The following is a 54,863-nucleotide window of genomic DNA, read 5'->3' on the forward strand; positions in this document are numbered from 1 at the left end:
TGAATAGGGACAGTGAATAGTACTGTGAACATTAAATTCGTAAAACCGAAAATTGCTGAACAGTAACCGATTATTACTGTTTCGGCATTTAAAGGTTTACGAAACGGTTCTAAATTCTTTTCTTATCTTTTCAAGGTGATCGATAAATAAAGGAAATGAATGATCTTCGGAAATTGTGAAATTTCGCTCGAGTTGATAAGGTGAGTAAAATCTCACATAAGTACGAATCTACTCTCGCGGTGATTCAATATTTTGCAAGAGTATTTAATAATGAATGACAAACATGTATACAATATAGTGGATTACATATATATTGTATAAATGGTAATAAGTACATATATATATATATATAGTTCATTTTATTATATACTGTTATTAATTCATTAGAAATGGTCATTTCAATGACGAGAAATTGTGTATTGAGCATGTGTTTGTGAAATATGACATGTATAGGATATAGTGGACTATATATATTGTATAAATGGTAAATAAATACGAATATATATAGTTTGCTATATAATATACTATTATGATTTTTATTGTGATTATATCGAGCATAATTTTGAAACGTACAATATGATGTGTGATTATTGTACGTGATTTTAACACGGAAATTGTTAAAATATGTGATTTGTCTTCGGACGTGATGTTTGTACAATATGATGTGAGATTATTGTACATGTTTGGCAAGTCGGAACCTAGCCTTTGGCCGGGCGAAAGTTACGATACAGTTAGAGCTCTAGTCTGTCCGCCATAGTACTACATGGGAGGTAACATGTGGTTATCTGCTCATGAGTACTCATATTGTTTTGGATGTTGAGTAGCGGGTGGTTACCCAATATCACCATAGTACTACATGGGAGGTAACAGGTGGTTATCTGCTCATGAGTACTCAGATTGTTTTGGATGTTGGGTAGCGGGTGGTTACCCAATGTCAGCGTAGTACTGCATGTGAGGTAACGGGTGGTTATCTGCTCATGGGTACTCAGATTTTTTGGATGTTGGGTAGCGGGTGGCTATCCAATATCGGCGGTGTATTACGAGAGGGGTAACAGATGTGTACCAGCGTTCTTGGTACCCGTATTATAAATGCATTTGGGTAACCAGAAGGGTTACTTAATTTCTCATGAGCGCTTCTTTTCATATTTCTTTGGGACAACCAGATGGGCCGTCCATTGACTCATGAGTGCATTTATATTTGTTTGATTTCTGGATGTTCGTATATATATTAATATGCGAGTTATATTTTCATTTTACTCATACGAGCTGTAAAGCTTACCGGGTTTGTGTTTACAATCCCGGTGCACCAATTCGATGGTGTAGTGGATAACTCCGCAGGTGTGGATTAGCGGGAATTGACGGACCGCTCAGAGGACTTGAAGTTATTTATCTCCAGCTTGTGTGAGGTTTTTATTGTGGATTGTGTGAGAACTTGTGAGGATTCATTTGTGGGTTTGGCGAGAGATTGTGAGGATTATTACATTTCCATTTTATGTAATGTCGAATTATAAATTTGGTTTGTAATAATTGGTTTGTCTGAGTTGTATTGCGAACAAAGTAATGATCCACTGTGGCATGTAAAATGATTTCGATTCATTGAGATTGTTTTGGTGTTTCACGACTTTGAAATTTTGAGTTTTTATGCTCGAAATTTTAGGGTCGTTACACTTGCATCTGAAACAGCTGCTCATCTTGTTTTGGAATTGGTTTTGGTTCTTAATAGATCGTTTGATAACCCTTGAGCTGTTACTCTTGGTGTTTCTCGATCTCCTTGGTTACGATTACGGTTACAATTACGGCTTCCCGCCCTTTGACACGACTTTTGTGACATGTGTAGTGCAGCAATGTTTTAGGGCATCAAGTCACATGGTTACCCGGTTACCTTTATTTCTTGATGCGTTTGTGCATCTAGTTACGAGTTGTTGCTCTCACAATTACCTTAAATGCATTTGTACATCTCGCTATCTTTTATTGTGTTTTGATGCTTCATCGTTTTATGTTTTCTTTTTCTAGTTTTTTAATATAATTTCGTCCTTGTTTGAAAAAAAAATGTCACTATTATATGACTTCATGAATAAATACTAGATTATTCCTTGATCTCTGTGGTGCCTTAGTTTGTGTGGATAGTTGAAACTTGAAACATGTAATTATCAGTGACAGGGTAGCTATTACATTTTCTTAGATAAGGACGTCTGCATCAATGGTTTTGGTGTAGATTTTCATTTTTGCACAACTTTTCGATCGAATTTCCTCATCTCCACAGTCTAGTATCTAAATAATATTTTGTAGATCATCTCTGCAAAAATTCATTCAATTTGGTAATCGTTAAAGCCCTTAAACTCAAAAAACCAATGAACGAACCGAATTCTATCAAACTTGAACCGTTCATGTTTATAACAGACAAACACAATTTTGAGGGCCTTAATGATTATCAAATTTGCTGAAATTTTGTAGAGATAATCTACATAATATTATTTAAATACCTGACGGTGAAAATGAGGAATTTCATTCGAAAAGTGGTGCACAAATAGAAATCCGCACTAAAATCATTGGTGCGAACATCCGCAATCAAGAAGCTCTGGGTTAGTTATCCCCTAAATTAATTATTAATTATATATATATGCACCCGTGCATACAATAATAAAATTTTTATATACACTCCTCAAAACTCTTAATATAGACAGACTCATTTCTCAATACACCTACTTTAATTTCAACTTCTAATATTTTACTAAATAACCTAAAATATTAATCACAGAAAAAGATAAAAATATTTTATCATTTGACTGTATCTCATTATCTAGTATGATCAGTATATACTAATATATATAGATAATATATATATATATATATGTATTTGTAGATCTTTAAACAAGAAATAATAATTATAAAAAAATGAAGAACACACGCTTCAACGCCTCGGCTGTGTGTTTATATGAAGAAAAGCCAAATGGCTCATTTTGTGAGATCGAAGAGATTAACAAGTTATATATGAATTTTAAATTATTTGTGGAAAGATATAAATGAATCAACTATTATCCAAATTTCTCATATAAAGTTCTTTTATAATACAAGTGATCTTAAATTCTCTTGCAATTTCACAATAATTAGTTTCCAATTTTATTTTGATTTTGATTTTTAAATTTGTTTCATATGTTCCAAATTTGTTATATATGGTTGTTTTGGTCCTTTTACGTAACTACATAATCTCATTTTAATTCTAAAATATTAGGGATGTGTATGGTTTAGAAAGTGTATATAAAATTTCTCCTAAGATAATCCTTTCCCTAGAAAAGGGAGGTCATGATATATCCGTAGCATTTTGAGCTTATATAGTTCTAATATTCTGGTCCATTAATACCTTTCTTTTGTAGAAAAGGCACCAAAGATGGGTTTAAAGCTATGTCATAACCCCATTTTTCTCCCCATTTCTCCGCACCCGCGCCTTTAGTGGCGAAATTTCCTTCCTTCCGACCGACCCGACCCGACTTTTCTGGCCGACTCTGGCGGTTTCAGGTGACCGGGCCGACTTAGATAGCTTCGTCTCCTCCTTGTGCACCTCCCTGTGGTGGTGGATCATGGAGTAGCACGCCGGTTTCCACGCATCGAAGCCCGAAAGTCGACCCGAATACCTATCGGTGACCCGGTTGTGTTCTTCAATTTTCCGGCGATCTCCGGTGAGTTTAGGCTTCACCACCGGTCTCAAACTCCTTGCCTCAACATCGTCAACAATCCATGCAAATATTTTGAGCTAAATCGAAAGGTCAGAACTCGAATCAAGAAATTTCAATTCTAGGGTTCATGATTTGGGATTTTTCGGAAATTCAAAAATTAGAGGTTTTAAGCTTTGATTTAGACTTTGTTGTGAACTGGAAAGTTGTTAGGAATGTCATTTAAATTGTGGTGGTGAAATTTGGTGGTCATTAGAGGCGGTTGGCGAACAGTGGCGCCGCATGAACAGTGTTCATAAATAGTAATGTGAACAGTGATCATGAACATTACTGTGACAGTGCTGTTAGTAAACAGTGTATTGTGAACAGTGTTTTGGTAAAAACAGTAACTGTGACCAGTGTTTTAGTAAAACATTACATTGGAACAATGATTAGTAAAAACAGTAAAAACATGAACAATGTTCTGTGAATAATATTTTATGAACAACATTTATCTGTACTGAAACCGTCACCTGGGATTTTTGGGTGACAGATGGGTTGCCAAATGCCCGGCGGTGTACTGCATGAGGGGTAATGGATGAGTACATGGGTCTTATAAGTACCCGTATTATAAAAGTAATTGGGTAAACAGATGAGTTGCATGATTTCTCACGAGCACTTATATTTTCAGATATTATTAGACTACCAAATGGGCCGTCCAATGACTCATGAGTACATTTAAAATTAAATGTTTTCAGTATTTTTCTTTTGGATATTGGGTAGCGAGAGGTTGCCCAATGTCTGACGGCGTACTTCATGAGGGGTAACAGAGGTGTACCAGCGCTCATGAGTACCCGTATTATAAATGTATTTGGGTAAACAAAGGGGTTGCCCTATTTCTCATGAGCACTTATATTTTCAGATATTATTGGACAACCAGATGGGTCGTCTAATGACTCATGAGTACATTTATAATTATATGTTTTCAGTATGCTTATTTTGTATTTATACACGAGTTGTATTGTTGTTTTACTCATACGAGCTGCAAAGCTTACCGGGTTTGTGTTTACAATCCCGGTGCACCTATTCGATGGTGTAGGGGATAGTTCTGCAGGTGTGGATTAGCAGAATTGATGGACTATTCTGAAGACGTCAAAGATTTCTTTCTACTATTAGTGGTGATGATTGAGTAAATTTTACATTTCCATTGGTTGTGTATTATTCGAGTTGACTGAGTCATGATGTGGACTCAGTTTCGATACACTGTTATGATAAGATGATTTCAGTATATTTGAGATTGTTTTTGAGTTTTCATGGCTTCGAATTCGAATTCTTATCATTCAAAATTCGGGGTATTGACAGTTGGTATGAGAGAGTAGGTTGCATATTTAGCCATTGATCAATATCATCCAGGAGCGATGACCCGACTGCAGCGGATTCCCATCACATGCTCCTCAGTATTGATACGTCACTGGGTACGTAAGAGTGTTAGGAGCCACACCTGAAGGTTTGGTCCTCTAAATAGAAGTGTTGTGATGATACTTCGATGATTCATGTTCCCTCTAAATATCTTGATTAATAGCGGGACACATGAGTAGAATGTACCTTACTTATTTTTGACTACCTTACTAGAGTACTGGTTGATATGGGAGCATCAAACTCTTTTATTGCTAGTTCGGTAGTAGAGGTGTTAGGGTTGATTCCTACAGCTCTTGGAAGTACTTTATGTGTTACTTCAGCTTTTGGAGTGTCTCTTGAGCTTGAGACAATCTGCAAGGCTTGTCCTATTGTGATTGGGGGTAGAGAATTCCCTGCTTACTTGATAGTGATTCCGGACTACACCTATGATGTGATCTTAAGAATTGATTGGTTGAGGTCACATCATGCTTTGATCGATTGCTTGGACATAGTAGTGTTTTTCCATTGTCCTGGGGAGCCAGTTTTTCGTTATCATTGCCTCAAGTCGGACAATGCCATGAGAGCACGAGTCTTGGCACATGTGGAGTCTGTGGATCAGGAATTAGCTATCACAGACATTGTTGTGGTATCCGAGTATAGTGAGGTGTTTCAGGAGATACTGAGTTTACCTTCTTGGAGAGTTGTCGATTTCTTTATTGATATTGTACCTAGTATAGCACATGTGTCGAAGGCGCCTTATGGGATGGGACAGAACGAGCTTAAAGAATTAAAAGTGCATATAGATGGCCTTGAGAAGGAAAAGTTAGGGTTTCTATATATAGTTCATAAATAATCGTAAATTGTTTTCTAACCCAACTCATTATGAAATCTTGCTCAGCCCTGCTCCGGATCAGAGGGAAAAGCTAGGGTTTCATTTCCTATATACTTTAGTCTGGATCTGCTCTTGATCGAATTAATGGAACTACCTTTCACGCAAATTAAATCTATATCAAGCAATTGTACATTCTACCGATCGATGTGTTTTGAAAGTTTAATTTCTACTTAATTTTCTTGAAGCCTAGAACAGTCAATTGCAACTCTGATTTATTAAATTGCATGCATGCATGGATCTACTTATATTAGCTTAATTTAGCTAGCTTATGATCCAAATTCCTACACGAACGTGAATATATTCCATTGTGATGCCATAGTGTTAATTATCAAGAGTACGTGAGTAATTGTTCATTTTAGTATTGTGTCGCTTTAAACACAAAAGATCTCTCAAGTAGATTAATTTGATCATACAGAAATACCTGGTGATCAGCTGAAAAATTAGAGTTTTTAATTAGTAATTAGTCTCACATTATTGAAGCCACAAACACGTCCCGATGGCCGATGCCCAGATCATGGTGTAAAACATTGCTCCCCAAAATTTAAAATTATCGATTGTTTTACCGTCCTCCTTTTAGTTCTTGTTTTCTAAACCTAACACATCATTAACACACTCAACAGTCCAAATTAACCATATATTGAGTGAGATACCATCAATCTTGTTAAAGATGATCATGCTAATATGAAACAACATATCACACCAACAAAGAAGTCACAAACAATTAATGACACACAATCCTTAACATACAAACACAACACACAATCCTTGATATACAAACACAATAGTACACAATCCTTGACATACAAGCCTACAAATATTTACCATTGACAAAACTATCAATGTGTTCAATGCATCAATAAATTCTCAATTGTATATTGGTAGAATAGTTGTACTATCATATCTATATAAGAGCATCTTGTAATAGATAGTTGAATATCAAGTATATACACCAATTTTGGTTTTAATCTCTCTTGATTTCATTTAGTTTAACTAATCTTTCACCATATAAGTACGAAGGATGAACAATTCACCGTCATCTCTAAATTGAAGCTGTTCATAAGTTGCAATGAAATCAAGAGCTAGCTAGCATATGCAGTAAAGCCATGTCCAAACTAAAGCCCCTTTCAACCGAGCTAAACACATGCGTGGAGCCTTCTTAGGTTTATATCAACTCGCCACTGACGGGACTAAAGGGATATTGGAAGCTTGCAAAAGTTAAAAAGCCAAGTTCAAGTAAATTAGAACCTAAATGGCTCAGTGAAGCCACTTTTGATGCATGTTAATTTAAGCAGTACCGGTACCCTAAACTTAATGAGAGAAATAATTAAATAATAGCGTGAGAATTATAACAACTTAATGGATCGGATTAGAAATAGATGTTTTAATGGGGGTGAAGAGGCGTAAACTTATCGTTGTTCCGATGGGTACTTTCTGAGGTCTTAGAGATCAACGATAATTAAGCGAACGAGGCGTAGAGGTTTTACTCATAAGAAAAGCTGAAGAATAAGGAGTTGCTCTTCGCATGTCCACTGAAATTCTCTACCACATTAATTTTTTTCGATTGAAAATTCTCCACCACATTCTGCACTAAGGAAATGAACATACTGCAAGCAACTGAGAGCATTCATGAAGCTTCTTCCTATAAAGAAGCTAGATCGAGTGCAACTTTCAGATGACTAGGACAAGGCTCTATAAGGAATGTGAGGTCGGATGGTCGAAAAGCCGCACAAATACTCAAGAATCAACGGTACGTGGTGGACTGGTGGTGAGAAACTACTGTGTTGAAATTAATGGGGAGTCTCAATATAGACCTCTGATTGCTAACATATTAAGGGGACCATGGCACAAACTCCACAAAGTCATATCAAGGCCAACCTCCTCCAATCATCCACACACAGATATGTATTTATCAGCAGTGCAATGAAGAGAAGTTCATCTATTATCCCAATCCTAAATTGATGATGGTGCATATATTGGTGCTGCAGCTTTATTCACATGACATTAACCCAATTTATCTCCTTGTAAATGCCCAAATGTCACTTTCCAAGGACCATGAGGTGTCTAACGTACCATATCTTGTATACTCGTTTTATAAGGAACAACACAACAGTGCAATATAAAAAATCTATTGATGCTATGCGTACATTGTTCAAGATAGAGTTGCGCGCATAACATGTGGTTTCCTTTATTTGGCATTGTTGATGCTTTGAGCCGCAGTTGATTATATGAATAATATGATGTCCCTATTGCTTATGGCTGGATTGACAATATATCTGCGATGGGAATGCATGCATTAGTAGTTTTCTGAAGTGCGAGTAGTTCTTGGTTCCGGCCAGTTTCTGATCGCTTAACCAGCTGCAATATCGCTTAAAAATGTCAAATATATATTGTCAATTCAACTCGGCAATATAATAGAGGGACGACCTATTATGAATTTATGATTATCATACACCTAAGCGCACGAGTCAAATGGGATGCTGTGATATTCACCTAGTCACCTAGCTAGAGATGGAGCCTATAAGGTAGTACGTGTAGCTAGTATGGTACATGATTACTAAATATCCACAAAATCTTAGTGTAAGCACTGATCGAGCAATGTGTTTAGGAACATTATTATCCTTGCAGTACCGGGATAATGGGTCGTGATCGACTCCAAACGCGGCAGGGAGGAGGAGTGTTGAGTGAGACCGATGCTATAATGAGGCATCGTAACGAGTGCTTACATACTCTCACATCAAATAGGCACATTTGGAACTCAGAGGAACACAAGTCGATTCCCTAGCTATCCTCCATTGCAGATTAAATTTGGATGAAAAGTTCTAGTGTATACACATTTAGAACTTAGGAACAAAAGTCTCTATTCATTCCTCAGTCATCACCCATTGTGACACTAGCGTCCGTATCGTGTCCTGTAAATAGGATGATAGATGTGATTGTGCATGTGGCAGAAGCAAAGCAACCTTCTATAAATTTTACATTACTGTCGTAGTTATAAACTTATAATTAGGCTAATTACAGTAAACATGGAGCTTTTCAGGAAAATAGTAGTTAGTGTATATATGCAAATTTATCAGATGTCTTGCACCTTTCTGGTTATTCGTGGTAGGTATTGGGCAATGAGCAAGGTCTGTGACTTGGTCTTCGATGCAGGCAAACAATTATGGAGGGGAGATATATATTCTTCAAAGTAGCCAAAGCGCACATGTACTATTATTGTCACGACCCCGAATTTCGAATGATAAAAATTTGAATTTTAAGTCATGAAAACTCTAAAACAATCTCAACTATATTGAAATCATCTTATCATAACAGTGTATCGAAACTGAGTCTACATCATGATTCAGTCGATTTGAATAATACACAACCAATGGAAATGTATAATTCACTCAATCCTCACCACAAACAGCAGAAAGAAATCTCCGACAATCTTCAGCGAAACCCCTCTAATTCTGCTAATCCACACCTGCAGAACTATCTCATACACCATCGAATATGTGCACCGGGATTGTAAACACAAACCTGGTAAGCTTTACAGCTCGTATGAGTAACAACAATATAACTCGCATATAAATACAAAAGAAAAATACTAAAAATATTTAATTATAAATGTACTCATGAGTCACAGGACGGTCTATCTGGTTGTCCAATAATATCTGAAAATATAAATGCTCATGAGAATCGGGCAACTCATCTGTTTACCCAAATACATTTATAATACGGGTACTCATGAGACTCATGTACTCATCTGTTACCCCTCATGCTAGTACGCCGCCAGACATTGGGCAACTATCTGTTACCCAATATCCAAAAATATGGGTACTCATAAGCCGGTAACCCATATGTTACCTCTCATGCCAATACACCGGCAGACAGACTAGAGCTCTAACTACATCGTAATTTTTGCCCAACCAAGGCTAGGTTCCGATATGCCAACACGTCCGAAGACAAAAAACACGTCCGAAGACAGAAAACGTTTTAACAAAACTCAATGTTAAAAACGCGTATAATAACAATCCACCCATGTTATTGTACTACAACAAGCGACTTTTGCTCAAATAAAATAAATATAGTTGCCACAGTATAATTCGTTTGGAAATAAGAACGTAACAGTATATAATATAGCAACTCATATATATGTATCGTATTTACCATTTTATACACATACACAACCCACTATATTATATATATGTCATAATTCGATTTTTTTAAGAAAACGTAAATATTAGTCACCACCAAGAGTATGCTCGTCATAGTGAGATTTATTCACATTCACCATAGTCCATAATCACAAAAACCTTTTCAAAATCATTTATTAAAATATTATTTCACTTACCATGAACCGTAGACGATCAAGTTCATGTAATTTAAACCAAAACATATTTTTAAAATAATTTTTATAAACTAGTGATGCAACGACTATGGTGACAACTCAAACTAAATTCATAAGTATAATACTACTTCGATCATGATGATCATTGTGAGGTTTACTCACCTTATTTCCTACGTGCAACTTCCACGACACTGAAAGTAATTTCCTCACTCGTTTCGTCAGTCGCCTAAAGCATGATAAAATGCTTAGAAAATGATACGTAAAATATCAGGTGATGATTTTCGGTACAGCTAAATGCTATTCATAAAACACTGTTTTTCACAAAACACTGTGCATGTTTTACTGTTTTACAGAACAATGCACACAGTTACTGTTCACATAACACTGTTCATATGTAATTGGCATAAATGCCGATTTGCACCCCAAATTTGGCTGAAATTGTCAATTTACACCCCGAACTTGCATTTGAGTCAATTTACCTCCTAAACTTGGTAAAAATTGCCGATTTACACCCCGAACTTGTATTTGAGTCAATTTACCTCCTAAACTTGGTAAAAATTGCCGATTTGCACCCTATCCGTTAAATTTAACTGTTTCTATCCAATTTTGCGTCACATGTCATGCATTTAAGGGGTAGTATTGTCATTATATATTTATATTTTTCTTAAAAACAAATAAAAATATTCTTTAAAATGAGAATTATTTTGTTAATCAAATTATTTATTTACATCTTTTTTTCTACCTACTTAATCCTACTTTGAATTATATATTCAATATACCCACCCATTCAAATATAGTGTGTTGTGTATAAATATATTTTTATATGTACACATTGTTGGAGGATGAACAAAACGAGAATAATAACGACGTAATAGAACAGAACGTAACCGTTTATTGATTGATAATGAGGCCAATATATAGGCATTACATAACCACAATCCCGTAGAATTCGGAGTCCTAATCTATTACAGAGATGCGAATCTATCTCTAACAGAAAACTTAATAAGGCTAAGACACACACAATGGTAGAATAGTAATTCTCTCGGAACACACATTTATTTTTAATTTTTAATGTATTTATTTATTTATATTTTTTCTAATATTTTTTAACATACCATATCACATAAAATAATAAATATATAAATCAATAACATGTTTCGAAAAAATAAACATTGTAGCAAGTGTTCCTCTTAAGTAATTTTATTAATTTATTTCATTATTCAATATGAATAAATATATAATGACAATATTACCCCTTAAATGCATGACATGTGACGCAAAATTGGATAGAAACAGTTAAATTTAACAGATGGGGTGCAAATCGGCAATTTTTACCAAGTTTAGGAGGTAAATTGACTCAAATACAAGTTCGGGGTGTAAATCGGCAATTTTTACCAAGTTTAGGAGGTAAATTGACTCAGATGCAAGTTCGGGGTGCAAATTAACAATTTCAGCCAAGTTTGGGGTGCAACTTGGCATTTATGCCTATGTAATTATGTATTGTTTACATAATACTGTTCATGTGCCGCCACTGTTCACTGACCGCCACCAATGACCACCAAATTTCACCACCACAATCTAAATGAGATTCCTAACAACTTTATACTACACAACAAAGTCTAAATCAAAGTTTAAAACCTCCAATTTCAGAATTTCCGAAAAATCTCAAATCAAGAACCCTAGAATTGAAATTTCTTGGTTCGAGTTCTTACCTTTCGATTTAGCTCAAAACCTTTACAGGGGTTGTTGACGATGTTGAGGCAAGGAGTTTGAGACCGGTGGTGAAGCCTAAACTCGTCGGAGATCGCCAAAAAATTGAAGAAAACAACCGGGTCACTGATGGGTATTCGGGTCGACTTCCCGGCTTCGATGCATGGAAACCGGTGTGGTACTCCACGATCCACCACCACAGGAAGGCGCGCAAGGAGGAGACGAAGCTATCTGGGTTGGCCCGGTCGCCTGAAACCGCCGGAGTCAGCCAGAAAAGTCGGGTCGAGTCGGCCGGATCCGGGTCAGGTCGGAAGGAAATTTTCGCCTCTAAAGGCGCGGGTACGGAGAAAGGGGGAGGAAAATGAGGTTATGACAATTGTCTTCTTGTCTTTGTACTTGGGACAAAAATCTTATTATTCTCCTTGTAATTAAGATACAGTTATGAAGCTTAATTGTCCTGGACAATCTTCAGGATGCTGCAGCTATACCAAAAAAACACAGACAAATTTCTTGTTTGGCCTCATTGAGAAAAACACAAGCTAGTTGTTGTGAACTTGTGATTAACTCACTCGATCACATGCTTCCTTCATTTATAATATAAGAGCTCACGAGTTTATTGATTGATTCAAGAATTACATTAAGCTTCATTTATAAAAATAATTAAGAGCTGTACGTTCAAGTGGATATAATTAAGGTAATAATAGTTGTCATATAAGAAAATAGGAGACTAATACTTCATCCCTCACAATTATGCTCTTAGTCTTTCTCTTTAGCCATAGAAGTCTCAAGTCTGTATCTGTTTACTTTTCTAGAAAGAAAGTAAAATCACCAACTTTGATCCTATGAGCTTGCTGGTTTTGGAACTTGGAAATACAAAGCACTTCAACGAAGAAACCTTGGAAAACAAGTTACAGTATTAGCTGATTAACATCTCTGTGATTTCATCATTTCATCGATCAACTATCTGATACTAAGTCGAAGAGTAAATTGATCACCTTGAGGAGTTTCAAAAGACCAGTAACAAAAAAACATTTTGCTTGATGAAGTGTCACTTTTAGTCTTACAAATTGCCTCTGCTTGAGAAATATATATATTTTAAATCTGTTCACCCCAGGACCCAAAAGCAAGATTCATCTATATATATTTGAGGAATAAAATTAAAGGATCTGAAGTCAGTGTTATTGAATGAGAAGCAATTGACTCAAACTGTATGGTTGGATGAACTGTTCATCATCCATATGCAATGTTATCCATAATTGTGTCAAAACACACTCGAGGAGCACTATTCATCAGAATCCATATATATTTAATTACTACATTCATTTACATACACATCTCTGTCATGGGTTTGGTACAAAGTTAGCACTGGGGGAGCTACTTAACATGTCACTTGTGATCAGAGTTTACCCAAACACTTCAAATTAACACCTCCATGGGTTCAGCTCATATTGATCAGACCACCTTCACTGCTGTGGAGCTCCAGCAGCTTCATCATCAGGACTTAACCACTCAAAGGGTTGAGAGGGCTCAGTGGGTGCTCAAATCTCCTGAGCCACCAAGTCCATGGCAGACACTCCTTCATTCTGTCAAAGCCAATGTATTTCTTCAAGGAAAGAAATACTCAGCTGTTTCATTCTTCAAGGGTCTATTTCCAATTCTTAGCTGGGGAAAAGACTACAAGGCTTCAAAGTTTAGAAATGACTTGATGGCGGGTTTAACTCTTGCTAGCCTTAGTATTCCTCAGGTAGTGAACTCTCAGGTTAATTTATTATACTTAGCAAAGCTTTATAATATTTCCTTCCAATAATATATTCCTTTTCTGACAGAGTATTGGCTATGCTAATCTAGCAAAACTGGATCCTCAGTATGGCTTATGTGAGTGGTTTGAGTCTGTAAACTACATTTTCATTAATTCTGTTATAATAATCAATCTTCTTTTTTATTATTATTTTTTTTTCATTTGGTGTATCATTGATTCAGACACCAGCATTGTTCCACCCTTGGTTTACTCTCTAATGGGGAGTTCAAGAGAGCTAGCTATTGGACCAGTAGCAGTGGTTTCTTTGCTGCTGTCTTCCTTGCTTCAGAAAATTGAAGATCCTACTGTGAACCCTGTTGCTTACAGGAATCTTGTGTTCACTGTGACATTCTTTGCTGGAATTTTCCAAGCTGCATTTGGAATTTTCAGGTATGTTTTTACTTGCATCAGAAGTTGTTAGATTTCACTGACCTTTGTTGAACATAAACAGACCTCTCAGCTGCTCTTAATAACAGGTTGGGATTTCTTGTGGATTTTCTATCACATGCTTCCACTGTTGGGTTCATGGGTGGTGCAGCCATTGTCATTGGTCTTCAACAACTTAAAGGTCTGCTTGGGATCAGTAAATTCACCACCAACACAGATGTGGTCTCAGTCTTAAAATCTGTTTTCAAGTCAGTTATTCATGAACCAGTAAGTTATATAACAGTTTTAGGCTTTTAGCACAACAGATTGTTAAAAAGAAATGGTAATTTATATTCATAACAAAAAAAATTCTTCCATGGCAGTTGTACCCTTTGAATATTGTTCTCGGCTGTGCATTCCTGATTTTCCTCCTAATTGCCAGGTTTATTGTAAGTAAAAAACTTCAAAGATCACAATTCATCATTTCTTCACCTTTCTGTTTCATTTTGAGCCTTCAAAAGTTAATTTTCTCATGAACTTGCAGGGAAAAAAGAACAAGAAACTCTTCTGGTTGCCAGCTATTGCACCCCTTGTATCAGTTGTATTATCAACTCTGATAGTATATTACACAAAAGCTGATAGGCATGGAGTGAAGATAGTAAAACACATTAAAGAGGGTCTAAATCCAAGCTCAGCTCACCAGCTACAACTCACAGGTCCACATGTTGGACAAGCGGCCAAAGCTGGCCTGATATCTGCAATTATTGCTCTTGCTGTGAGTTTGGCATTCCTTTTTCTCTGATAATTTTATTGATTACCTTCATGTTTTTAATGGTAATTAACTTTAATTTTTATTATTTTATTAGGAGGCCATTGCTGTTGGTAGATCATTTGCTTCCATCAAGGGGTACCACCTTGATGGAAACAAGGATATGTTAGCCATGGGCTGCATGAACATTGCTGGATCTTTAACTTCATGCTATGTTGCTACTGGTAAGTCAGTTTGGTGATTTCTCATATCAGAACCTATAGAGGTTCTCTCCTGCTTCCAAAAACGGTCAGACTGTGTTTTATTTGAAAGTAGATATACCATGTAACAGATGAAATAACATATTATGTTTTCACAATGTCAACGCTTACCATTCATTAGACAAAATATTTTCTGAATATCTACACCAGATTGATTGATCGTCTTGCAGGAGAGCTACATATACTTATCATTATTTCAAATACATTTTGCCGATGGTTGTACTAATTAGTAACAAATAATTGATGGATTTTGATTTCTGCAGGTTCATTTTCAAGAACTGCTGTAAATTTTAGTGCAGGGTGTGAAACTGTGGTATCAAACATAGTGATGGCGCTCACTGTTATTGTTTCACTAGAATTACTTACTAGGCTCTTGTACTTTACTCCCACTGCAATCCTTGCTTCAATCATCCTATCAGCTCTGCCTGGACTGATTGATATTAATGAAGCTTACCACATTTGGAAGGTCGACAAATTAGACTTTCTTGCTTGCATTGGTGCATTCTTAGGGGTCTTGTTTGCATCAGTTGAGATTGGCCTTCTTGCTGCGGTAATCATCTTTCCTCGTCCATTTGCATCAGTTGAGATTGGTCTTCTACAGCTATTACATTCACTAATTTTTCTATTGAGGCCGAATTTAACATGTTATTTTGTTATATAATATCTAAACAATCAACTGAGTATAATCTTATTCGAATACATCGTTAGATGTAGAGTTTGAAGGCATAAAGTACTAGACATCTAGTAAGTAAAACATATCAAAGGGAAGCTAACTTGGAAACAAGTTTATCTAAAGTTCAATGGAAAATTTGGAGACTAATGGGTCACTTTCTTATACTTAAATCTCAAAAATACTCAGTAGTGATGGATTTGACAAGAGATTAGAGAAATCGTTGCCTATATTTAGTGTGTTTGGCCCACCAGAGAAGCAATATATGTGGAAGACTGTGGTCAATTCCTCAAGTTATTCACTTTTGCAGATTTTATAGGCTAAGCCATATTATGACTTATTGAGTGGACAAAATGTGAGCTCCATATGTGTAGCATATGTGAGCTCCATACAGGTCTTATATATATGAATCATATCGAAAGTTTTGTAACAGCAATAATAACCAATCTAGCACATCCCCTGTATATCAATTGAAAATCTATTCTTCTTTTTGCAGTATGTGGATTTTCCTTTTCCCAGTTGACATTGCTGCATTTGTGTTAAGGTTGACACTTTATGCATGTGACTGTGTTGGAATGTAAGAACCTGTAGCTGATATGACATAAAAAAATATAGATATGAGGCCTGTTGAATCCAAACCTTCCATGTAGGTACATAGTAGCAGTATATAGAGATCATGTTTCCCACTTTGCTTGGCCATTAGTAACACTAAAATAGTGCTTGATGCTTCTTCCAGTATTATACTGAACCCACTAGATACTGGAGCTTTTTCAAGCATGGGCTGATAGTCTGATACTGATGTAAGCTATCAGATGTATCATAAGTTTTCTTTCTTTGACATAATATTAATTAGAGCTCTCAAACAAATATTTTGAACTCATGCATATTTAGCATTTGAATTTTGAAATGATATGATATGAAATTTGTGAGTCACTCCTGATAAAATTTCTTTCAACTAAATGAAGCACAAGTATCCACTGGGAATATATTGCAAGCTAGCCATTTATTTATTTTATGGCTTGCAGGTAAGCATCTCCTTTGCAAAGATATTGTTAAATGCTCTTAGGCCTGGCATTGAAGTATTAGGGAGACTTCCAAGATCAGACATCTTTTGCAACATGAGACAGTATCCAATGGCCATCAAAACTCCAAGCATCTTGATAATTGGCATCACCTCATCTCTGCTTTGTTTTGCAAATGCCAACTCTGTGAGAGAAAGGTATATATGAACAGTTTAAATTGGATCGATGTCAAGGGTAAATTAATATGATAATTAATTCAATAACTAATGCACTAACCCTATGTTTTGTGTTAGGGTAATGAAGTGGGTGGCAAAAGAAGAGGATGACATTGACAATAAAGAAAAGGGAACAAATGTTCAACATGTGATCCTTGACATGTCCAGTAAGTTTAGTTCATTTATATTAAACATCAAGTAATCTACAGTTTAGTATCATCAAACTGTGACCCATCCAAGTTTCTAAAAAATGCTAAGGGCTAGTCGGGCGGATTGCCGGGGACTAGAGCCTAGGGGCCTAGGCGGGAACCTAGGCAAGGACTAGGTGTTTTGTATTTTTAAATTATTTTTATTTTATTTATGACATATAAAAATTAAAATAACATTATAAACAGGTATTTTAATGGTTATAAATAAGATAAATACTCTAAATATATATGAAATTAAATGTTTAACAATTCAACAACAATAAGTTTGTTTTAGAAAATATAAAAAGTAAATACAATTAAGCAATGCACACGGTCATACATATATAGTTAACCAAATGTATTCAAACAAACTCATAATAAATATATATATTATATAGTTAACAAAAAAAATTTAAAGCAAGACACAGTAGCACACGGTGTCACGAACTCACGGTCATATATATATATATGGTTAGCAAAACAAATATTGAAAATATAGATAACCAAATGTATTCAAACAAACTCATAATAAATATATATATTATATAGTTAACAAAAAAAATTAAAGCAAGACACAGTAACACACGGTGTCACGAACTCACGGTCATATATATTTATATATATATATATATATGGTTAGCAAAACAAATATTGAAAATATAGATAAACCGCCCACAATCCGCCTAGAACACGCCTAGAACTCACCCAGACCCGCCCAGAATACGCCCAGAACCCGCCTAGCCGGGTTTGTTTTTGCTAAAAACGCCCAGACATCCGCACAGCCTAAAATCGGATTGGATTGCCTGCGCCTAGTGTCTAGGCGGCCGCCCAGACCGATTTTTAAAACCTTGGACCCATCTAACACCATTGGTTATGAAGTCAAGGAAATATACCACACTAATACTTTCTGTGCGCGCTAGTATTGAATCATATCATAAGTTTGATGCAAACTGCTAAACTATATTAATTGATGTAAACTTGCCCCTATGACAGATGTGATGAACATAGACACTGCAGGAATTCTTGCATTAGAGGAGATACAGAAGAAGCTGCTATCGCATGGCATAGATGTAAGACATCAATCAGTTCCGAATGTAAGATTTTGATGCACATTAGGTCTGGTAACTGAGATTACTATCTATCTGTGTTTGATTGCAGTTAGTTGTGGCCAACCCAAGGCAAGTGATTCACAGGCTAAAGTTAGCTAAACTGGTAGATAAAATTGGAGAAGAGAGAATTTTCTTGACTGTCAGTGAAGCAGTGGATGCTTGCCTTATGAATTCCAAAGTCGCTGAAGTGATCAGCTGTTGATATATATGATTTAGAAGAAAATGTCTTATTGGTAACTAGTTTATCATTATACTAAACCATGCATATGGTTAGAAAACCCTAATAATGTGTACAGACTATTTCGTCAGCTATGCCTATGAAAGTATGAATTAAAGAAGTTAATTAAGTAGATGCTGAAGTGAAGGTTGTTGTTTAATTACTTATCTTCGTTTCATATTTCTGTTTTTTTTTTCCATCTCTTTTAAAGATTGACGCTAAATGAGTGGCGTTTTCAACTTTTGAATATAGATAAAGTGGAAACAAAAAAAAACCGAAAAGAGTGAGAATCATGTCTAATAATATGATATACACCCTGTTGGTCTACTTTTCTTCAAATACATGCAAATAATTTAATATATTTCTTCTTACAACTGAACTAGCTAGGATCTCCTCTGTCACCAATCCTTACCTTTTTCTTAATGGAGCATGGGGTTTTACGAATTTGTTCTTCTCAAAATGGAAATGACTTGACCATGCAAGTTTTTTCTTTCACTGATTCGAGCATTGTTGTTTGAGGCCTATGCAAACTACTTCAAAACGTCTTGAAAAGTTCAAATGCTCTTCTCTGTTTGTTAAGTCTATTATGCTAATTTTGACTACTCTCTAGCCCAATCCATGCCATGTGATGTTTACATGTATGTATTAGAGTAAAAGAAACATACCCACCGAGCTAGCCTACGCGAGGAAATACCTAATTTTTAGCACTATTTATACTACATTCGATTTTTGTTCTACTACAAATATTATTATTTGTTGCGCCAATCTTCGTGTATACGTAATACATATATAGTACACAAATGGCTCTTAGATCTCTACTTTTTATGTTCTTCGCAATTATCTTATGGTAACTTGAAAGGTAACTTATCATGAATGAAAATTCATTAAGAATGTGAGACGGATTGGATTTGGATGTGGATATTTCAATTTTATTGAATTATTTACTTACAACATAAAATTACAACATAAACAATACTAATTATGTTGTTTACTTACCATCAAAATCATAATGAAAATTAATTTGATTACTCAAATACCCATATATATCTATGAAGTCACTTATTTCCTCTACTTATTAATAGTATTACTATATTAGACTAATTTTTACCATCAGAACAACACACAAATGTTACTACAACAATTTTTTTTTGCTTTAATACCTAGTAAATTATTATATATACCCAATTGTCCCTCGAAATTGAGACCCGAAGAGACCAAGATTGACCAGAAGCAGTCAGTCTTGACCCTAAGCTGGCTCCCAATGTCGCACTTACAAAATGGACATGGCCCCCCATTAAATTGACGTACTTCACTGCCACCCCTCAAAGTCGACGATGTCGATCTGACACTAATACCCAAGTGTAGAGCACTACGAGATGGCAGGTTGCAAAGTGACAACGTTTTTGTACTCAACTGGCACCCCAAATTAATTGCCTATATCAGTATTCAGAATAGGCAGTACATAATTAAGAGATTTATATCAGTGCCAGCTAGAATAGTGAAGTTAGACAAGTTACTATACATAAAACGGCATCTAATCATGCTAAATTAATTAGAGAATATGATGAATTGCATTTATATCTTACTTTTATATCTAAATTATCAAATCTCAATATAAATTTTTTATTTTATTTCCTAAATTATAATGGGATTTGTATATATAGCTCACAACCAAGGTTCTAAAAAGCGCTAGGCGGTATGCAGACGGATATCCACCTGCTATGGCCTAGACGGTTAGACGGCCTCCTATGCGGTTTCGAATTTTTATTAAATATTTATTTATTTTTATACATATATTTAAACTATTATAATGATTAAAAAATATATAATGATGTTTAATATTAATTTTAAAAATACTTAAAATAGTCTAAATTCACAATAACTTAAGTATAAAATCCATAAAAAATATTTAAAAAAAAAAGATAAATAATGAAACAAATGCAATTATACTAAATCTCAATTTCTTTCTCTCCAAATTATTTTCTAACTCATTCAGTATCGGACTCAAACTTAATATTCATATTTATTTCTTCTTCTTCTTCTGTTGATTAGATTCAGTTTTCAGAAAATAGACAAAGAGTGAGAGCTGCGACCTATTTTAGGTTTTTTTAATGTCAAATGATCGTTAACCGCGTAGGACTAAATAAAGCCGATTAGACCGCCTAGGAAAAAATGATATATCGGGGATATATCGAAGGTATATTGAGAATATATCGGATTTATCTGATTTACTAATTTTAATTAAAATTATTATATTTATACACCTATACTTCAAAATATATCAAATAAACTTAAGAAAAGATTAACTTTGTCAACTCTTCAAATTCTAGCTACGACAATTTAGTTTATGTCATTACGAGTTCGTCAATGCTTACATATTATTTTTCTGAGCTCATAAAATTTTACGATTTTGAAAAATCTATTCCTATTAATTAGATTAATAAGGTGGCGAAGTATGGGCCTTATGCCCCTTCCACCGTTTTGCCAAAACTCCCCACTTTCTACTTATTCAAATTCAAAATCAGCTTTTAGTTATAGCCCTTGAATCAATTCTAAATCTTCTAATCTCTACCGTTCCTTTCTCTTTATTTAAAAGGAGAGTATGATTAGACTTTGGTCAAAGACCAACATAAAAAAGAGCTATGTGTCTTCCCCCTTTCCAACCCGACGACCCGATGGAAAGGAGACGGGTCACCCGACTTTTCCGGCCAACTACGAACACCACTCGACGCCAAAATTTCTAGATAAGCTTCTCTCAACGTTGCCTACTTCCATGTCCGGCCATGTTGGTGATCGGAGAAGAAATCAATGAACTGGAAACTTGAGGTTTTCCGACCACCATTGCTCTTTGTCATCTAAGTTGTTAAACTGTGATTCTCCATTAGTTTCAGGTGAGAATAATACTCCGTTTATTGAGAGAGAGAGAGAGAGAGAGAGAGAGAGAGAGAGAGAGAGAGAGAGAGAGAGAGAGAGAGAGAGAGAGAGAGAGAGAGAGTGAGAAAAAAACCCACCAATATATTGGGTCAATATCGGGTCAACCCAATATATCGCCCCGTTGACCAATTTTATGCGTTAACTGTTATATAATGACTGATATGCCCATATCGTATTAGATTCGAAATATCGCTGATATATCTGATATTTCAAACACTGTTCTAAGTCCTTGATTAGAATTTTTTTGGGGGAGGGATGCGATCTAATATTCCGATCTCAATTCCCTATGGGTAGCGACTCAATCTTTCTTGGAAGGGGTGGTGTGGAGCTTCCCCTCAGCCTCACTATAGGGCCAAAGCCAGGCAGATCACCAAACTGAGGTAATGGAGAAAACCATGTAGTCAGAGCTGGCCTGATCTACAGTGGGAGAGGGAGGTTTTGAGCCTTAGTCTTTTGGGCTGGCCATAGTCCAATTCTCTTTCTTCCAATGTTCATTTCGTCTGTTTTTTGTCTCATGGGGAAAGATCCTCCTCAATCTCTAGGTTTTGACCAATCTTCCGTTTAAGGTACACAATTGATGCCTTAGACCCAAATCGGTTGGTTGATATATTGGAACTTAGTTTTTCAGGAGTTACATATTTGCTTTACATTTTTATTCCTAGATTGTCCTCTAGTTTGAACTTTTTTTTAAGACTTTGGTTTGTTTAATAAGCGCGTTTTTACGTCTTATTTGCTTTGTTCATGTTTAGTTTACATTAGAGGTGGCTTGTCATTTCTTATGTTTGGTTCTTGTGGCCGTGCATGACATTGATACCGAATGGTGTAAATTTATTTCCCTAAAACAAAAAAATTCTTAAGGTCTTTATTTCTGTGTCTAATCCAAAATTTTCACAACTACATGATGTGTGGATATAACTCATTCGATCAGTCATGGATCATTCATACAAGTAATATTAACTTGAAATATTAACTAACATACCACATCAAAGTTGATGATTAACTCTTCTTAACCCACTCATGATTTATATTCAAGAAGTGAAAATTTTATTAACAATACATGACAAATTGCTCACTCTAAATTCTGATGAACTTACTTTCTAAAATATCAAAACAACACACGACTCTTCAATCTTGACCCAATTTTAGTACACATTGTTACATACTCTGTTAAGTATTATGCTTTACTTTAAATTCATAAGGGCAAATTTGTCTCTTTTCGATCGGATGAAAAGTCTCTTCGAACGACTCTACAAAAACCTGCTTTAATTATTTGCTGGATTCTAATATGAAAAGAAACTACTCCGATTACTTCTCCTTGTAATCCAAAAGGAGAGGAAATCTTGAAAAGTTAAACAACTACTAATCTACTATTAACGTGATCTATAAAAAAAATATAGAAATGAGTTAATATAAAACCCTCATCAGTACAAGCGTTCTCTTAATGATGAAAATCACAGAAGAAAGAATTATATGCTTGCAATCAATCAAAGTTTTTTTTTATACAATAATCAATCAAATTTTAATAGAGAAAATTATCTGTTAATCAAAAAGTTAATACTTAATAAACATCTAATAAGAGAACTAGAGGAGTATCAATCTCACTCTTACTGTTTTTTTTATGTAAGCGCTAGTACGGTTGTCCTTAAGTGTTCATTAATAAACTTTTACTGTCTTATAGAATGTCAAGGGCTAGATTTTTTTGGGGGCAGGGTGTGTGTTAATCCACTAAGATTCAAATGCTAAAAACCAACATACACAACTAAAAACCCACCAAGCAATAATAAAGAGAAAGGATCACAACTTTCAAGGAACTAGGCACCCATCTCTCTCTCTCTCTCTCCTTAGACCGGAATCCGATTTGGTCCTCAATCGTCAACAAGATGGTGATGACTGATGAGTTGGGTTTGGTGGGTGAGAGCCCTTCCAAAGAAGGAGATCTCGGTTGTCACGATGTAGGATTAAGAAAAGGGTTAGGTTTGTGCGAGAGAGAGAAACTACTCAAATACTATCTTATCCTTTTGCAAATGGATAATTACACAATATTAACGCTATATTTCACGACTTGCACATATATTAGGTTAGAATTTGAAATTCCAAATCCTATTTAATATTTCATGAAGTAAATATAAATTCACTCAAATTTAGAACGAACTATTTATTGTGTATTGTTCTTAAAATTTTCTCATTCAAGTCGAGCAAGATATTCTCGGGGTTCATTGGCGGATACGACGTCGTGTTCAATTAGTGGACAGTACATGGTGCAAAGATTTTGTCAAAACTGCCCGCGTCAGACAGTAACAATATAAAAATCGGCAACCCCCGTCGAAGGCCTCCCTTCTCACCGGAAACAGACAATAATGGGAGCAGAAGGCCAACTCCACGACAACAGAGAAGCCGAGAACCCACCTTCAATGACCATGGCCCAATTCCTCGCCTGGAAACGCCAAAAGGTCCCTCCTCTTCTCTCTCTCTCTCTCTCTCTCTCTCTCTCTCTGTAAACTGCTTTCGTTTTTCGCGAATTGAGTAAACAAACATTTGAAGTTGGTGTGCATAGGATGACGAGGCGTCTGCCAGAAGAGCTGAAGCGGCGAGGAAAAGGGCAGAGGACATAGCTGCTGGGACAGTGCAGATGAATGGTCGAGAGCTTTTCGCTCATGAGCCTTGGGTTTTTGACAACACTCTTTATTGAGGTCAGATTTTGGTGACGAGGATCGGATTCTGGTTTCTATGTTTTTTATTTTATTTTTAAGGATTGCTTTTGTTTGAATGGAATGTTGAGTAGTTGGAAAACTCTGAACCAAGTTGAGATAACAAAGGATCAAGCTTTTGTCCTTGTGTTTTCTGTTTTCTTAAAATTCACCTGTTTGTTTCTTGTAATATTTCATCCATATCTACTGCACAATAATATGAATGTATAGCAGCCTAGTGGGCTCAAAGGCAACCAACCAAACCAAATCAAATATCAAACAAACCAAGGAAACTGAAGATAGAATGGCAATAGACAATGCTAAACAGCCTAAAACAAGAGTGTGCATACTTCTAACAGTGAACCAATGAATTCCTAATAGCATCTTTATAAACCGGAACATCTGTTGCTCTGATTTTGTGTCAGGTACATGGTATTCCAAGTACAATGGACGATTTTGTGAAAAACAGGAATGTTTGATGGATTTGGACCTATTATTGTTGCTATTGTAAAGAGTCTGACCTATCTACAGTCTATCCCCATCCGCTTCTGCTGCTTCTGTGACAAAGCAAAAACCACTCTTTACCCTATATGATTTTTGTTTGATCATGGTGCAGTTTCCTCCTATCTATCAAATGTTTGAAACCAAATCGTAATAGTGTGTTAGTTTTATGATGAGTACTAGAAAACAACCAGGAAGCCTGTGAAGTGATATTATGATGGTGAATAGTTATCTAGTATACATAATTACAGGATTCATCTCTTGCCAAAGTTGAAGTTACTCTAGTATTACTCAGGAGAAAATTCCTTCTTTAATCTTGCTTCGAGCAGCCTAAGATGGGGGTCTAGAGGCAGGCTCCTTTTATTATATATTGGGTTATAACAACCATTTATAACTTCCCTGAAACCATTAGAGAACTTTGATCAGATGGAAGTTTTTCATTAAAAGCTATTGTCTCATGAAGTAAAATATTGAAAAACCTTGAATTAGAAGGAATAAAAGCATCTTGATCATCAGAATTGGTTGAATTCCTTTGTCGATTGTTAGATACCTGCAGTGGATTTGAAGACAAAAGATAGGATTATCAATCACATATAACCATATCTTGGAAACCTTTGCACATTCTTATAGCCTTTGCAAAACATTTGAACTTAGTTGAATATAGTACTGAAGAGTCAATAGTTCAATACTCTAGATGGTTCTCCTGGTTCATGTCCTTGGGTAGATGAGGCACGACGTTTGCAGGCACGTTTTTCTGGCATTCCTTGCTGTGACAGTATTTTCTGAAAATGGTTATCCACAAGATTTATACACAAGAAGGCAAAGAGGAGATATAACATATAAATGCCAAAAAAAAAATTATTTGCAGGTTCTCCTCCCTTAGAATAACAGGACTGTTATTTTCAGTTTTGGGTTTTATTGGAGAACTGCCTCACAGACTGTGACCGTTGATCTTTGTTTAATGATCATTATAGCTAAGCATGTATATGAGGGAAGCCCCTTGTTTTACGAATACAGATAACAATATTGTATGACTTTGAAGTTGCTTAGGTACCTGTGATCTATATAAGTTGCTCGATGATGAGATATAGGGTAACATAAAGTTTTAGATAACCTGAGAATTGCCATCAGTTGGAGTAGTATGAACATACGCAGTCAAATCTTCAAGTTGAACATGTGGAAACCTACAAAAAAGTTCTAATAAGAGGATGAACATGGAATATTGACTGTGTCTTGACTAGTTGATACCCTTGCCTAAAATTTTGTTTATATTAGGTGTGTTTTCTTAGTGAAAATCATGTACCTAGGCAGCATAGAAGGTGTTCGCACCATTGAGTTAGCCACAACAGTAGGTTCTATCTGATCATGAGTAGGCTGCTGGTGTTGACACCCTACTTCCTGAGACCTTGAGGCAGAATAATATGAAGGAAGACTGGAATTAGAATAAGCATATATGTAGCATATATTTCACAAAAATAAATTTAGAAACTGAACGATTGAGATGCAATGACACTTGAGGCTTGGTTAGATTGGTGTGGATGAAGCACAGAAGGCATCACCTGAGCTTCGTTGATTTGCCCATCATCCAAAGGTTGGCCCCTAAAATTTGCAAATTTTGATTGAATTTTTTTTCTTTGAAAGTGAAACAAAATATTTATTATACCTTGATAAATTAATAAGTTAGTGCTCTATTAAATTAAATTATTATCTTTGAGAGTGGCACCTTTTGGGATAATTACCAAGGGCCTGATTGAAATGCATTTTGATTGCAGCCTTTAATCTTAAATCCAAGTCTTGGTGGGCATAATTGTTAGAGCAAATCACTCGACTAATTCTAGTCTATTATCTTCCTGATTCTATTTAGATTGATAGCTAGCATATCTTATGTTTAAATGTATCAATGCCTTCAATACATACCAGTAATAGCATAACCGTAATCTAGGCTAGGAATAGCATACCTGTAGTTTAGGAGGATAACATGCGTTGTATCTTCTATATATTGTAAAGACTGGAATGCAATCAATCAAGGAATTATACAATCTACAATAATATTCATGGCCACTTGTGACCAAGTGAACACCCTTGCCATGTGTGATTTAGAAAGAAACTGGAACAGTCCCAATGTGTTCTACCTTCCAACCATTGTGGAAGGGGTGAACTCTGCTCCATCCCTCTAATGTTGAAGAGGCCTACATGCAAAAGAAATTGCACCAACTTTTTTGTAGCAGTACTAGTGTCTCAAATCTCAACATGTCTTGGGTTAAATTGTGGTATGGGATAAAATATATTTTGGGTGATTGCATCCTGCCTTAAAATGCTTATTACAGTAAGAAATTCCCCACAGAAAACTAATTGAAAAAGATCAGTAAAAATAAAGGGCGAACGCTACATCAGATACCCAGAAGAATCTGCAGGTCCTTGGGCTTCCATAACAAGACTTGGCTCTATTGTGGTTGATTCGATAACTGTGGAGGTCCTTGTGGCCTAAATCAGAGGTGTATGTGCAAGTTAACAATGTGCTCATAGATGTTTCTGCGTATTTATTCACTATTTTAAGTTACGTACCTCAAGTGTGCAGCTCCATATGGTAATTGATTGGTCCATCTTAAGTGAAATACTCCATTAACTGCTCTAATTTCATTTAGTTGGGACCTAATTTCGATACAGCATAGAAAATTAGCATGTCAGTGTATAACCATACTGAAAAGTGACCATATCTTTTTCAAGTCTTTCTTCATCTTTTCCCAAATTCTGTGGCTATTTACTTCAATCAAATTTGATCAGATCACTTTGAATTTCATATATTCCTCATGAAGAAGGTACGTGTTGAACTGATACTCATTTGGGTACGGTGGCACAGCATTATAAGAGTAGCAAGCGCAAAACCATTATGTTGAATCTGTGAGGTCAAGTATGGTACCCTGATGAAGTCGGCAAGCTATAAGCAGCATTGAACTGTTGGGGATCCAGAGTTTCTTGCTGTTGGTGGATCATTGTTGGTCCTTGATTTACAAATGCTCCTGTCATGTTATGCTAATAGCAAATGAATTTCGTATTTTTCAAACTGCATGTTAATGCAACTGATATTGATTTACAGTGTAGTCGAGTTCATCTTATTTGAATGACAACATCGAGAATGAATCAACCACATAATTCAAATGAGTTGATGAAGCTTACAGATTGCTCAAGTGGAGGGTTTGATAGATCGCTATATAGAGTGAAAGGTCGCATTGTGTTGTTCTCCATGGAGTTTGGTCCTCGACCGATGAGTGGGTTTGAACTGCTGTGGGTTTTCGTTAAGTGCAGACTAACAAAAACACAAAAAACTTGATGGAGTAGTGTTCACTTGTTGAGAATAAGAAGAAATGAAAGGAGAGACTGTAATCACGGGAATAATTTATGCTTGTTAGATTATATATAGAGTCAATCTGTGTATGAAAATATATAGCAATATAATTCAACTTGGCATCAGAGCCATTTTTTTTCTTCTCTCTTTCGTCTTGCTCTATTTTTCTTGGGTTTTTTTTCTTCACAACCGGTCGCCGCTGCCCTCTGTCTCCTCCCGTCCGGCTCCGGTCTGCGTGTCTAAGTCACCACTGCCCTCCGACGGTCCCCGACGTCGCCGTCACTCCACCGCATTGCCGCTGCCCTCCGAAGTCGCCGTAGCACTCCTCTGACGTCACCGCTGCCCTCCGACGTCGCTCCTCCGGTGTTGCTGCTGCCCTCCTCTCCGACGTCATCATTCTCGACCTACGGCCCTCCAACGCCGCCGCCCCTCTACGCCCATTTTTTCGGCTCTTTCGGCTACTCTCCGCACCGCCCGACCCAGAATTCACCCCGACCCGGCCTGGCCTAAATTCAGCAGCCTTGGCTTTCAATGCAAGTTCACCGACAGTGCAAGTGCATCAAAGACAAATTCTTATAAGTTTTTTTTTGTGATTTTGCTGCATAATTCCTGATTTTTTTTAATTTGTTTTTCATTGGGTTTTGGCACAAAGTAAAGACTTCTCAGATTCCTGATGTTCCGACATTTGAAGTATCTGTCAAGGGTTCTGACAGTGGTTCATTTGGGGGCGCTAAACTCAATGAGATCTATTTCCGTAAATGGAAGCGAATTATGGGAGCTTATCTTCGAGGCATGCACAAGATAGGGCATGTCACCGGAGTCACTAAGGTTCCTAGTCATGATGATATTGTTGCCTACAATAAATGGGACGACGACGATGGTCTTGTCATGTCCGTCTTGTGGAAAGCTATGAATGACGAGATAGTTTATCTGGTGGAGGCATGTGCCACTGCGCAGGCAATATGAGAGACACTGGAAGGCTTATATACTAATGACTCTGATTTCATACAGGTTCATGAGTTAATGTGCACATCTTTGGCAATACAGCAGGATGGGTAACCGGTGGTGCACTATTTCACCAAAATGAAGAATATTTGGGCTGAGATTGATGTGAAACTGATAGAGCGTTGGTTAAAACGTCTATAATAAACTCTGTAAAACATCATCGTTAGTATAGAATAAGCAGGGATCGTTCTTTCCGGGGAATTGAAGGGAACTCTAAACTTTTAGTGTTAACAAATAATTGGGGGTTTGAGATTGATTATTAACTACTAAAATAAAACCTAAATTACTATTTACATGATCGACTTCTCTTTAACAAACTTTCCCGCCTGTCACGCGGGTGACCCGGGTTCGATCCCCGGCAACGGCGCCAAAATGATAGAGCGTTAATCAAAACGTCTATAATAAACCCTGTAAAACATCATCGTTAGTATAGAATAAGCAGGGATCGTTCTTTCCGGGGAATTGAATAGAACTCTAAACTTTTAGTGTTAACAAATAATTGGGGGTTTGAGATTGATTATTAACTACTAAAATAAAACCTAAATTACTATTTACATGATCGACTTCTCTTTAACAAACTTAAACCAAATTTACCATTACACCACATAATTACAAGTTCGAACCTATCATGCATTCTAATTCGACCAATTACATACTTTTTAGACACCAATACAATTAGAGCCTTAGGAGATCATCTAATCATGCAAGATTTCAATTAACATTTAGATTGACTTAGGGCCTAATCTAAATTTGCATGCAATCAAATTCAATAACACTTAGAGTAGAAATCAAACAAGATTACATTTAAGCACCAAATCTTTGTTGGAGACATGTTTCATGTGTGGCGTCACCCACCATGGTTTCACATGCAAATTTCCAGAATTTTTACCACTTTTAATCAACACAAACCGAACCTACTTAGGGCATGATTCGATTTGTGTCAATATGGTTGATGAATCTAGCACTCAAACACAATCTTAGGGATTGCATCCAACCACTAAATTCATATGCACATATCTGAAAATTATCTAAAAGTATGAGAAAGATGATTAGAACACAACAATAGAAATACAAACTCATTAATTATAAGAACATAGATTCGACATAGTCTCAAAAAAATATCAAATACAATCTAAAAATTTTAAAACAAATACAAAACCAATATTTCCACATAAACAACAACTTACAATCTTCATAGACAAAGAATTGTAGATTAACACAAATAGACGAAGCCATGGAGATGAGTTGCGAGAATCACACGTTGTAGGAACCTTGAAGGTGTGTCTTCAATGGTGAAACTCGGTAGAGATGATGATGGTTTTGGGGTGGACGACTTGGCTAATTTGTGAGGGAAGTTTATGGTGGTGTTTTGGTAGAGTTTTGGCTCTTGAATTCTAATGAGAAGTGATTTTATTTGAGAGATGAAGCCATGTATATATAGAGGAAAGAATGAGGGTAGTTACATTTTTCCTCATATTATAATGCAATGCTTTAATCCCTTAAATCATGCCATGTTTTTCTCCCTAAAACATGTCATACTTTAATCCCTAAAACATGCCATGTTTTATTCCCTAAAACATGCCATGTTTTATGCCTTTAATGATCATCTTCTATTTAATTGTTGCATGATTTGGCTCCATCTCTTTTTCTTTAATTATCTTTTCAATCAAATCTGAAAATAAGAAAATAAAATCATAAGTAAAAGATAATTAGTTTCAAAACCTAACAAGGATTCCTAGTCAAACTAGGACTCTAGACCAATTATGCGTTTTAAACTCATGTAAGCACAAAATGCATCCAATACCGCCCAAGACTCTTACTACGACTCAATGACTCAATAGTACAACAATAAGGGCTAAACAAAGTACAAATTGAGGTAAAAACATGTTAAGAACGTCGCACAAAGTGCTCCTATCAGAAACGTCCTTGCATGATAAAAAATCAGGAGGATATTGTTTAGTACCAAAAGGAGAAGGAGCTTGAACGAGTTCATCATTTCCTGAATGGTCTTGATACAAAGCATAGCAGTGCGAAATACGAATTGCTCAGAAAGACCGAACCCCTAGCCTAATCACCACTTTGACCTATATCCGTAAGGAGGAGTCTCAGCAGTAGAGTCTTCTTCAAGCACCGGCTGTCATTTCCAGCCTTACTGTTCATACTAGATCTTCAGAACCACCCTTTCCGCAAGCAACTTTAGCTTCACTTCATCAACAAGGACCACCACTAGGCTTCGGGAATCAGCCCCACCCTCCTTATTCTTATCGTCATGATACTCACCATGCTCGTACGACCTGTTGGAAGTTGTATCCACACCTTAGGCCTAAGAGGCCTAATTTTCGTCCCAAGGCGAAATCAACTATTCAATTAGTTTAGGAACTAGATATCTATGGTGTGGTTGGACATGATCATCATACAACAGGAGGAGCACCACCTACAGCCTCCATAGCTGGTCGTGGTAAAATTGGTATGACTTTCAATATTTCTAACTTTTTTAGTTTTGATACATGGATTATTGATTCTGGTGCGTATAATGATATGACTTATGACAAATCTTATTTTACAGTATTGTCCCCTCCACCAGTACTCTATGTTACTAATGCTAATTGTGAGGCCTTCCCCGTGTTAAGGAAATAGTCTGTTCGTATTACTCCCACAATAGAGCTTCACAATGTGCTATATATACCTCATTTATCTCATAATTTGATATATGTTCCCCAATTGAACACTGATGCTAAGTGTTCTATGACTTTTTTTCCTATGTATGTGATATTTCTGGATCTTCTCACCTGAGGGTTAATTGGTCGGGGGTATCTGAGGGGCTAGTTGTTTCATCTGGATCTGACATATGCGGGGGAGAATGTCTCGGACCGCTTTACTCTTCACTTCTGACAAGCTAAGTGAAGTTTGGTTATGGAATCGTCGCTTAGGGCATCTATCTTTTATTGCTATGAAAAATTTCATGCCTACTTTGTTTATTAGTATGGATGAGTCTTTTTTACGTTGTGAGACATGTGTTTTGGGTAAGAGTCATCGATCTACTTATTCCCCTAGTACTTCTACTAAAAGTATTCTTCCTTTTCAATTAATTCATTCTGATGTTTGGGGACCCTCCAAAGAGTCTACTGTGTCAGGAATGCGGTATTATGTGTCATTGATTGATGATTGCACACGTCTTTCATGGATTGTTCTTCTTAAAACTAAAGATGAGGTTTTTCCAGCTTTTCGCGCCTTCTATACCTATGTCCAAACACAATATAATGTCACCATTAGAGTTCTTCGTTCTGATAATGGGGGGGGGGATATGTGAATCATGTCTTTCAGGAGTTCTTTAACACACACATAATTGTTCATCAAACAACGTGTCCTTACACACTTGAGCAAAATGGGGTTTCTGAAAGGAAAAATCGTCATTTACTTCATATGGCTCGGTGTATTCTTTTTAGTGCCCATATGCCTAAATACCTTTGGGGTGATGCTGTCATAACTTCTGCCCACCTCATTAATCGTCTTACATATCGTGTCCTTCAGGGGAAAGTTCCATATGAGGTGATTGCATCTCATGTCTCATTACCCTCTTTTCATAATCTTCCTGCCCGTGTTTTCGGTTGTGTTGCTTTCGTTCATCTTCCACAACATCAGAGGTCTAAGTTGGATGTCCGGGCAGTTAAATGTGTGTTTGTTGGGTACAAATGACATCAGAATTGGTACCAGTGCTATCATCCACCTACCCGAAAGTACTATGTCACTATGGATGTTACATTTTTTTAGGACATGAGCTATTTTACCTCTTCTGATACTGCTCTTCAGGGGAGAATTCATATTTTGAAGAGCTGTATCATGGAGAGGGGGAGACAAGTGAGCCAGTAGATATGGTGACATGTTCCGTTGAGATTACCAATGTGTCAGCTACACAGGCACCACTAGATGATTCTGGTGTAGTCACTCCAGAGATTCAGGTATTAGAAGATGACAACATAACTACCCCTCATGTCTCATGTATTGTTGTTTATACACCTCACTAGTGCTCTCCTGGTATAGAAGATCACTCATATGAGGTTAGTCATTCTATTGGGGCTAATACTAGTGAGGCTACTAGTAGACAATATGTCTTGCCAAATAGGTCTACTCGGGGTCAGCCAAAAAAAATGAACATACCCTTCAAGCTAAAGCTAAGTATCCTGTGGCAAATGTTATATCTACCAAAAGATTATCTAAGTCATATGAGTCATTTGTGAATCAAATATCTACTGTATTAGTACCTAACAAAGTGCATGATGCATTGGGAGATCCAAAATGGAGGAAATCAATAGAGGAAGAGATGGAAGCATTACAAAAGAACAATACTTGGGAGCTTGTATCTCCACCACATGACAAGAAGGCTGTGGGATGTCGTTGGGTGTTTACAGTGAAACATAATCCAGATGGGTCAGTGAGCCGATATAAAGCACGCCTAGTAGCAAAAGGGTTCACCCAGACATATGGCATAGACTATGATGAGACATTTGCACCTGTTGCAAAGATAAACACTATTCGGGTATTGCTCTCTTTTGATGCTAGCTTAAACTGGTCACTTAGGCAGTTTGATGTTAAGAATGCATTCCTTCATAGAGAACTAACATAGGAAGTATACATGGATCTTCCGCCTGGATATGTGACTGATTTTCCAAGTAACTTTATATGCAGATTGAGAAAGTCTTTGTATGGTCTTAAACAGTCACCTCGTGCTTGGTTGGGAAGATTCTCACAATTCATTAGGAAAATTGGCTACAGACAGAGTAATTCAAACCACATATTATTTCTCAAACATCAACAAAGAAAGGTAACAACCCTAATTATATATATTGATGATATTATAGTTACTGGGAATGATACTGTTGAGGTTGATAGATTACAGAAACAGCTAGCCACAGAGTTTGAGATGAAAGACCTAGGTACACTCAAGTACTTCTTAGACATTGAAGTAGCCCGAGAAAGTGATAGTATCTATCTGTGTCAGAGGAAGTACATTTTTGATCTACTAACAGAGACAAGTATGTTGGATTGCATTGATACTCCTATTGAGCAGAACCAGCGGTTAGCAGAGTATCCAGATCAAGTGCCTACTGAAAAACCTCGTTATCAGAGCCTATTTGGACGCCTAATTTATTTATCACATATCAGGCTAGATGTTGTGTATGCAGTAAGTGTAGTGAGTCAGTTCATGCATAATCCCAGTGTGGACCACATGAATGCTGTTGTGAGGATTTTGAGGTACTTGAAGTCAGCTCCAGGGAGAGGAGTAATGTTCTCTAATCACATTAATATCCTTGAGGTTTGTGGCTTCACAGATGCAGACTAGACTGAAAATATTACAGATCGGATATCCACATCATGGTACTTTACCTTTGTTGGGGGTAATCTTGTTACCTGGAAGAGTAAGAAACAAAAATTGGTAGCTCGATCTAGTGCTGAAGCAGAATACAAAGGTATGGCTCATGGAGTGTGTGAATTGTTATGGCTTAGAATTTTGCTACAAGATTTAGGTATTAAGCCTAAGTGTGCTATGCAGTTGTACTGTGACAACAAGGTAGCTATTGATATTTCACAGAATCCTGTGCAATATGATTGTACAAACATGTGGAGGTTGATCGTCACTTTATAAAAGAGAAGCTAGACGCGAAGATCATTAGTTTTCCTTTTGTTTCTACAGAAGAGTAACTTACCGATATGCTCACAAAATGATTGTCTAAAAAGGCTTTTTATGACTCACTTAACAAGTTGGACATAGTTGATATCTATGCACCAACTTGAGAATGAGTGTTAACCTGAATTACGGGAGTAATTTATGTTTGTTAGATTATATATAAAGTCAATTTGGGTATGAAAATATATAGCAATATAATTCAACTGAGACGAGTTTAAATTTAAGATGACGTGCTCATGGGAGCAATGGAAAACATTTTGGTACATATCTGTTAAGGAAATCAATCAGCTTTCCTCAGAAAAAAGGAAAAGTTAATTAGTGCAGCTCAGGCGCTCAGCAAGTCACATAACCTAGAGCAGATTTGGGAAAAGAAAAAAAAAGAGTGAATACAATCTTTCGTATCTGCTTAGGAGCTATTAAAATCCTAGCCTGTAGTAATAATTCCAGAATCTGACTCAATCTGATGCATTCCCAATTGAGACACCTTCATCACCTGACCATCAACCAAGACTGAGAATGTTACTGACACAAAACTCCCCGATACATTGTACTTCTGCATCAACAAGCAATACTGTAATAGACCTGAAACCCTTCTAGGGACGGCAAAAGCCTCAAGTAAAGAGAGACGGAACTATGAGAGATCCAAATTTTTAATGAAAATAATCATGTTTAGACTAAATCAAAATTTTATAAAAATGAGGGGCGGGCATAAAAAGCCGAAATCCCTATCCCGTCGCGTTTCATAATAGTAGGACGGGACGTGAGACAAATAATTTATATCCCGTTTCGTCCCATTCCGTCCCGCTTTAAAATTCATTTGGATTTTAACCATCAAATATTTCATCATCATCATTATATATTTATAATTTATGAGAACATCTTAGATGCGTTTGATAAGGAAATGACTAACTTCAAAGAATGAATCTTGGATCTTGGTTCATTTTCTAAAAATAAATAAGTCCCGGTTAATTTTCTCATTAATATATGGTTCGAGTTATATGATATAAATAAAGACGATTTGTATATTGAAAATTTCTATGAACTTAGCAATCGAAACCTATATAATCTTATATACAATATATAATTATATATGTTTCTCTTATATGATAACACTAGAATATTTATGTACAATATCTATAACGCTATAATTTAAATGATTAATTTAATTTTATAATAATTAAACTCATGGTATCGAGGTAGATGATGAAGAATATTTAGAACAATCTATATGTTAATTTCTTCTATTATAATAATTGGTATTAAAAAAATTTTAATAGTAAATTAAGTATTTAATATTTAAAGTCCGAGAAGGTGGAATATGCTCGGTCCCATCCTGACCCGTTCCGATCCCGACGGGATTGAATCCGGGTGTGACGAACTTTTAAAAACACAAATCTCGTCCCGAACTTAATGAGTGGGACGAGACGTGAGATTAACCTCATTCCGTCCCATCTCATCCCGTAGCCACCCCTAATAAAAAAAACCAAAAATAACATTAATAAAATCACTTTATTTTTTTTGAGAAAATTAATAAAATCACTTGAGTTCACTACGAGTGTATTATATATACAGCGTGCATGACTGCATGCCATATGTCTAAAAATTCTACACAACAAAAGATATCAATAATGCTTAATTGCTTATATGTGAATTTTAATTGTTGGTTCGAAACATGATTTTCTTGAAAGATTCATATGTGTATCACGTAGTCACGGACCTTAGATTTGCTTCACAATGTGGAGATACTGCATGAAACGACCCCAAAATTTTGAGCTTAAAAACTCAAAATTCTAAAGTCGTTAAACACGAAATAATCTCAAATAAATCGAAATCATTAAAGTGTAACAGCGGATCAATTCTGAGTTTTCAATACAACTCAGACAACCAATTATTACAACCCAAACTTATAATCCATACACCAAATGGAAATGTAATAATCCTCACAAATCACTCACAAATGAAATTACACAAATCCTCACACACAAATCCATGCTAAAACCTCACCACAAGTAGGATCCGAACGACTTCGAGCCTCTGTAGTCGACACTCAACCTCCACTAATCAGCACCTGCGGAATTATCCCCTACACCATCGAATTGGTGCACCGGGATTGTAAACACAAACCCGGTAAGCTTATAGCTCGTATGAGTAAAATCAAAATATAATTCGTATATCAAAATATACGAAAGATCACAAAACAACAAATATAAATGCCCTCATGAGTCAATGGTCAGCCCATCTGGTTGACCCAAAGCAATACGAAATAAAACGCTCATGAGGAAATTAAGTAACCCTTCTGGTTACCCAATACATTTATAATACGGGTACCAAGAACGCTGGTACACATCTGTTACCCCTCTCGTAATACACCGTTGATATTGGATAGCCACCCGCTACCCAACATCCAAAATAAACTGAGTACCCATGAGCAGATAACCACCCGTTACCTCACATGCAGTACTAAGGCAGACAGACTAGAGCTCTAACTGTATCGTAACTTTCGCCCGGCCAAAGGCTAGGTTCCGACTTGCCAAACACGTACAATAATCTCACATCATATTGTACCAAAAATCAGGTCCGAAGACAATTCACATTTTAACAATCTCAATGTTAAAAATCACGTACAATAATCTCACATCATATTGTACGATTCATTCACATGCTCCATATAATCACAAATAAAATCATAACAGTATATTATATAGCAAACTATATATATTCGTACTTATTTACCATTTATACAATATATATATAGTCCACTATATCTTATACATGTCATATTTCACAACTCATGCTCAATACACAATCTTCCGTCATCAAAATGACTATTCCTAACGAATTAATAACAGTATATAATATAATGAATTATATATATGTACTTATTACCATTATACAGTATATATGTAATCCACTAAATTATATACATGTTGTAACTCATGATTAAATACTCTTGCAAAAATCTTGAATCACCGCGAGGGTAGATTCGTAAATATGTGAGATTTTACTCACCTTAACGACTCGAGCGTAATTCCTCAATTCCCGCTGATAATTCTTTTCCTCGATTTAACGATCACCTTGAAAAGATAAGAAAAGAATTTAGAATCGTTTCGTAACCTTTAAATGCCGAAACAGTAATAATCGGTTACTGTTCAGCAATTTTCGGTATTACGCAGTTACTGTTCAGTGGTACTATTCACGGTTACTGTACAAATATACAATCGATACGTATTTCTGTACGTATAAATACTATATACTTATTTCTGTACGTATAAATATTAATACGTATTTCTGTACGTATAAATATTATATACGTATTTCTGTACGTATAAATATTAATACGTATTTTTGTACGTATAAATATTATATACGTATTTCTGTACGTATAAATATTATATACGTATTTCTGTACGTATAAAATATTAATACGTATTTTTGTACGTATACGTACTATTTAAATGTAAATACAATCTCAGTAAATAAAATTTACTAAATTACCCTTTTACAAATTACTTTTTACATTTACTGAAAGTAATTTATATTTACATGTACCGAAGGTAAAAATTAATTACATTTACCGTAGTAAATAAAATTTATATTTACATTTACCGTTACACAGTAAATTATCAAAATACCCTTTCAGTCAAAACTAATCACACCGCCTCACACGGCGGCGCGTGTGGCACACGCGCCACCTCCGGCCGGCCGCGCGTGGGGCCCACGCGCCGACGCCAACTAAGGCGCGTGTGATGCCTCTCCTTTTCTTCTTCCTCTTCCTCCCCCACGGCTTCACGCCGTCCCTAGACTATCCACGCCCTCACACGCGCCGCTTAAGGCGGCGGTGTCCCCCTCCTCCTTCCTCCATCCCCGATCTGCAACCAAACCTTCCAATCCAACAAAACCACACCAAACAACCAAACAATCGACTAAATCAACTCACCCTTACCTAATCCACGCCTTGGAGTCACCGGTGATCGTCGGATGGATGCATGCCAGCGGCGATGAAATCTGCAGACCTCGGGTTGGAGCGGAGGGACTCACGCCGGCGCGGGGAGGTGTGGCGAGCTCGAGGGTAGCTAGGAACGTCCACGCGAAGCTCCTTGGACCGGCGGTGTTAGACACGAAGGCCGGAGTTCGCCGGATTGAATCGAAGAATTTTCTGAGGGGAGAGGGAGAAGTTTCGGGGAGAGAGAGAGAGAGAGAGAGAGAGAGAGAGGAGGGAGGCGGGCCGAATGAGGGGTTTCCAATTATGGAAACCCTAATCTCATAAATGCTCTATTTATACTAGTTTCCAAATCGGAAACTAACTTCCGACGTTAATAACTTTTACGTACGATGTCCGTTTCGAACGTGTCACATATCACGAACTCGTATCGACGAGCTCTACAACTTTCGTGAAGAACGTTTTCGCCACCGAGTGACAGAATAAAAGTCGATATATTCGTTCGGAAACGTAACGTTTTTCGAATTAAACGTTCCGAGAACGTAACCGTTACTTGTTACATAACGTCGTAACCAAACACAATCATTCTAAATGAAATTTCACAATTTTATAGAGTTCAAATCAAACTCATATATTGTTTGAAATTTAGGGTTATTACACTGCACGTTATAGAACTTTAATTTTACGAATGAGATAAGAAATGTGAGGAAGTTTTAGTCTGAGAGCTAGCAGGAAATGAATGAGATCGACTAATAAGGGAAAGTAAATAAATGTATGTATACCTGAACGCAACAAATGCATGAAACGCAGTAGCACATTGTATAGCTAAGCCAAAAAGGTAAATCTTTTGTAGAAGAAATAAATCATGTTTCAAATCACTTCATTTGCAATAGAACTTATGCAACACCTACGCAGTCGTACGAATTATCAATCTTTTTTGTTGTTTCACGTGAAAAAAAAAATCTTCTCAATCACAATTTCTTCAACTTTGAGTGCACGTAATGATTTTTTATGTACATCTTAATTGATTTATCCAGCCACCTTGTAATGTTTATGAAATTCGATAAATGAGACTCATGATAGATTCATGCCAAGGGTTTAGCTTTGTAACAGTAAGTGTATAATGTCTATTTCAGAGAGAGAGAGAGAGAGAGAGAGAGAGAGAGAGAGAGAGAGAGAGAGCAAAACTTCAAGGTGGAATAGCGGCAGCCTAGCTAACCGTACACATACATAAAAAGGATATGATGTAAAATCATAAAAAGCAAAACCTTGTTAGTTCTTTGTTGTTTTTACAAGATTTCACCAGCAGCTTTGGCAATGCGAGCATCAATGAAAAATGATCAACTGATCAAACCAGGGGCGGACCTACGTGTATGTGTGGGTGGACTCAAGTCCACTCAAGATTTACACTATCAATCAGCTAATATGTATTGTAAATACAAATACAGGTCTTGCTGGGTTGGTTAGGTTTTTGACTAACACCAAAGCCACCTAAGTTCGAATCTCAGTGGTAGCAACATTTTGTTAATATTAAAATGTTTCTTGATTTGTTCTAAGATATCTTTTTTTTATTTAGTCACTATTTTAGCATGAATTTTAATAATTGTTTTCCTCACAATTCAAAAAAAATCTTAACATTAATTGATTAAATCTTAGTTTAGGATGCATTTCTATTTAAAAAATTTAACATTGTATAAATGTAATTCTTTAGTTAAATATAGATATTGCTCTAAATTTCCCGAAAGCAGAACAAATTCAAGTCCACCCTGCCTCCCAATCCTGAGTCCGCCACTGGATCAAACCTCATCTGCGCGCACTTTAATAAACATATATTGTGTGGAATGATCGATGATTAGTGTCCATTAAGCTGAGGAACCTTGTTGTTTTGATCATGATAACTGTCTACGCCTTCGTTGTAAGCTTGTACGTTGGAGCTGCTAACTGGAATCTCCACCTGCTCGTGTGGTATTATTTCTGGCATGTTCGAGCTAACCATTGCCTGCTGCAGCTAGTTCAGATCATTAAGTTAACTAGAAGTATAAATGTATGTTATTCCACATAACATTCATGCACCAACTTCTTACACAAGTAAATAGCACGCTGAGATATTTTCGCATAATTGGTTTTTTTGATAGCAGAGTGCTGAGAACTCATAAATTACCTGATATTGAGGCATCAATGAAGGTTGCATAAGAGTGGAATGGTGTCCGGAAGATGTGTAAGGCTGAGGCCAGGGAAGCTCTCCGTCACTGCCGTTTGTAACACTCACATGACACTCTCCCATGCTACTCAGATCTGCGCCACCATTTGAACTCGTTCCGTGTGAAAAAGGATCATACAGAGACGACGACAAGTTCCTACGGGTGCATATACAAACACATCAGGCTATCATAAAATTGGAGTACTCCAATCTAATTGCGAATAGGGTTTAACGGCAAGGTACCTAAGTTGGTGATCCAAAGGAGCAGTACCATCGTATATTTGGGTGTGGTTGTGACCACCGTTAGCCAACCAACCTGCCACATCATTCTCAAAAGAACCTGGCAACACTTGCTGCAAGCAAACTTTCCCGAAATCAAGATCTATATATGCTAAAATCTATAAAACAAGGATTTGTTTGCTGTGTAGCAAGGTATGCTATACACACAATTGTGTGTAGTAAAAAATGAGTATCATAAAATGCACGTGTGAGTGTAGGAGTTTGTTTGTGAAGGAAAATGCTGATGCATGTGTATAACAGAATTTTAGAGGACCTGAAAATTCTCAAGAATCAAAGATACCTTGTGCATCCATTATTGGGTATTGCACAGTAATCAAAGAATCAAAGATACTGTAATATCCCTGAAATTTATAAATATTTTCTAATTATTGTTCGAAGATTTTTAAATTGGTGGTGATCCGATTATATATTACGAGGGAGAAAATGAAAGTGTTCGAATGATTTATACTCATAAACGTTACCGTGAGGGATCAAGAGTTGACTTTTTATCCGTTGGGAATCTCAAAAAACTTCATTCATGAAAGTCGTAGAGTTCGTCAATACGAGTTCGTATACGCGCGTCACGCTTTAATCGGATGTCGTATGTGAAAGTTGTTAACAACAGAAGTTTGGTTTCTGATTTTGGAATGTGTATAAAAGGAAGGAGAGAAGATTAAAAATCTGAAAATCAGTTTTTGGCTCGGTTACTGTTCACGTACTTTCTCTCTTTGTTGCCAGATCTTTCTCCGGCCATATCTTCGTCATCCGGCGACGTAATTGAGTGAGACCGGTGGCGTTGGAACCGTCTCTTCGTCCCCTAACGATCTGAGTTAGTGTTTGTGAGAGATTCAAGCTGTTTGAAGCCCAGAAATGAAGAAACAATGCGGCTGTTCCGTTTGAAGAAATGAGGAGAACTCCCTCCTCCAGGAACCAATCAAAGTGATTCTTCTTGTGTTTTTTTGAAGCTTGTAAGATGTATATCAACCCTTTTAAAACATTTTTATCTATTTCGAAGCACACAAGGAGAATCGATGATTTCTTTTTCTAGGATATGTGAATAGTGCAGATTTTATGTTCTTCGTCGATTGGACTATTTAGGCTTGGATGTAGACTTTGTTGTCAACTAGAAAGTTGTTAAAAGTTTTGTGATTCTAGGTTGAATTGTTATTGTCGTGTCTCCAGTGTTAATGACTTGCAACCTTGATATGAATTAGATACTTGTTACTTGGTTATGGAGTGATTGTGGTAGCTAGTACCTTCCTTATTTTGAGTAGAAGATACAACGGGAGCTAAGGTGAGTAAACCTCACAATGATCATCATGATCGAAATAGTATTATAATTATTGAATTTTGTTTGAGTTGTTAACATAGTAATTGCATCACTAGCTTATAAAATTTATTCTAAAAATATGTTTTGGTTTAAATTACGTGAACTTGATCATCTACGGTTCATAGGTAAGTGAAACGCTATTTTAATAAATGATTTTAAAAGGTTTTAGTGATTATAGACTATGGTGAATGTGAGTAAATCTCACTATGATAAGTTTACCCTTGGCGGTGACTCATATTAATGAGTTCTTAAAAAGAGTGAATTGTAACATCTATATAATATAGTGGGTTGTGTATGTGTACGAAAATGATAAATACGATACATATATATGGGTTGCTATATTATATAATGTTACAGTTTTTATTTAAATTATGAGATTGTATTGTTTTCGATTAATTGTGGGGGATGAGACCGGAAGGGAGATAACGTACCTTCCGGTATAATGGATTATTGGAGTGACTATATGTATATTGTTGTGCAAGAGTCGCTTGGTTGTAATACATAAACATGTGTGGATTGTTATATTGTACGTGGTTTTAACATTGAGTTTTGTTAAAACGTTTTCTAGTCTTCGAACGTTGTTGGCATTAAATCGGAACCAAGCCTTGGCCGGGTGTCGGTTACGATCAGTTAGAGCTCTAGTTTGTCTGCTGATGTACTGCATGAGGGGTAACAGATGGGTTGCTTGGGTCTCATGAGTACCCATGTTATAAAATGATATTTGGTAACAGATGGGTTGCCTAGTGTGTCATGAGTACACATCTTTTTTATAATATTGAGTAACAGATGGGTTGCCCAGTGTGTCATGAGTAGACATATTTTTAAATAATATTGGGTAACAGATGAGTTGCCCAGTGTCTCATGAGTACACATATTTTTAAATAATATTGGGTAACCAGATGGGCTGTCCAGTGTCTCATGAGTACACATGTTTTAGAATGTTATCTGTTATATTTCATTTGTATGTGATGTATGTTATAATGTTGGTTTACTCATACGGACTGCAAAGCTTACCGGGTTTTTATTTACAATCCTAGTGCACCAAATCGATGATGTATGGGATAGTCCTACAGGTGGTGATTAGCAGGCTCGGAGAGCTTACTCAGAGAATTACTGAGGGTTTCCTTCTTCTGTTTGCAGTGAGGATTGAGTGAACAATTGTTTTTATGCGTGAGTGTATAAACTCGTAATGTATTATTCAAGTCAACTGAATCGTATTGTGAACTCAGTTTTGATACACTGTTGTTGTAAGATGATTTCATTATATTTGAGATTGTTTTAGAGTTATCATGACTTCCAATTCAAATTTTTATCATTCGAAATTTCAGGGTTGTGACAGATACCTTGTGCATCAAAGTTCTCTTGGGTATTGCATAATATTCATGCTGCAGAAGAGTCAATCCAATCTCATTATGGGTTACTGGGGGTCAGTAACGTGATTACTGGGTGTCAATAACGTGATTACTGGGTGTCAATAATGTGATTACTGGTGTCAGTAACGTGATTGCTAGAGGTCAGTAATTTGTTATTTGAGAGGTTACTGTGTGTCAGTAATTTGCTATTAGAGGTTACTCGGTGTCAGTACTCTGCTATTGAGGGTTAGTGGGTGTTAGTATTTTTATTCGGCGACCGGTGGACGGACTCTGGCGATGGTGGACGGACTCCGGCAATGGTGGCCGGAATCCAGTGATTGGAGCTCGAAGTCCGGCAAGGTTCCAGCAACTTGATCTCTCTCATCAACTTTCTCTCTCTATAAGTGTTTAGATAGATGAGGATAAAATAATCTAAAATATATTGTTTTGTACTAATTGGGCAAATGTTTGGTTACCGTATGTTAAAATGGGCACATTTTGGAATTTGTCATTGAAATTAGCAAAGAATGTGTCAAATTTGTACTAAATTGAAATTTTTCCTTCCTTTTTTTTTTTAGGAAAACAAAACAAAAACACTTGTATGTTAAGCCATCGTTTGGTGTGCAAATCCGATTGAAAAGAACTTTTTTCTTTTCAATTAAAAGAATTAGGTGATTTAGGGTTTCTATATTGGTATTCAATTAAATGGATATATATATATATATATATAAAACACATATTAAAGCCGATCTGAAAGGCCGAAGTCCTTTTTAGCATTTTATTACCTGTATTCCGGATGAATCAAAAGAGGATAGCTGGTTACTCAACAAATATTCCTGCATAATAAAAACATACCGAGATCATCCTCAATTCATCATCATCCATCAGAAACCGAATGTCATTTCATAGCATAAGCTCTTGTACGCAAACTCACAAATCTAGTGACTTGAAAATTGGAAAAAGATGAATAACATCCAAGAAGAAAAGCTATTTGCTTGGTGCAACAAGACCAGATCGAGTAGCCAAAGGTTCAGGAACATAACTATTAAGTAATCAGTACGTGTCTCTACCTTTCTCTGCATAACACGCGACAAGGTGTTCACAAGACTTTTCTCAGATGATTCAAGCTCTTCCATAGATGTGATTTTTAGTGGATCAGGCTCATATATCCTGTGTTATGTATAAGATCAAGAGAAATGCTTAGTCTCCACAAATCACATATACAGGTACAGTAAAAGATAAATTATCTTGTGTTTCAATTTTGATGAACAAATTCGATTAGTGCAGTGAACTTTTGACAACTCTTTCATTAAACCTAATATGCCAAGGATAAGCATGAAATAGTACGTGCACTCGTGATATTTTCGTTTAGGACCTTATTTGCTCTTCCGCCATTTGAAGCTGTTGTTGTAGCCCCCCAATGTCCTGTTGAAGTTCCTAAAATGTGAAATTAACCATACAGGAGGTAGAAGGTTAATTTTGATCGGCGGAAACAACCAAAAATGTCTGCAGAAACTTACAAGAGTAAACTCAAAGCGGTAGCAAAGTTCTTAATCACCTCAATTTCAGAGCTAACTGCAGTAGGACTACTTCAATTTGAAGAGTTGAGAGTGATCGAGACAGGCAAGAAGACACAACCAAAATCATTGATCAGACTATATATGCATAGAAGACAAAATCCACCAACAGAAAATAAATTGCTTGAATAAATCCAAATTCTTTCTCATGTATTCAACTTCCAAGGAAAATTTTGGAAATAGTGTATTGTTCCACTCTAGCCTCGCTACCTATTCAATGTGTGTCATGACATGGATTTTTAGTGCGCCAATCATACTTGTGTAGCTAAGATTTTTTATTTCGGTCCGATATGAGTTTTGTACACTACTCAATCAGTCATACATATTATGGTGATAAACACGTCTAGTAAGATTATGAAGATGAAGAAGATTACAAACTTGGCTAGTTGAAGAGCAATATCATTCTCACTGCGAAGTTGTTGAAGGGTCCTGAGCAAGTACTGCAAGAAAACAAACAACATCGTATATATATACGTGTTTGTTCATTTAGAATTATCTCGAGAATAATTGAGATCGAAACACCAAGAGAATAAACTAGAGTACATTGCTACATGCCATATATCTGACCTCTTTGTTTTGTAGATCACTGCAAAAGGACAATGAACCAATTACTAAATATATCAAATTGACAAAATGAAGATTAACTCAAAGGGTATTATCCAGAGAAAAGGAACAGAAGCATACGGATGTTTGTTGTGATCAGGAAAAATAATGGCACTGCAACAATTGAAAATTAATCAGCTGACCAAATGAATAAATTAACTAATTTTAAGCCATTCAACTGTTTTTATTTATAATTTACATATTGTAGTAAGATAAATTAAGTACATATTTTGATTGTAAGAGCACTTACTGCTCTCTTTCTTGGTCTGGGAGATTGATGTAACGAGTAAACACATCTTCAATCCTGATTTCACAACGTTGTTATTAAATAAACTAATTATCAATCAACATACCGGAAGAAGGGAAAACGAATGATAAAATTGTAAAACCCTAAATAGTTATGATAAATTTTAGATTCATTAATCAATGATTAATGTTAACATTGCGCCGTTCATGTATGCTTTGAAAAATTATACAGTTCATTTATGAACCCTATTGCAGGTTTTACGTATATCACTAGTCAATAACTGCCTACATGGGTGAGCAAAACACGTTAATTGGTTTTTTTTTCTTGTTCTTTTTTGGCTAAGAGGAGCGCTACAGATATTCAAACAACATTTAAAAAAAAAAAGGATATTCAAACAAAATCGTCAGAGATCCTATTTCCAAGCTGATACCAGAAAAATAAATATGAGTAAGATCAAAATCTTCATGAATGGTATCGCAAGTAATCCACTTAAATGAAGAGAAAAATCACGAAATCCATATAAAGAAAACGAAATGAGAGAGAGAGAGAGAGAGAGAGAGAGAGAGAGAGAGAGTGAATTTGTGTATCAACTTTTCCAGAACATGAACTATGCGATATACAGAAGCAAAGCATTATCACTCGTAAAATTAATAGCGTCAAGAGCACATAAACAAGGAATGCAAACTGTAACAGAAATTAAATGTCTGAAAAAATAACCTTCTTTTGCCGGAAAAGTGGCTAAGACGACCAGAAGGAGAGAACATGATAAGGGCAATGTCAATGTCACAAAGGATGGAAAGCTCGTAGGCTTTTTTAATGAGTCCATTTCTACGCTTTGAGAATGTAACTTGCCGATTGGTGTTGTTTTCTATTCTCTTAATCTCCAGCTTAACTCGACCCATCTTGATCTGTCCCGAGTGTATCTAAATCTATGAGGGTAAATTTTAAATAAGGAAAAAATCTAAGAGAAGTATCCTCTTAATCATCATACATAAACAATGCAAGGAGAGGAAGAATAAACAGCTTAAAACAAGGGTGGTTGGGGTACACGAGAGAAAGAGAAAGCTGGGAAGGGAGAGATGAATATGGTTATAAATGGGTGGGAGGAGAGATAGGAGGACATAGAGAGATCCAAGGATTGGATGGTCAATACAATAACGAGGTGATTAATCATTGGTTAATTGTAATTTTTTTTTCAGAAAGAATTGGTTAATTGTAATTGAAAAGACTGTTCCTTGTAGAACCAACCTTAAATTCATAGGACTTATCTTACTCCTAATTGCAATTATTTAGGTTCATATATAATCAAGAGATGATTCTAAGAAACATCATAACAATACAAAACACATTCATTTTTCATTTTTCAGGTATCGTATATGTCAGCGTGAGTCATATAATATAATTTTGGGATGTGCATTATGTCGTTAGTACTTACTTATTCTGTATATGGTAGTACATAGTACATATAGTTGTAGTACAATATATACTCTATACATAGCCTCCAGTGTTAGATGAGTAGATATAAAAAAATTCATTCTCCAAATTGTGTCATATTTGACTTGGTATCAGAGCAAAGATCCGAAAAGAGTTTGTCTCTTTATTTTTTCCGGTGTCATTTATTTGTAGAATTAAATCCCTTTGTTAGGGTTTATTCTTACTCGATTGTTCGACTTCATTCAGAATTGTTTTATTCGTCGGTTCGGCACCTTGGGCACTCAAGATTTTACTTTTGGCACCCATTTTTCCTACGTCGTCATCAGAGTAGACATGAGCGTCACAGCGTCTGTCTGATCCACTATTGTCCTTTGCCGACCTTGTCTCCTTCTCTTTGTCTGCAAATCAACCTCTCCGTCTGCAGCTAAATCGTCTTCAGGCTGGCATTCTTCTCGGCATCGTTTTCATATGCCAAGCTTCGTTCCAGATCGGGTTGTGTTCGACTCGAGTCCAAGCTTCATCAGATACTCACTCATGTCTTGCCGGCGTCGTGAGTCTGCTGTTGCATCTCCCGCATCTGAATCTGTGCTCCAGATCGGCGTCATCTTCAGTTTCGTTCCAACCCAACTCGACCTAGTTCAATACCCTCCGACCCGCTCCATCTTTCAGTCCGACCCGCTCCATCTTTCAGTCCGACCCGCTAATTTCAACCTGGATCCAGTCTACTTAGGCTCCGACCCACTCCATCAGGCCCAATCCCTTTTTTGACTTGATTTACTCACTGCACCCATCTATTTGATCAGTACACTGTTTTTAACACAGAACAATGTCTCGTGTGTATGTTGGCAATTTTGGACTCTCGGGTTTCATAATAGGAGCTTAAGATTGAGTTCAATATGTTTGGAATTATCAGAAGAGTATGGGTTGCAAGAATGCCACCGGGTTATGCTTTTATTGATTTTTTTCCGCATTAAAGATGTAGAGAATGCTATTTGTGGGTCAAATGACAAGAATGTCTGGAAAGTTGAGCTCTCACATGACTCTAGACATGTTGTGGGGCAATTCTGCACTAATGGTAATATCTCTGCGATTACAAAACCTCACGAAAGTGGTAAGACCGGTATGGCCTTGAAAGTTTTTAACTTTGGTTCTAATACTTGGATTATTGATTCTGGTGCCTCAGATCATATGATATATGATAAATCGTACTTTTTACCGAGTTGTCTGCTCCACCAGTGTCTTATGTCGCTAATACTAATGGTGAGGCTTTTCCTGTGCTAGGGAGAGGATCAGTTCGTATCACTCATATTTTAGAACTCCATAATGTTCTATATGTACCTGACTTATCACATCACTTATTATCTGTTCCCCAGTTGAATACTGAGTATCGATGTTCTGTGACCTTTTTTCCCATGTATGTGATTTTTCAAGATCTTCTCACCAGGGAGATACTCGGTCGGGGGGACTTGAGGGGCAGATTGTTTCACTTGGATCAGCATATGCATGAGCTAAGCCAGGAGCACAGCCTTGACTACAAGTTCTACTCAGATAAGTGAAATTTGATTGTGGCATCGCCGGTTGAGACATTCATCTTTCCATGTTTTGAAAAAAAAAACATGTCTTCCCTGTTTATTGGTGTGGATGACTCTTCTTTGCGTTGTGAAACATGTGTCCTTGATAAAAGTCATTATTCTACCTATTCTATAAGCTTTTTTAAGAGTTATATTCCTTTTGAATTAATTTATTCTCATATTTGGGGACCTTCCAAAGAGCCTACAGTCATGGGTATGCGGTATTATGTGTATTTTATTTATGATTACACTAGGTCGTCATGGGTTGTTCTTCTTCAAACCAGAGATGAAGTTTTTCCTGCTTTTCAAGCTTTCACACTCATGTCCAAACACAATATAATAGTATCATTAGGATTCTTCATTCTGATTAGGGGGGGGGGGGGGGAGAGAGAGTATGTCAGTCATGTTTTTCAATAGTTTTTAAAAGATTATGGGATTATTCACCAAACCACATGTCCACGAACACCAGAGCAAAATGGGGTGTCTAAAAAGAAAAATCGTCATCTCCTTGATCTGGCTCATTCCATTCTTTTTAGTGCTCATATGCCTAAGTATCTGTGGGGTGATGTTATAGCAGCTTTAGCTCATCTTATCAATCGTCTTCCATTTAGCGTCCTTCAGGAAAAAGTTCATCTTCAGGGTCTTGCATCTCATGTATCCATTCCCTCTTTTCACAATATACTTGTCTGTGTTTTTGGTTGTGTGGATTTTTTTCATATCCCTAAAAGCCAGAGAAAGTCGCAGTTGGATCCCCGGAGCGATCAAGTGTGTGTTTGTTGGATATGAAAGCAATAAAAAAGGATACAAGTGTTATCATCCACCCACCAAAAAGTACTATGTCACTATGGATGTTATTTTATTTGAAGACATGAATTATTTTACCTCTTCTGATCCAGCCTTTCAGGGGAAGAATTTAGTTTTTAAAGAGCTATATCATTGCGAGGGAGAGGAATCAGAAAGAGTCATTGTTGGAGATACTTTGACTCCAGTAGCAGAAACTCATTCCGAGGTGGAAACTTCAGATAATTAGATACCAACAATAGTATAAACTCATTCTGAGGTGGAAACTTCAAATTATCAAGTACCAGCAATGGTAGAAGCTCCACCAGAGGTAGACGCATAAGACACACAGGTTCAAAAAGGAGAACCAATGGTTGAGATAACAACTGCCCCTCCCGCCATCACTCATACCCCCAACCAACAACTTACTGGTACAGAAGATCACTCATCTGAGGTATGTCCAGCCACTGGTACTAGTAGTGAGTCTGATAGTGGGAAATATGTATTACCAAACATGTCTACTAGAGGTCAAAGCACTAAAAGATATGAACCTAGTTTACATGCCAAATCAAAATATCTTGTAGCCAACTATATGTCCACTAGGAGATTATGAAAGTCATATGAATCTTTTGTGAATCAAATATTTACTGTATCAGTACTTAACAAAGTGCAGGATGCATTGGGGGATCCAAAATGGAGGAAAGCAATGGAGGAAGAGATGGAGGTATTGCCGAAAAATGATACTTGGGAACTTGTGCCTCCACCACATGGCAAGAAGGCTGTAGGGTGTCGTTGGGTGTTCACTGTGAAGCATAATGCGGATGGATCAATGAGTAGGTATAAAGCGCGCCTTGTTGCGAAGGGGTTTACTCAAACACATGACATTGATTATGATGAGACTTTTGCTCATGTTGCAAAAATGAACACTATTCGAGTTCTCCTTTCATTTGCTACTAGTTTGAATTGGCCACTCTGACAGTTTGATGTTAAGAATGCATTTCTTCATGGAGAGTTAGATGAAGAGGTGTATATAAGTCTCTTTCCAGGGTACGCAACTACTTATTCTGGTGATTTTATGTACAAATTGAGAAAATCTTTATATGGTCTCAAATAGTCACATTGTGCCTGGTTTAGCAGGTTCTCACAGTTCATGCGGAATATTGGTTACAAACAGAGTAATTCAGATCATACCTTGTTTCTTAAGCATCAGTAAGGGAAAGTAGTAGCTTTGATTATATATGTTGATGATATGGTGATTACTAGCAATGATATTGTAGAGATGGATCGGTTGCAGGGACAATTGTCTTCTAAGTTTGAGATGAAGGACTTAGGTGATCTCAAGTATTTCTTAGGGATTGAAGTAGCAAGAGGGAGAGACGAGATCTACTTGTGTCAGAAGAAGTACATACTTTATTTGTTGACACAGACATGTATGTTACATTGCACACCTATCGACACCCATATTGAGCAAAACCATAGTCTAGCAGAATATCTAGACCAGACACTAACTGATTGAGCTCGCTATCAGAAGTTAGTTGGATGCTTGATTTATTTGACCCATTCTAAACCATATATTGTTTATGCAGTGAGTGTAGTGAGCTAGTTCATACATAATCCAAGTGAGAGTCACATAGATGCTGCTGTAATACCCCAAAAATTCATATCAAATTTCCAATAAAATTCCTGATATTATTAAGTTAATTATTGTCCAATTTTATTAGACGAGGATGAAAACGAAAGGGTTCGAAATATTAATTGTTCGGAAACGTTCCATTTAACGAGTCTAAGAGTTGATTTTGACTCATTGGGTTTCTTAGAAAACTTCTTACATGAAAGTCGTAGAGCTCGTCGATACGAATTTGTGGACACATGGCACACCTAAATCAGAGTTCGTATGAAGAAGTTACGAATCAAAAGGTATTTGAACATTTTTAGAAATTATAATAAATAGGGGAATTAAAGAGAAAAAGGGGAAAAAATCAGAAATTTCGAGTGGCTGACTTTGGGCCGCCGGATCTCCGTCGTCCGGCTACCATAGAGCGGCGCACCGGTCATGTTTGAAAGGTTGCTGCATCCCCTGTCGATTGGTGGTAGCGCCACCCGCCATCTCGCCGCCGTTTAGGAGCGATGAAGCCCAGAAGTTCTCCCGAAAAAGCATATTTCGCCGAACTTCAACTCATCGGATCTCCCTCCTCCGGCAACCAATCGGTACGATTCTTGTCCCATTTTGAAGCTCTCCTTCCATACTACAAACCCTCTAAAATATTTAACCCTAATCGTTGTGTGTTAGAAGAATCGAAGAAAAGAAATCCTAGGTTTTTAAATTGAGGCTTTTCGGTTCTTGTTAAATTAAAGTGTTTAGGCTCAGAATTAGACTTTGTGATGAACTAGGAAGTTGTTAGGAATGTCATTTAGATTGTGGTGGTGAAATTTTGTGATTATTGTTGGCGGCCGGTGAACAGTAGGGCCACATGAATAGTACCATGAACAATGTTGTTATGAACAGTGTTTTGTAAAATAGTAAAAGTGAACAATGTTTGGTAAATCATTAAACGTGAACAGTGTTTTAGTAAACAGTAAATGATAACATTGTTTGGTAAAAACAGTAACTGTGAACAGTGTTTGTCGGAACCTAGCCTTGGCCGGGCGACAGTTACGATTCAGTTAGAGCTCTAGTATGTCTGTCGGGGTACTAACATGAGGGGTAACAGATTTGTACCAGCGCTTATGAGTACCCATATTTTGGATATTGGGTAGCAAGTGGTTGCCCAATGTCCGGCGGCATACTAAAATAGGGGAAACAAAGGTGTACAAGCACTCATGAGTACCCGTATTATAAATATATTTAGGTAAACAGAGAGATTGCCCGATTTCTCATGAGCACTTATATTTTCAGATATTATTCGACAACCAGATGGGCAGTCCAATGACTCATGAGTACATTTATAATTAAATGTTTTCAGTATTTTTCTTTTGGATATTGGGTAGCGAGAGGTTGCCCAATGTCTGACGGCGTACTTCATAAAGGGTAACAGATGAGTACTTTGCGCTTATGAGTACACGTATTATAAATGAATTTGGGTAAACAAATAGGTTGCCCGATTCATCACGAGCACTTATATTTTCAGATATTATTGGACAACCAGATGGGCCGTCCAATGACTCATGAGGAAATTTATAATTAAATGTTTTCAGTATGTTTCTTTTATATTTATACACGAGTTGTATTATTATTTTACTCATATGAGCTGCAAAGCTTACCGGGTTTATGTTTACAATCCCGGTGCACCTATTCGATGGTGTAGGAGATAGTTCTGCAGGTGTGGATTAATAGAATTGACGGACTACTATGAAAACGTCGAAGATTTCTTTCTGCTGTTAGTGGTGAGGATTGAGTGAATTTTACATTTCCATTGGTTGTGTATTATTCAAGTCGACTGAGTCATGATGTGGACTCAGTTTCGATACACTGTTAGATAAGATGATTTCAATATACTTGAGATTGATTTTAGAGTTTTCATGGCTTCGAATTCGAATTTTATCATTCGAAATTCGGGGTCGTGACAGTGGTTGTGAGAATTTTGAGGTACTTAAAGTCATCTCATGAAGACGAGTAATGTTCTCTAAACACAACAACATTCTTGAGGTTAGTAGCTTTACAGATGCAGACTGAGTTGAAAATATTACAGACAAGAGGTCGACATCAGGTTACTTTACCTTCGTGAGAGGTAATTTGGTCACATGAAAGAGTAAGAAGCAAAAAGTTGTTGTCAGATCGAGTGTTGAGGCTAAGTATAGAGGTATGACTCATGGAGTGTGTGAATTATTGTGGCTGAGAAATCTACTATGTGATTTGGGTGTTAAGTTGAATAATGCTATGCAATTGTATTGTGACAACAAAGCAGCAATTGATATATCACAAAATCCAGTACAACATGATCGTACTACACATGTGGAGGTAGATCGTCATTTCATAAAAGAGAAGCTAGATGCACAGATTATTAGCTTCCTTTTTGTCCCTACTAAAGAGCAGGTTGCATATATACTCACTAAAAGAGTTTCTAAGAAAACGTTTTATGATTCACTTAACAAGTTGGGCATGGTAGATGTGTATGTGCTAACTTTAGGAGGAGTGTTAGCGTGAGTCATAAAATGTAGTTTAATACTTACATATTCTGTATATATGGTAGTACGTAATACATAGCGTTGTAATACAATATATCCTCTATATATAGCCTCCAGTGTGAGATGAATAGATATTAGAAAATTCATTCTCCAAATTGTGTCATATTTGACTGTATACTGTAATTTGGTATAGTAATTTTTCTGTTGCGCATATGGTTTGATGGGTAGGTCTTGCGCATGTAAAGATCGATGTGCTTATCGATTAGTTTAACTGATCGACCAATACGTAGAATATATCGTTAGCTTTTGTTATGTAGATATGTGTAAGATACATGCCCCCAATGTTATAAATTCCTAGCTTTGCCATTCTTCTGAACAGAAGAACTAGTATATCTAGTACATGAGTAATCCGAATTCCGCAAGTATAGCCAGTTAATTAAATTGGTACGTGCGCTGAATTTCTTCTAGATTCATTGTATAAGTTTCTTCTCAGAAAAGAAGAAGGAAAAGTTAAATGTATATAATTAAGTCACTTCAGCCAACTATTTACCTTCTACATACAACTAATCCCATGGGTTTTCGATAAGACATCTTGAAATTCACACATATGCACACTTGAAATTTCCTATATAACCTTCCATTTTCTCTAGAACTTGGATTCACGTACGAGTG

General features: G+C 36.5%; 3 protein-coding genes across 5 annotated transcripts; 2 read left to right on the forward strand and 1 right to left on the reverse strand.

Moving 5' to 3' along the window:
• The first annotated feature begins 13,364 nt into the window (after window positions 1-13,364).
• LOC126793358 (low affinity sulfate transporter 3) lies at window positions 13,365-18,579 on the forward strand. Its single transcript, XM_050519854.1, has 12 exons — window positions 13,365-13,724; window positions 13,807-13,855; window positions 13,961-14,168; window positions 14,255-14,432; window positions 14,528-14,593; window positions 14,689-14,919; window positions 15,011-15,137; window positions 15,437-15,723; window positions 16,869-17,062; window positions 17,159-17,247; window positions 18,262-18,338; window positions 18,427-18,579. The coding sequence occupies exons 1-12, from the start codon at window positions 13,413-13,415 to the stop codon at window positions 18,577-18,579; spliced, it is 1,971 nt and encodes a 656-aa protein (XP_050375811.1). The 5' UTR covers window positions 13,365-13,412.
• Window positions 18,580-23,837: 5,258 nt separating this feature from the next.
• LOC126795112 (uncharacterized) lies at window positions 23,838-27,807 on the forward strand. 3 transcript variants are annotated; one of them, XM_050521934.1, is made up of 3 exons: window positions 23,838-23,978; window positions 24,083-24,218; window positions 27,577-27,807. In XM_050521934.1, the coding sequence occupies exons 1-2, from the start codon at window positions 23,886-23,888 to the stop codon at window positions 24,215-24,217; spliced, it is 228 nt and encodes a 75-aa protein (XP_050377891.1). In that variant the 5' UTR covers window positions 23,838-23,885; the 3' UTR covers window position 24,218; window positions 27,577-27,807. The 3 variants fall into 3 exon arrangements, with proteins under 3 accessions (XP_050377891.1, XP_050377889.1, XP_050377888.1); XM_050521932.1 differs by lacking the exon at window positions 27,577-27,807 and adding an exon at window positions 24,641-24,804; XM_050521931.1 differs by lacking the exon at window positions 27,577-27,807 and having other exon boundaries at window positions 24,083-24,383.
• Window positions 27,808-40,545: 12,738 nt separating this feature from the next.
• LOC126794729 (agamous-like MADS-box protein AGL104) lies at window positions 40,546-47,189 on the reverse strand. The gene is made up of 12 exons (XM_050521499.1): window positions 46,999-47,189; window positions 46,285-46,338; window positions 46,116-46,148; window positions 45,999-46,017; window positions 45,810-45,871; window positions 45,413-45,440; window positions 45,230-45,291; window positions 44,925-45,024; window positions 44,640-44,690; window positions 41,137-41,246; window positions 40,855-41,050; window positions 40,546-40,692 (listed from the first exon to the last, which is right to left on the reverse strand). The coding sequence occupies exons 1-12, from the start codon at window positions 47,181-47,183 to the stop codon at window positions 40,546-40,548; spliced, it is 1,047 nt and encodes a 348-aa protein (XP_050377456.1). The 5' UTR covers window positions 47,184-47,189.
• Window positions 47,190-54,863: the final 7,674 nt, after the last annotated feature.

The sequence above is a fragment of the Argentina anserina genome, chromosome 5 (assembly GCF_933775445.1).
Source record: "Argentina anserina chromosome 5, drPotAnse1.1, whole genome shotgun sequence".
Taxonomy (NCBI): domain Eukaryota; kingdom Viridiplantae; phylum Streptophyta; class Magnoliopsida; order Rosales; family Rosaceae; genus Argentina; species Argentina anserina.

Excerpts from the sequence above, each read along its gene's own strand:
- LOC126795112 (XM_050521934.1), top strand. The coding sequence starts at position 23,886 with ATGGGAGCAGAAGGCCAACTCCACGACAACAGAGAAGCCGAGAACCCA. Across the intron at positions 23,979-24,082 it reads TCGCCTGGAAACGCCAAAAG|GATGACGAGGCGTCTGCCAG; the intron begins GTCCCTCCTCTT and ends TGGTGTGCATAG.
- LOC126793358 (XM_050519854.1), top strand. The coding sequence starts at position 13,413 with ATGGGTTCAGCTCATATTGATCAGACCACCTTCACTGCTGTGGAGCTC. Across the intron at positions 14,920-15,010 it reads CTGCAATTATTGCTCTTGCT|GAGGCCATTGCTGTTGGTAG; the intron begins GTGAGTTTGGCA and ends TTATTTTATTAG. Across the intron at positions 17,248-18,261 it reads TGTGATCCTTGACATGTCCA|ATGTGATGAACATAGACACT; the intron begins GTAAGTTTAGTT and ends CCCCTATGACAG.
- LOC126794729 (XM_050521499.1), bottom strand. The coding sequence starts at position 47,183 with ATGGGTCGAGTTAAGCTGGAGATTAAGAGAATAGAAAACAACACCAAT. Across the intron at positions 46,149-46,284 it reads CCAGACCAAGAAAGAGAGCA|TGCCATTATTTTTCCTGATC; the intron begins GTAAGTGCTCTT and ends CAATTGTTGCAG. Across the intron at positions 45,292-45,412 it reads CAGTTAGCTCTGAAATTGAG|GAACTTCAACAGGACATTGG; the intron begins GTGATTAAGAAC and ends TTCACATTTTAG.